The 61,594-nt window shown below is 47.8% G+C and overlaps 1 protein-coding gene and 1 long non-coding RNA gene across 2 annotated transcripts; one reads left to right on the forward strand and one right to left on the reverse strand.

Annotated features, from left to right (window-relative positions):
• Positions 1-39,272: 39,272 nt before the first annotated feature.
• LOC114508454 (mastin-like) lies at positions 39,273-41,431 on the reverse strand. Its single transcript, XM_028526374.2, has 4 exons — positions 41,251-41,431; positions 40,876-41,147; positions 39,813-39,958; positions 39,273-39,716 (listed from the first exon to the last, which is right to left on the reverse strand). The coding sequence occupies exons 1-4, from the start codon at positions 41,322-41,324 to the stop codon at positions 39,552-39,554; spliced, it is 657 nt and encodes a 218-aa protein (XP_028382175.2). The 5' UTR covers positions 41,325-41,431; the 3' UTR covers positions 39,273-39,551.
• A 2,888-nt stretch (positions 41,432-44,319) lies between these two features.
• Positions 44,320-59,908, forward strand: LOC118499598. The gene is made up of 3 exons (XR_004902096.1): positions 44,320-44,610; positions 50,435-50,445; positions 59,897-59,908. It is a non-coding gene; the product is annotated as an uncharacterized LOC118499598 (long non-coding RNA).
• Positions 59,909-61,594: the final 1,686 nt, after the last annotated feature.

A 61,594-nucleotide genomic window follows, 5' to 3' on the forward strand; every position in this document is an offset into this window, starting at 1 on the left:
AACATTCTGCCATGTGGGAGATAGCTGACATAAAACATCCAAATCAATAAAGTTATTGGTGAAATGAAAAATGTGTCTTTTATTTATGGAAAAAACTAAACGAATATTTAGGCCAACCCAGTGCATGCATGCAAATGCATAGCAAGGGGCACGAGTGCCCACACACAGTCTGCACACACACAGTCTGCACACATGCAGTCTGCACACATGCAGGCTTGCACCCAGTCCTGCACAGACATTTAGGAGGTCCCTGAAAAGTCAGAACTCAGGTTAAGTGGCTCAGCCCAGGTTGGAGTCCACATGGGTCTCCTGTCCAGGGATGGCAGGAAGAAAGGGTACTCGCAGCTGGGTGCCACCCCCTCTCCCAACCAGCCTGCCCCACCCCTCAGTGGGAGCAGTGGGCACTGGACTGCTCCTGTATGGGCTCCAGGGGGATCCGCAGGTCACTGAGCCCATCCATCAGTCATGTCCAGGAAGGAGGCACATGCAGTCCTGACGGGAGGTGGTCTGGATCCTACCACAGGCAGGCACGCAGGCAGTGGGTCAGTTCTGCAGCAGTGAATGCAGACCAGCTTTGGGAGCAAGTGCCCGGAGCCAGGATGGCCAAGAGCAGCCTTGCTCAGCAAGCAGATCCTACCCTGGCCCTTCCCCAGGGACCAGACCCCCAGGATGCTGTGTCAGAGGGGGTTCAGGCTCCAGGCCTTAGGGGCCCAGTATCCTGGTGCTTTTTTCCCTCCGGGGAACCACAGGTCTCTGGGGTTGCACAGCTAAGTCCCCTCTTGTCCCCCTGACTGGTGGTCTCCATCCACTGTCCCAGCTGTCATGGAGGGGCCAGTTCCGAGACTGGCCCCTCCATGATGACAGATCCTCTACTTCTAATGGGGTCTTTCCCTGTCATGCCAAGATGCCCACAGGGGCCTTCAAGGTCAGGCAGGAGTCTCACTCTGTGACTCTGGGGACTGCTCAGTGAGGCACAGACTTTGAAACTGATCACCCGTGGCAGAACGTGAATTCATTTGAAGGAGGGGACAGCCCCACACCTCATATCCTTGCCCCATCAAGGCCCTGTCCCCTAGACACTCACCACACACTGCCCTCCTCTGCCCTGAGCCTGGACATCATGTCTCTGGGGGAAGATGCTGAGGCGGCTGCCTCTCCCAGGGCTCTGGACAAATGGGTGGGAAGGGAGGAGAGAGTGTGGTCATTTCTCAGAAAGGACCTCACACTCTCCTGGAGCCTGCATTCTCCCAGACTCCAGAGCTTGTAGATACTACAGAACAGGGCAGAGGCGGGTGGATCAAGCAAGAACTGTGTGTCTCAGCCACCTCCGGGCCCCAGATGGGACTGACACTAGATCCTCCCTTACTCACCTTCAGACCTGTCCCCAGCCCAGCAGGGGTGGGCAGTGCGGCTGCACCCTCACTTTGTATGACTGAAACAAAGTGGGGCTTGTGGCTGTGTTTGCCACCTGAATTAAAACCCCTCCTATACTCCTAGGCCCGTCTTGGGGTGAGGGTCTTGAATCAGGTGGTAGGAAATGCTTTGCAACTGCACCAGTCGTTTCCACACTGCTCAGGGGGGTGTACATCAACTCCACACCCCAGTGGGGGGGTGAGAGGGTGTTCATTTCTCAACTGTGTATACACATGGTTTCATTGTACTTTTTACTTTTTCTCCAACCTGCTGAGTGTGAAACTATTTTCTTTTATTTTCCTCAATATTCCTCTGATTGTGAAGGAGGCCAATCAATGCTCATGGCCATTCAGGCGTGTCTTCTGAGAATGGTATGCAGAGTGCTTTTCCCCATAAATGCCTGGTTTCCCTTGTCCCACACCATTCCTCTGAGTCAAATTTCTTTTTCCTGGGATAGACCCTTAAATATTTCTTTTAATGAGTGCCTGTAGGTGATAAACTCTCTTCATGCTTCATGTTTTGTAATATCACTATTTTGCCCTCAATGTTTCATGACTGTTTACCTGGGAGTAAAATTTTATATTGACAGTGTTTTCTCCTTCTACATGAACGGTATTGCTCCAGGTTCTCCTACTATTGATTGTTGTTGATCAGAAATCTGCTGAGTTTGATAATCATTCCTTTTTAGGTTAAACTATCACTTGCTTCTGCTGGCTTTCAATGTTTACATTTTGCAGTTTTACAAAAATGGGTTTAGGGAAGGATTCATTTATCTTTAATCTGCTGAATATTCACAGAGCACTTTCCACTGAACATTCATGCTTTTCTTTGATTCTATAAAGTTGTTGGGTACTTTAGTACAAACACTGATTTTTGGTTCTTCCAGACAGTTTTTTGAGTTTCTTATAGAGGATTCTGCATCTCTAATAAGCCTCTGAAGTTGGAGGCTTTCAAACCATCTACCCAGAGTGTTAAATGTTCTTTCATGTTTTATGAGTTTTCTTTAAGCTTCCACTGTTTCTGATATGCTGAAGTTGAAAACTGAACAAGCTGACATTCAGGTACACTCTGAGAGTGGCCCTCCACCCGCTCAAACCCCTTCCAAGCTCACACCTCTGTCTGCACCACCTCTGTTCCAGGGCCTGGAGCTCCCTCCCCCTAATCCCCATCCTGCTCTTGCATCAGCAGCTAGGCCTGGCAGCTCAGCCCTGTCAGACCCTCCCTACAGGTCCATGTCCTGTGTCGCTCCAGCTTTGTCTCCATTACCTACCTCCACACCATGCCCCACACTCACTGCAGCAGTGTCTTTATGTCTGTCCTCAACTCCCTGTGGATGTTAGGAGCCCAGGAACCAACTCAGCAAACTCCTGACTCCCAAGACCTTCCACACACTAGGCACCTTTGATCAAGGATGATTAAGAAAGGGAAGGAGAGGCGATGCAGGAAGGAAAAGACAAAGAGAAGAATATAGACAAGCGGGGAAAGAAAATAGAAAGGAGGAGGATGGAGGGAGGGGGGAGGAATGGAAAAGGAAGATGAAAGTGGAAGGAGGAAGGGACACTGGGGCAAGGACAACCCACCTGAGCTTCCAGAAATGCCGTCACATGGAGCTGTACCCCGAAAACCTCCCCACGCCCAAACATGGAGACCTGGAGCCCCGGGACCTCTCAGGGAGGCCCCCACTGCTCCCTCAGTCAACGCCATAATGAGTCCACACCATGATCCCTGATCCCAAGCCACAGTCTGGATCTGACTTTTCCAAATTCAATGAGAAACAGAAGGTGAGCAGGAGGCCATGGGTCCAGACCCCTAACCCTGGCCCAACCCACCGTGAGAGACACCAGCCTTCAGAGCATCTTCCTGTCTCTGCCACCCTAAAGGCAGGGAATCTGGGGGACCATGAGGGTAGGAGAGTCTGAGCACTGTGAAGGGGTGAAGGGTGAGGAGGTTTGGGAGGATGAGGCTGGAATTGGGAAGGAAGCAGGGGTAACCCCTGGCCTCATCTAGGGTCCAGGGGACAGAGGGACATATTGCCAAATCCAGGAAATGTAGCTCATCACTCGGGCATACACCCCAGGAAGTTGCGATGACCACAGACATCTCCCCAGCTCACAATCCCTACCCAGATCCAGGTGCATTTCCAGCTGCACATCTGGGATCCCCGCAAGAGAAACCCAGGGGGGAGAGTCAGGACTCAGAGAACACTTCCACTTGTGCAATGGAGCTTCTGAGTCCTGACTGCACAGGCTAGGAGAGGACAGAGGACAGAGGATGAAGGCAGCCGGGGGGTCTACCCTTGTAGGAGTCCTGGCCCTCATTCCCAACACACAGCATGATGTCCTTGATAATCTGGCCAATGTTGTTTGATGAGTTCTGGTAGCACTGGTCATAGACATTTTTCCCCACAATGGGGACCACCACCTCCTGAAGCTGGTAGGGTGAGGGCAGAGGTGCTGTGGGGAGGGGTGGGCTGAGAACCAGGGCTGGTCCAGGCTCCTGCCTTTTCCCAGCAACTCAAGTACTCCTTCCACTGCTGCTGGGCCACCCCTAGCTATCAGTGGAAGGCATGGGGAGCTGCTCTGTGGGCCCCAACCCTTGGGTCTAGAATCAGCTACACCTGACCCTGAGACTCAGCTTCCCTCTAAGCCCATTCAGTTCTAGGATGCCCAACTTCATCAGCCAGAGGCTGGTCTCCACATGCCCGAGGACAGGCTCCAAGGAGAGTTATCCAGGATGTTTTTCCTCGAAAAGGAATAGCTCAAGGGCTCATGACAAAGAAATAGATTACAACAGGAAGGAAACACTTCTGAGCTGATGAGTTCAGGTTTTCATTCTGATTTAGGCTCCTGTGCACTGTGAGATCATAGCAGGCCCCTGACTCTCGCTCCCAGGTTTCTCATCTTCAGGAGACAATCAAGGTGCAAACACCCCCATGTTGGCATGGGGAGGACCCAGGGAGAGAGAGGCATGGCAGGGCCTGTTATCCTGGCTGAGAATAAACACCTGCATCCCCAGTGTCAATGAGTCTGTCCATGAAACCCCAGCCCTGTACACATTCAGGCTCAACAGGGAACCCCACCTCTAAAACTCAAATGTAGAATTATCATATGACCCAGACATTCTACTCCTATCAGAGGAGTCTAACCTTTTGGCATCTTTGGGCCACACTGGAAGAAGAGGAGTTGTCTTGGGCCACATGTTAAATACATTGTGACACATAATCAGAAAAAAAAACCTCATATTGTTTTAAGTAAATTTATGATTTTGTGTTGGGCTGCATTCATAGCCATCCTGGGACACATGTGTCCCTCGGGCCACAGGTCAGACACCCCTGTGTACATCCCGAAGAACCGAAAGCAGGGATCCAAGATAGCAGCAGAGTAGGAGGAAGTTACACTCACGTCCTCCCAGGACCAAATCAGAATTACAACCAAACTATGGAACAATCAGCCTGAATAACCAACTGAACACTAGCTGAACAGAAGTCTTACAATTAGGGACATAGAGAAGAAGCCACATGGGGACGGGTAGGTAGGGCAGAGATGCAAAAAGGGCTGGCCCTTTTCTGTGTGCTGGTAGAGATTTTGGAGGGATATCTCAGCTGCAGAGCTCACCAATGAAAAGCAAGAGGTCTCAACCCCATGCTGAGCTTCCCAGCCCAGAACACCAGTGCCTGAAAGAGGAGCTCACATAACAACAGGCTGTGAAAGTCAGTGGGGATTTCACCTGCCAGGGTGAGATGGGAGACTGCTAGAAACTCAGAAGCCCTTTTAAATGGTCAGTGCACAAAATCTCATTCACAGGCACTCAACCTGGTCTCCAGCAGAGGTACAGCAGCTCAGAGTGGACTGGAATCACACAGGGAGACATTGGTTTTGGGGAGAGGGCTGGAGGGGCAGCTTCCATTATCCCTGTGCTGAGTCTCTCCCTCACACCTCCCACAGGTGCCACCTTTCCTGGTTTGAGCACCCCCCTCCATAGAGCATCAGCCTGAGTGAATGCACTTGCCCCACCCCCCCAACTCCCAAGCTCACACCCTGCTGAAGATTCAGCTAGCTGCCGCCATCCAAGGCACACTGAAGTCTTTCTTAGAAGGCTCTCAAGATGGTCAGGGCAGACTTAGGGTCTGTCAGAGATGTACAGGGAGAGACTGAGTGGAGTGCTTTTAGGTCAAGGGTTGTTTTCCCCCCTGAGTGCCCAACTAGTACTTCCTCCACGGCATTGGCCTGGGGATATGCATTGGCCCCACGTTCTTGATTCCCTGTGGTCTTGCCCTGCCAAGCTCATGCCATGCAGAGGAGTCTACTGGCTACAGGCAGCCTGGGCCCACTACAGCCTTTCTTGGAAGGCTCTTGAAGAAGTCTGAGCAGAGTCCAGGACTGTTGGAAACACACAGGGAGAGACTGAGATCTGAGGCTTTTGGGTGACAGCCATTTTTCCCCGTGTGCCCTGACAATCTCTCCCTCTAAATGGCCAAATTGTCATCTGTTTTAGCCTGATGAACACTACTCGCCTCACCCTGAGGCCCCCTTGAGGCCCTGCTCCACTGCAAAATTTCTCAGGCCCCAGGCAAGAGGGGCTGAGTGGCATCAGATCCAGCACTGGTGCCAAGTTTGAATATGTATCAACCTGACGGTATCAGTACCACTCAACCCCACCTGGTGACTTACTGAGAAACACCTCATGAAACTCACATACTGCCAGGGGCTCTTTCAGGGGCAAAGCCTAAAAGGCAGCTGACAGGAGGAGGCAGATTTTGGGGTGCCTTGGACCTTCTGTGTCCTGACCCAGGCTCAGTACTGGTGGAAACCAGCCTTGGTATGTAGCCTGACCACTCCCACATGCACCCAGGTCCCCAGCAGAGGAAGCCACTTACTGTAGATCACTTTGTAGCATCCCACCAGCAGCCCAGGGCTGGTCACAGGCAATATCTCATATTTGCCTGCACTGGAGTTCCTTCCTAGAGGTCCCAGAATGAACACACCCAGTGGCTGGCTACAGACCACATCCGAGTACAACCTGATTAGTACCACAAGCAGCAGATCCTGCTGGGACAAATTCTGCTTTGTGGGGTCAGCCTACACACAACAGCTCATATACTGTGGCTGGGGTCAGTCCTCACAGTCAGTCAGCCTGAGGATCAACCTGACCTACAGACAGGTCAACAGCAATCAAGACTCAACTACAAAAACAGTGCTCCCATAAGGAACATTCCTGGGGCACCTAGCTTAGGTGACCAGGGAGACTGCACCACTCAGCCCCATGGGACAGGTACTAAATAAAGCCACCATACAGAGACTGGAAGACACAGCAGATCCACCTAACATACAGAAACAAATGCAAAGAGGCAGCAAAAATGAAGAGACAAAGGTCTTTTCTTTCATTCCACAAATGAAAGAAAAGGAGAAGTCCCCAGAGAAATAACTAAATAATGGAGGCAAACAATCTACCAGGTACAGAGTTCAAAACAATGGTTATGAAGATGCTAAGGGAACTAGGGGAAGAACAGATGAACTCAGTGAGAACTTCAATGAAGAGATAATAAGCAGGAGAAAAAACACAAAAACCACAAAAAATAAAAAATGAAAATATCTGAAATGAATACACCAGAAGGAGTTAACAGCAGATCAAATGAAGCACATAACAGAATCTGCAATATGGAAGACAAGGTAGCAGAAAACACCTAATCAGAGCATCAAAAAGAAAAAAGAATTTTAAAAGTTAGGATAGTTTAAGGGACTTGTGGAATGACAGCAAGCATAACACTACCTGCATCATAAGGGTAACAGAAGGAGAAGAGAGAGAGCAAGGGGTCAAGAACCTATCTGAAGAAATAATGATCAATAACTTCCCTAACTTGGTAAAGTAAAAAGACACACAAGTCCAGGAAGCACAGAGAGTCCCAGCCAAGATGAACCCAAAGAGGCCCACTCCAAGACACATCATAATTAAAATGACAAAGACTAAAGACAAAGAGAGACTCTTACAAGCTGCAAGAGGAAGACAGTTGCTCACAAGGGAGCTCCCATAAGACTGATTTCTCAACAGAAGCATTTCAGCCAGAAGGGATTGGCATGAAATATTTGAAGTGATGAAAATCAAGAATTTACAACCAAGGCTACTGTACCCAGTAAGGCTGTCATTTAAAATTAATGGAGAAATAAAGAGCTTCCCAGAAAAGAAAAAGTTAAGAGGAGTTCATCACCACCAAATCAGTATTACAAAAAAAAATGTTAAAGGGACTTGTTTAAGAAAAACTTAGGAACATAAAAATGTTTAATACAAAGGCAATAAATATGTACCTATTAATAATCATTTTAAATGTGAATGTATTAAACCCTCCAATAAAATAGATATAGGGTAGTTGAATGGAAAAGAAAGCAACACCCATAATTATGCTGTTTACAAGAGACTCACTGCAGATCTGAAGACACACAGAGACTGAAAGTAAAGATATTGAAAAAGATAATGCATGCACATTGAAACCCCTCCACCAAAAAAAAAAAAAAAAAAAAAAAGCTGAGGTGACCATACTTACATCAGACAAAACAGGCTTTGAAACAAATAGATAGAGAAGAACACTGCAGACTTCGGGCCAAGATGCAGATGTAGGTAGGTACCCTGTAGCTCCACTCACAACCCAAAGGATAACAACAAATTTAAAAACAAAAAGTAACCAGAACTGCCAAAAAATTGAACTGTATGGAAGTCCAAGAACCAAGAAGTTAAAGAATAAACATTCATCCAGACTGGTAGGTGTTGGAAACCACCCTGCCTGGTTTCAGAAGCTGTAACCCCCCATGGATAAGGCTGAGTGAGAGACCTTGGGACCCTAAGCCACTAAGGAGACAAAGCTTATCTCCCAGTCAGGGGCGCTGCCTGTACCTCTTTCACTTCACCCTGCTTAGCCCTGAGCCTGATGAGTTAGCCAATGATGGGCAAGATTCCTCAAAAGAGGGATGACCTAAGACAGACTCGGTGATGAATGGGGCTCCCAGGGAAGGACTTGGGGGGCTATAGAAAAAGAGCGTGATGAACCCTTGCCCCTTAGCTTTGGCAGCCTGAGTCCTCATTCTGTCTGCAAGAAGTCTCCTAATCTCTTGGCTGCCTTACTTCCCCTGCTTGACTTAAGCCTGAAACAATGACAGAGGTTGGTGCCACCCTGTGCTGGAAACGGCGGGTTCCCCAGGGCAATCAGGCCTAAGAAAGAATACAGAAAATCCTGTGAAACCTGCTTTGCTAAGAATGTCCTCAATATTATGAAAAGGGTTCATCCAGGAAATTAGTTTTTTCCCAAAATTTTATATCCCTTTAGTTATGTCACCCTGACTCAGAATAAGCCCTCATAGTTCTTTGTATGTTATTATTTGATCCTTACTGCCTGACAATGATTGATGAGCTTTACCTGTATTCCTGTGTACATTAATCCCAGTAAAAGCCCTTTGAGGAAAAGGCTCCTGGCCCTTCTCCTTTGAGAGGTTAGCCACATTTCCTTCCCAAGCAGATCATCAGATCATATCTTGGTAGACCTATTCTCTGCAGGCAGAATCGCCCCCCTCCAAAGGTAAAGGGAATAAGTAGCAAAGCTGCTTGCAGAGCCTCCCCCTCCCACAGTGAGGAGGGGAAGAGATGGGCAGCCAGGAGGAGAGGACTCGAGCCAAGGTGGTGGCTGCCAGACTGAGTGAGGCAGCAGCTGGTGGAGTGAGTGGCCCCACATTTCCATGAGGATAAACAGAGAGGAACAACCAGGGAGCAAGACAGAGCATGCAACTCAGGGTTCCGTACAGGGAAATAAAGCCTCAAAACCTCTGGTTGAAAATCCTGTGGGGGTTGCAGCAGCGGGAGAAACTGCCAGCCTCACAGAAAAGTTCATTGGAGAGACCCACAGGGTCCTAGAATGCACAAAAACCTACAGGAATCAGCACCAGAAGGGCCCAATTTGATTGTGGGTAGCAGAGGAAGTCACTGAAAGCTGGCCCAGAGCTGAGCAAGCTGCACTGTTCCCTCTTGGACCCCTCCCCCACAGACAGCAGCACAAAACAGCAATGTGGGTTGCCTCACCCTGGCCAATACCTAAGGCTCCACCCTTAAATACATAACAGGTGCACTGAGACAAAACAAATTGGGCCGAATGAAAGAACAGATCAAAGCTCCAGAAAAAGTACAACTAAGCAATGAAGAGATAGCCAACCTATCGGATGCACAGTTCAAAACACTGATAATCAGAATGCTCAGAGAAATGATTGAGTATGGCTGCAAAACAGAGGGAAAAAGTGAAGACTATAAAACAGGAAATGAAGGAAAATGTACAGGAACCAACAATGGCAGGAAGAAAACCGGGACTCAAATCAATGGTTTGGAGCAGAAGGAAGAAATAAACATTGAACCAGAACAGCATGAAGAAACAAGAATTCAAAACAATGAGAAGAGGCTTAGGAACATCCAGGACAACTTTAAACATCCCTACATCGAAGTCATAGGGGTGCCAGAAGGAGAAGAAGAACAGCAAGAAATGGAAAACTTATTTGATAAAATAATGAAGGAGAACTTCCCCAATCTGGCAAAGGGAACAGACTTCTAGGAAGTTTAGGAAGTTCAAGAAGTTGTACCCAAGAAAGCACACACCAACGCACATCATAATTACATTAGCCAAGATTAAAGATAAGGAGAGAATATTAACAGCAGCAAGAGAAAAGGATAGAGTTACCCACAAAGGAGTTCCCATAAGGCTATCAGCTGATTTCTAAAAAGAAAACTTGTGAGCTAGAAGGGGCTGGAGAAAAGTATTCAAAGTCATGAAGTTCGAGGACCTACATCCAAGATTACTCTATTTAGAAAAGTTATCATTTAGAATGGAATGGCAGGTATAGTGTGTCCCAGATAAGGTCAAGTTAAAGGAATTCATCATCACCAGGACTTTATTACAGGAAATGTTCAAGAGACTTATCTAAGAAGAAGATCAAAACTATGAACAGTAAAATGACAACAAACGTACAACTATCAGCAACCAAACCTAAAAAAACCAATGAAGCAAACAACTAGAACAGGGACAGAATCACAGAAATGGAACCACATGGAGGTTATCAGTGGGGGTGGGGGAATGGGAGAAAAGGTACAAGGAATAAGTAACATAAATTGTAGGTACAAAATAGACAGGGGGAGGTTAAGAATAGTATAGGAAATGTAGAAGCCAAAGACCTTATATGTCCAACCTATGGACATGAACTAAGGGGAAGGAGGAGTGTGGGTGGGAATGAGGTGCAGAATGGAGGGGAATAAAGCAGGGAAAATGGGACAACTATAATAGCATAATCAATAAAATACATTTTTAAAAAGAAAAACACTGCATAAGCATAAAGGGACCAATGCAACAAAAGGATATAGCCTTTGTAAATCCTTAGGCATCCAACATAGGAGCATCTAAATATATACAGCAAATACGATGGATATAAAAGGACAGACTAACAGTAATACACTCATAATAGAGGACTTTAACACCCCATTTACATTAATGGATAGATTTTTCAGACATAAAGTCAACAACAGAGGCTTTAAATGAAACCCTAGACAAGATAGTTCTGATATTTCCAGAGTGTTTCACTCAAAAGCAGCAGAATATACATCATTTTCAAGTACACATGAGACATTTTTCAGGGTAAACACATTAGACCACAAAAAGTCTCAATAAATTTAAGATGATTGCTATAATATCAAGCATTTTCTCTGACCATAATGGCATGAAACTAGAAATTAATCACAAGAAAAAAATTGAAAACACAAGAACATGGAGTCTAACTAACATGATACTAAATAATGAATGGATTAACAAGGAGAGCAAGGGAAAAAACCGGCTTTGACTGGTGTGGCTCAGTGGATTGAGTGCTGGCCTGCTATCAAAGAGCCAGTTTGATTCCCAGTCAGGGCACATGCCTGAGTTACAGGCCAGGTTCCCAGTGTGGGCAGTGTGAGAGGTAACCACAATGATGTTTCTTTCCCTCTATTTCGCCCTCCCTCCTCTTCTCTAAAAATAAATGAATAAATTTTTTTAAAAAATAAAACATATTAAAAAAGGAAAAACCAAAAGATACCTTGAAACAAATGAAAATGAAAACACAACTCAAAATCTATGGGACACAGTAATAGCAGTCCTAAGAGGGAAATTCATAGCTTACCGCAAGAAAAAAGAAAAATCTCAAATAAACAATCTAAATTTACATTTAAAAAAATTTAAGAAAGAACAACAAAGTCCAAAGTGAGTAGAAGAAAGGAAATAATAAAGATCAGAGTAGAAATGAACAAAATGGACTCTAAAAACTAATTAGAAAAGATCAATAAAACCACCCTGACTCGTGCGGCTCAGGGTTGGGCATCTTCCTGCAAAATGAAAGGTCACTGGTTCAATTCCCAGCCAGGGTGCAGGTCTGGGTTGCAGACAGATTCCTGGTTGGGGTGCATGTGAGAGGCAACAGATCAGTGTCTACCATTCTTTCTCCCTCCCCTCTCTCTAAAAAAATACACAAAATCTTTGAAGATTGATAAAACCAAGGATTGGTTCTTTTTTTTAAATTTTATTTTAATCATTTTTCAAATACAGTTTTCTACCTTTTACTCCCAATCCAGCCCCCATCCCAACCCTCCCCACTTCCCTCCCATTACCATCCTCCCCCTAGTTTTTGTCCATGTGTCCTTTAAGTTTGTTCCCATGAACCCTTCCCAATGTCCCCTGAAATTCCTTCTCTCCCCTGTGGTCACTGTCAGCCTGTCCTCTATTTCAGTGTCTTTGGTTATATTTTGCTTGTTTCTTTGTTTTGTTGTTTAGGTTCCTATTAAAGGTGAGATCATATGGTATTTGTCTTTCACTGCCTGGCTTGTTTAGCTTAGCATAATGTATTCCAGCTCCATTCAAGCTGTTGTGAAGGGTAGGAGCTCCTTCTTTCTTTCTGCTGCATAGAATTCCATTGTGTAAATGTACCATAGTTTTTTGATCCATTCATTTACTGATGGGCATCTTGGTTGCTTCCAGCATGTAGCTATTGTAAATTGTGCTGCTATGAACATTGGGATGCATAGGTTCTTTTGGATTGGTGTTTTAGTATTCTTAGGATAGAGTCCCAGCAGTGGAATTGCTGGGTCAAAAGGCAGATCCATTTTTAATTTTCTGAGGAAGTTCCATACTGCTTTCCATAGTGGTTGTACCAGTCTGCAGTCCCACCAACAGTGCACTAGGGACCCCTTTTCTCCACAACCTCTCCAACACTTGTTGTTTGTTGCTTTGTTTCTGATGGCCATTCTGACTAGTGTGAAGTGGTATCTCATTGAGGTTTTAATTTGCATCTCTCTGATAGCTAGCGATATTGAACATCGTTTCATGTGTCTTTGGATTTTCTGTATGTCCTCCTTGGAGAAGTGTCTATTCAAGTCCTTTGCCCATTTTTTAATTGGATTCCTTGTCTTCTTAGAGTGCAGTCGTGTAAGTTCTTTATATATTTTGGAGATTAAACCCTTGTCTGAGGTATCATTGGCAAATATGTTTTCCCATACAGTTGGTTCTCTTTTTGTTTTGATACTGCTTTCTTTAGCTGTGCAGAATCTTTTAATTTTGATGAGGTCCCATTTGTTTATTCTTTCCTTTATGTCCCTTGGTCTAGGGGATAAGTCAGTAAAAAAGTTTCTGCGTGAAATATCTGAGATTTTCCTACCTACGTTCTCCTCTAGGACTTTAATAGTGTCACATTTTATGTTTCAGTCTTTTATCCACTTTGAATTTATTTTTGTATCTGGTGTAAGTTGGTGCTCGAGTTTCATTTTTTTGCACTTGGCTGTCCAGTTCTCCCAACACCATTTGTTGAAGAGGCTATTTTTACTCCATTTTATGTTGCTGCCTCCTTTGTCAAATATTAATTGACCATACAGACTTGGATTTATTTCTGGGCTCTCTGTTCTGTTCCATTGGTCTATGTGCTGTTTTTATGCCAGGACCAGGCTGTTTTGATTACAGTGGCCTTGTAGTATAGTTTAGCATCGGGTATTGTGATCCCTCCTACTCTACTCTTCTTTCTCAAAATTGCTGCAGCTATTTGGGGTCATTTATGATTCCATATAAATTTTTGAAGTGTTTGTTCTATGTCTGTGAAATATGCCATTGGTACTTTAATAGGAGTTGCATTGAATGTGTAAATTGCTTTGGGTAGTATGGACATTTTGATGATATTAATTCTTCCAATCCATGAACACGGTATATGTTTCCATTTGTTTGTGTCTTCCTTGATTACTTTCCTGAGTGTTATGTAGTTTTCTGAATACAGGTCTTTTACCTCTTTGGTTAGGTTTATTCCTAGATATTTTATTTTTCTTTTTGCTATTTCAAATGGGATTTTTTCCTTGATCTCTGCTTCTGCTAAGATTGGTTCTTTGAAAAGATAAATAAGATTGATAAACCTTCAACAAGAATTGAGAGAGAGAGAGAGAGAGCCCGCCCAAATAAATAAAACCAGAAATGATGGAGGAGAAGTAACAACTGACAGCACAGAAATACAAAGGATAGCCCTGGCTAATGTAGCTCAGTGAACTGAGCGCGGGCTACAAACTAAAGTGTTGTAGGTTCGATTCCCAGTCAGGGCACATGCCTGGGTTGCAGGCCACAGCCCCCAGCAACCGCACATTGATGTTTCTCTCTCTCTCTTTCTCCCTCCCTTCCATCTCTAAAAATAAATAAATAAAATCTAAAAACAAGAAAGAAATATAAAGGATATAAGTAAATATTATGAACAATTATATGCCAATAAATTAGACAATATGGAAGAAATGGAAAAATTCTAAGAAACAATCTTCCAAGACTAAGTCAAGAAGAAGCAGAAAATCTGAATAGACCAATTATAAACAACAAAATCAAAGCAGTAATAAAAAACTCCCAACAAAAGTCCTAGATCACATGACTGGTTTCACAGGTGAATTTTAACCAAACATTCAAAGAACTAATACTTATCCTCAAAATATTTCAAAAAATTCAAGGAAGGGAAGATTACCAAGTTCATTTTAATGGGCCAGGATGATCCTGATTCCAAAACCAAATAAAGACACAACAAAGAAAGAAAATTATAAGCCAATATCCCTGATGAACACAGATGCTAAAATCCTCAACAAATATAACCAAACCAAATTCAGCAATACATTTAAAATGTGTTCATTCATGTATTCAGCAATACACAATCAAGTGAGATTTATTCCTGGGATGCCAGGATGGCATAAATATCCTCAAATCACTTAGTGCAATATGCAACACAAACAAAATAAAGGATAAAAATTATATGATCATATCAATAGATGCAGAACAAGCATTTGACAAAATCTAGCACCCATTTATGATAAAATCTCTTAGCAAAGTGGAAATAGAGGCAATATACATCAACACAATTAAAGTCATATATGACAAACCCACAGCCAACATCATATTCAATGGGCAAAAACTACAAGTGCAGTAAACTTCAAGTAAGGTTTAAACTTTAAGTAAAACTACTTAAGGTCGGAACCAAGACAGGGATGTCCCTTTCACCGGTTTTATTCAACATAGTACTGGAAGCCCTAGTCATAGCAATCAGCATGAAGAAATAAAAAGGGCCCAGATTGGAAAGGAAGAAGTGAAACTGTCATATTTGCAGGTGACATGATATTGCATATAGAGAACTCTAAATATTCCACACACACAAAAAATAGAAATGATAAATAAATTTAGTAAAATAGCAAATTACAAAAAAAATTCAGAAATCAGTTGCATTTTATACACCAGGAATGGACTATCAGAAAGAGAAACTGAGAAAATAATCCCATTGACAATTACATAAAAAAATTAAATGCCTAGACATAACACTAACTAAGGAGCTAAATGAACTCTATGTAGAACATTTTAAGACATGGAAGAAAGAAATTGAAGAAAATGTGTACCAAGGGAAATATACCATGATCATTGACAGGAAGAATTACCATCACTAAAATGTCCATAGTACCAAAAGCAATCTACAGATTCAATGCAATTTGTACCAAGGCACCAATAGCGTATTTCACAAGCTAGAACAAATATTACAAAAATTTATGTGGAACCACTAACAACCTCGAATAGCCACAGCAAATGAGAGAAAAGAACAATGATGGAAGTAGCACACCACCTGATATCAAACTATGTTATAAGGCTATAGAAATCAAAACAGCATGGTACTGGCCTAAAAACAGACACATACATCAAAGGACCAGAAATAAATCCACACTTATATGGACAATTAATATATGACAAAGGAGACAAGAACATACAATGAGGTAAACACAGTCTGTTCAATAAATGTTTTTGGGAAAATTGGACAGATACATGATAAATATAAACCTAGACCATCTTCTTACAACATATATGAGAATAAACACAAACTGAATCAAAGAATTAAATGTAAGACTTGAAACCATAAAACTCCTAGAAGAAAACATAGGCAGTAAATTTTCTGACATTTCTCTTAGCAGTATTTCTTCTAATATCTGCTAGAGCAAGGAAAACAGAAGAAAAAATAAATAAATTGGACTATATCAAACTAAAAAGTTCTTGCACAGCAAAGGAAACCATCAAGAAAAAGAAAAAGACAACCCACTGAATGGAAAAAGGTATTTGCCAGTGATACATACAGTAGGGGGTTGATATGCAAAACTTACAAAGAACTCATACAACTCAACACCAAATAAAACAATCCAATTAAAAAGTGAGCAGAGGACCTGAATAGACAATTCTCCAGAGGACATACAGGGTGACATCAGAGGAATGACAGTGTGAGAAGTCCCCTTGGTCTCTCCCTTTCAAGTTTCAACAGTTTGAATAGCTATAATTCAACAAAAGATTCCCTGATCAATACACAAACATGTTTATGAGAGCCACATATTGATCTCCATGTGGGCAAGTGGGAGCAACCCAGGGAGGTGGAAAGGGAGAAGAGTTGAGATGATGCCAGCGACACACTCACTGCAGGCTCACTGCAGCCAAAGCCCACTGCAGGCTCAGCCCAGAGAGGGGAAATTGGAGTTGTGACTGGCACTCCCTTTGCCAGGAGGAGCAGGGAGATGCAGTAAGCTTTCCTGCAGGAGTGGGCCAGTATGTGCTGGGGCTGAGCCCAGTGACCTGGGCAGGGATGAAGCATAGAGTTGCAGCTATGGTTGTCTGGCAATAGGCCTTCCAGACAGAGAAACAAAGCCAGGAAGCCTGGCTGCTTCCCTTCACTCCCGCCAGAGCTCACCGTCCCTCATTCTCCCAGATCTAACAGCAGGAGCTATAGCAGTGTCCGGTTGCAGAGCACATTATCTGCAAATGTAAAAGTGATTCTACAGAAACATTTTTTTTCCTGAGTGAAAGGTACACTCTTCAACTAATCCCAGGGTTGGGTGGAGATGCAGAAGGGAAGCCACTGAAACCTGCCAGTCACCATTAATGGAAGAGAAAAGCAACAAAGACAGCAGCCAGCTTCCCCTACCTCATCCCACCCCCACCCATTGCAGAGGCACTGCCAGCAGCATAGGGCTACAAGGGACAGCACTGGGACTTCATGGATGTGGAACCCCATCACCCACCACATTCCCCCAGAGGGCTGGTCCCCAGAGATCAAGGTGACCTTAATGCGGAGGAGATGCCCACCCTCCCAGGGAACACAGGACATTTTCTACCACCCTGCAGAGATCTGAGAAGTCAGAGCAGTGCAAGCAAACCAAAAAACTTGTGCTTCAGTGTCACCTACTAGAAAACAATAGAAAGCCTTCTTCTTATCAACCTGATAGAGATGTGTCACTCACATATAGGTACCTAGGCAGAGAAGGAATCCCTCAAATACTGTGAATAACCAAGATATTGAGGCAGCCCAGAAAGAGAATGAAAAATTTCCAGAAAATAAACTTAGGCATGGAAATATATGATTTAAATGATAAAAAAATTCCAGATAGCAGTACTGAAATAAAACTCAAGTTACAAGAAAACACAGGTAGGCAGTTTAATGAATTCAGAAATAAAATCAATGAACAAAAGGAGTATTTTACTGAAGGGACTGAAACGCTAAAAAAGAAGCAAATAGAAATTCTGGGGATAGAGAACTCAATAAAAAAGATGAAGAATGAACTAGAAAGCTCAGAATATAGAGCTGATAATATGGAGGGAAGAATTAGTGATATGAAAAATAGAAATCTAGAAGCTATGCAGAGAGAAGAAGAAAGGAACTTGAGGGGAATAAAACAAACCTCAAAATTTGAAGAAAATCCCAGGTGGTGACAGAGTGGGTGGAAGCTACACTCACCACCTCCCAGGACCAAACTAGAATTACAACTAAAGTACAGAAGGTCAACTAAATAACCAACTGAAGACTAGCTGAAGAGACTGGTAGAAAGGACAGAGATATGAAAAGGGCTGGTCCCACACCTGTGGAAGGCAACTGAGGTTCCACAGGAATATCTCAGCTTCAGAGGTTTCTTTTCAGAAGAGTGGGGTCTAAACACCAAGCCCCACTTTCTAGCCTACAGCACCAGGGCCGGAAAGTGGCACCCACAGAGCCTCTGAGTGAAAGCAGCAGGGTTTCTGTCCATCGGGGAGAGACACAAGTCCACTAGAGACATAGGCACCTTCTTAAGGGGCCAACCCACCTAATTTCATTTGCAGCCCCTCGCTCAAGCTTCCTGTGGACAGAAGGTGGGGAGGACTAGAGCTACCTGAGGAAAACTGGGGTTTGTGGCTCTGAGGAGAGAGCTGAAGGGACAACTGCGGGGATCCCTGTGCAGTCATTCTCCTGTACTGCTGACACCATCTCTCTTGGGAGGAGCACTCCCCTTCATGTGGCACCAGCCTCGGAGAAAGCAACAGTCCCACTCTCTGGACTCCCTCACACCCTACCCTGTGGAGCCTACACTCTGCTGAGGAGTCAGCTGCCTTGGAAGGGGTACAGGTCTGAGCAGGGGGTGTCAGTGACTGAGCTGAGTGACTTCAGGGTGGGGCCATTCCCTCCACTTTCCTGTGAACCTGAAGGGCACCTTCCCCTCACCAGAGATCTGCTAGAACCTCCAGGCCTCTGGCAGACCCACTCTCTGGGCTCTGGAGTCCCAGCTGCCCAGTTCCTAGTGGCTCTATCCTGCTGAGGTTGAGGCAAAATCTGGGGCAGATTGAGTAATGTGGCTCTGGGGTGGGGGCCACCCCTCACCTTCCCCAAAGCTGGCTAGCATCTTCCCTTCACAAGGCAACCACTCACCTCTACCTAATAACTCATGTGAACCTACCTCATGCAGTTCGAATACAAATACAGGCTCTTTCAGTGACTTACCCTAACAGGCAGACAGCTGGTGGAGGCAGGCAGAGGCAAATTGCAGGGTGCTTTGGGATTTTTCCTATCTACCCCCAGGCTTGGTGTTGGTGACAGCTGGTCTTGGTGTAGATCTTGGTTCCCCCTGTGCAAACCCAGGCCCAGCAAAGGCAGCCACAAACTGTGTATCACTTGTAGTTCCAAACAGGTAACAGAGGACCAGTCCCAGACTGTCTGACATTGATCTGAAACAGAGTCCCTCCCAAGAACTCAAGGACCACCCACACCCAGTAGCAAGCATCAGACAACATCTGAGCAGGATCCAATAAGCTTCACAAGCAGCATATGAAAAGGGAGATCTCAGCAGGCACCAAACCCTGCTGAGGTGAATTCTGCATTTTTGTGGTCAGCACCTGTATGGTAGCTTGCACACCATGGTCAAGGTTGACCCCCATGGTCAGCCAGCCTGAGGGTTGATCCCAGGCACAAATGGGCCAATAGCAATCAAGACTCAACTACAATAGGAGGACCCACAGAACACACACAATGGACATTTCTGGAGCACCCAGCTCAGGGGATTAAGGAGACAGCACCATTGGACTCCACAGGACATGCACAACATAAGGCCACTCACAAAGACTGGGAGTCATAGAGGATCTATCTAATATATAGGGGCAAATACAAAGAGGCAGTCAAAATGGGAAGAAAAAAGAAACATGCCCAAATGAAATAACAGGAGAAATCTTCAGAAAGAGCTAGATAAATTGGAGACAAACAATTTATCAGATTCACAGTAATGATTATAAGGATGCTCAACCATGTGAAAAATGACATAGATATCATTGAAAAGGACCAGGCAGAAATGAAGTATACAATATCTGAAATGAAGAATGCACTGGAAGGAACAAACAATAGGCTGGATATAATAAAGGACAGAAGCAGCAATTTAAAAGACAAGTTAAAAAAACACCCAATCACAGAGGCAAGAAGAAAAAAAGAATTTAAAAAGTGAGGATAGTTTAAGGAGCCCTTGTGACAATATGAAGTGTAACAATATCTGCATCATAGGGGTAACAGAAGGAGAGGAAGGGTCAATAATCTATTTTTAAAATAATGACTCAGAACTTCCCTAACCTGGTGAAGGGAAAGAAACACAAGTCCAGGAAGCTCAGAGCATCCTAAACAAGATGAGTCCAAAGAGGCCCACACCAAGACACATCATGATTACAATGACAAAGGCTAAAAGACAAAGAGAGAATCTTCAAAGTTGCAAGAGAAAGACAGTTAGCTAGTTACAAGGGAGCTCCCATAAGACTGTCAGCTGATTTCTCAATGGAAACATTTCAGGCCAGAAGGGATTGGAACGGTATATTCAAAGTGATGAAAAGCAAGGACCTACAACAAAGAGTACCTTACCCAAAAAGGCTTTTCTTTAAAACTGAAGGAAAAATACAGAGCTTCCCAGACAAAAAATAGCTAAAGGAGTTTGTTACCACCAAACCAGAGTTATAGAAATGTTAAAGGACCTGTCTGAATAAGAGAAAAAGGAAGAAGAAGGAAGAGGAAGAGGGGGAGTGGTGGGGAAGAAGGAAAAGAGAAACAGGAACATAGTTAAAAAATAAAATGAGAATAAATATATACCTATCAATAGTTATTATGAATGAAAAAGATTTGCCCTTGCCTGTGTGGCTCAGTTGATTGGAATATCATGCTGTACACTAAAAGGTTGGGGGTTTGATTCCTGGTCACAGTGTTACAGGGTTCAGCCAAGAGGGGGGACCCCAAATGGGCATTTAAAATGGGGTCCAGTACTCAAGGTGTCTGGGAGATTTTAGGATGTCTTCACTGCCCGCCCCCCCCACCCCAGGTGTGGGTTGGGGGAAGGGACAAATGGAGCAGGGCCATTGAGAGGTGTTTTGCATAGTAACAGCCTTGCAGCTAACCTCTGGTGTGGTCATTTAACATATCTATAGCCTTTGGCTGGTCGCTTAGATATGTTAAATAGCTGTGTCCATGCTCAGAGCCAAGGGAATGGAAGTAACTTCCCCACCAAGACGTAACTGGGGGGCAGGTCCCCCAAGCTACAGCGCCTGTGTGGGATCTTGGAGATGATTGGCTGCAGGACTTGGGGCCACACCTGCCTAGACTCATGATGGCAGTCCAGTAAAGCTGGAAGGATATGAGTTCAGGCATGTGAAGCCTAGTGTGAGGAGGAGAACCACACGGCTGTGGAAGTGCAGAGAAGATCACAGCTATAGAGAGAGAGCCACACAGCTTTAGCAGAGTGAAGACTCCAGTGGCCCTGAGGGAGAGAACCACGTGGCCTTGTCAGAGTGGAGACTCCTGCAGCCCTTAGAGGGAGAACCACGCGGCTCTGGCAGAGTGGGGACTCCTGTGGCCCGGGGAGAGAGGACCACGTGCCTTTGCCAGAGTGGGGACCCCCGCAGCTTTAGGGGATACGGTACTCTGGAGTGGGTAAAGGGGGAAGGAAGGACTGTGTCTGTTTGTGGGTGTTTTAAGGGACTTTGGGATGTTGGTAAAGACATCAGGTCACTACTTTAAGTTTGTATAGCATTAAATAAACATTTCCTTTCCTTTTCACAAATCTCTGGCATTGAGAGACGTCTTTCCTCTGGCGGCGGACATAATGGACCTGGGGGCTTCTTTCAGTAATAGTATATCGTCCCAGGCCCCCCCTTGTTTGTTCTGTAACAACAGCACACACCTAGGTTGTAGGTTCATCACTGGTAGGGGCATATATGGAAGGCAACCAATCAATGTTCCTCTCTTACATCAATGTCTCTCTCTCTCTCTTCCGCTCTAAAATCAATAAAAATATATATTTAAACATTTTTAAAGTTCTTGCTGATGTGGTTCAGTTGGTTGGAGCATCATTCCATACATCAAAAGGCTGGAGATTTAATTCCCAGTCAGGGCACATACCTAGGCTGCAAATTTAGTCCCAAGTTGGGGCATGTATGGGAAGCAACCAATCAGTGTTTCTCTCTCACATTGATGGTTTTTACTCTCTTCCTTCTTCTCTCCCTAAAATCAATAAACATACTTCAAAAAATGTTTAAAAAATAAGAATAAATTGCCAAGGCGCTCCAGTCAAAAGACATAGGGCAGCTGAATGAATAAGAAAACAGGACCCGTGTATATGCTGTCTAGAAGACACTCATCCCAGAACAAAAGGTACATACAGACTAAAAGTAAATGGATAGAGGAAGGTATCTCATACAAGTGGAAAGGAAAGACAATGCTAGGATAGCAATATCCTATATCTGACAAAATAGACTTTAAAACAAAGGTTATAGTAAGAAAAAAGAACACTCAGAATGACAAAAGAAGCAATCTAACAAAAGGGTATAAACCTTGAAAACCTTTAGGCACCCAAAATAGGAGCACCTATAGACTTAAAGCAAATGTTGATGGGCAGGAGGAGAGAGATTAGCAGCAATACAGTAATAGCAGGGGATTTTAATGCCTCATTGACATCAATGGATAAATCTCCCAGAGAGAAAATCAACAAGAATGGTGGACTTAAATTTCACACTAGATGAATTTTTAAAAATATATTTATTGATTATGCTATTACAGTTGTCCCAGTTTCCCCCCTTTGACCTACCCTGCCCAGTACCCCTGTTCCCTCCAGCAATCCCCACTCTTAGTGCATGTCCATGGGTCATTTGTATAAGTCCTTTGGATTCTCTATTTCCTATACTGTTCTTGACATCCCTTTGTCTATTTTATACCTAGCAATTATGTTTCTTATTCCCTGTACCTTTTCCCCTATTCTCCACCCTCCTCCCATCTGATAACCGTCCAAATGATCTCCATATCAATGATTCTATTCCTATTCTGGTTGTTTGCTTAGTTTGTTATTTTTAGATTCACTTGTGGATAGTTGTGAATTTGTTGTCCTTTTAATGTTCATAGCTTTGATCTTCTTTTTTTTTTTTTTAAAATAAGTCCCTTTAACATTTCATATAGTAAGGGCTTGGTGATGATGAACTCCTTTAACTTGACTTTATCTGGGAAGCACCCTATCTGCCCTTTAACCCTAAATTATAGTTTTGCTGGATAGAGTAATCTAAGTTGTAGGTCCTTACTTTTCATCACCTGGAATACTTGCCAATCCCTTCTAGCCTGTAAAGTTTCTTTTGAGAAATAAACAGATAGTCTTATCAGAACTCCTTTGTAGGTAACTCTGTGTTTTTGTCTTTCTGCTTTTACGTTTCTCTCTTTATTTTTAAACTTGGGCATTCTCAGTATAAGGTGTCTTGGTGTGATCTTGTTTGTGTCCATATTGTTTGGGACTCTCTGTGCTTCCTGGACTTTTATATCTATTTCCTTCACCATTTAGAGAAGTTTTCTTCCATTCTTTTTTTCAACGTTTTTTTTTAAAGACTTTACTTATTTATTTTTAGAAACAGGGAAGTGAAGGAGAAAGAGAGGGAGAGACATGTCAATGTGTGGTTGCCTCTCATGCACCCCCCCATGGAGGACCTGGCCCACAACTCAGGCATGTCCCCTGACTGGCAACTGAACTGGGGACCCTTTGGCTCACAGGCCCATGCTCAATCCACTGAACTATATTAGCCAAGGCCTTTCATTATTTTTTTCAAATAAGTTTTCAATTTCTTGCTATTTTTCTTCTCCTTCTGGCACTGCTATGATTAGAATGTTGGTACATTTGAAGTTGTCCCAGAGGCTCCTCATGTCCTCATTTTCTTTTTGCTGCTCTGATTGAACTTTTTTTCTTCCTTATGTTCCAAATCATTGTTTTAATTTTTGGCTTCATCCACTCCACTGTTGATTCCCTGGAAATTTTTATTTATTTCACTTAGTGTGAACTTCATTTCTGCCTGGGTCTTTTTTATATTGTTGAAATACCCAATGAGTTCCTTGAACACCCTAATAACCAGTGTTTCTAACTCTGTATCTGATAGATTGTTATATCTATTACATTTAGCTCTTTTTCTGGGATTTTGTTCTGTTCTTTCATTTGGGCCATATTTCTTCATCTCCTCAATTTGGCAGCCTCCCTATGTTTGTTTCTGTGTATTACATAGGTGGAACCTTGGGTAATCAGCAGGGCAGGGCAACCAGCTTCACCAGTTTGTGGCTCTGTGTCAGGGAAGGGGTTGGGGAGGGTAAAATGCCACTGCCTGACCTCTGGAGGCTTGCTTGGCATGTGCCTGATTTCCAGTCACTTCACTCACTTTCCATATGCAACTGGTGCCATTCCAGCTGTTGCCGTGGTGGTGAATACCAGAGTGGGTAGGTTTGCCTATGTTCTAAGTCCATGCAGGCCATTTAAACAAATTATCCTGAAAATCTGGCAGTTTCTGGCACCAACCCCCTCTGGTTTTTACAGCCAGAAGTTATGGGGATTTATCTTCCTGTCACTGGAACCCTGGGCCATGTGGTCTGACCTGTGGCCAGGATCACTTGCTCCCAAGGTATCTCTCTGATTTTTATCCACCACAAATGATAAAGTGAGTGTGGGACCACCCAGTATGCTGTCACTGCTGCCTCCACGTCTCCACGCCACGCCATGTCTCCTTGCCTCTCTGCCCATCTCCACAACTCTGCCCCTCCTACCAATCTGGATAAATGTGGCTTCTTTAAATTCTTGATTGTTGGACTTCCATACAATTTGATTTTCTGACAGTTTGGGCTATTGTCTGTTTTGAGATATAGCTGTAAATCTCTCTGTGGTTGCACAAGGAGGTAAAGCATGTCTACCTATGCCTCTATCTTGACCAGAAGTCCTAGATTAGAGGAATTTTAAGAATAGTTTCAGAGCATTTCACCCTCAAGGAGTAGAGTATACATTGTTTTCAAGTGCACATGGATGTTTCCTAGGATAGGAATGCAAATGGTAGGATGCAAAACAAGTCTCAACAAATTTAAGAAGAGTGAAATCATATCAAGCTTCTTCTCTGACCATAATGGTATGAAACTAGAAATCAATCACAAGTCAAAAATTGAAAAACACACAAAGACATGGAGGCTAAATAACACGTTACTGAACAACAAATGAGTTACAATGAGATCGAGAGAGAAAAATAAAAGATACCTTGAAAAACTGAAAATGAAAACATAACAACCCCAAATCTGTGAGACACAGTGAGAGCAGTCCTAAAAGGGAAGCTCATAGTATTACAGGCTTATCTGAAGAAACAAGAAAAATCCCAAGGAAATAACCTAACTTTAAACTTAAAAGAATTTGAAAAAGAGAAACAAATGAAGCCCAAAGAGAGTAGCAGAAAGGAAATAATGAACATTAGGACAGAAATAAGTGAAATAGAGTCTTTAAAATATACAAAAGGTCAATGAAATCAAGGGCCAGTTGTTTGAAAAGATAAACAAGATTAGCAAACCTTTAACCTGACTCATCAAAAAAAAAGGAGAGAGAGAGAGAGGACTCAAATAAATAAAATCAGAAATGAAAGAGGAGAAGTAACAACTGATACCAAACAAGTACAAAAGAGTGTAAGAAATATAACAAAATGGACAATCTGGAAGTATTGGATAAATTCTTAGAAACATACCATGTATCCAAAATGGAATAGAGAAGAATCAGAGAGTCGAATAGGCAGATCACAAGCAGTGAAATTGAGGAAGTAATCAGAAAACTCCCACCAAACAGAAGTCCAGGAAAGGATGTCTTCACAGGTGAATTTTACAAAACATTCAAAAAGGAACTAACACCTATCTTTCTCAAACTATTTCAAAAATTCAAAGGAGGAAAGGCTTACTCATTTAATGAGCCCAGTGTTATCCTAGTGCCAAAACCAGAGAAAAACATTACAAAGTAAAAAAAGTATAAGCCAATATTGCTGATGAACATAGATTCTAAAGTCCTCAACAAAATATTAGCAAATCAGATCCAGCAATACATTATAAAGATCATACACAAGTGGGATTTATTCTGGGGTTGCAACATTGGTACAATATCTTCAAATCAATAAATGTGATAAATCACAGAAACAGAATGAAGGATAAAAATCATATGATCATATCAATAGATACAAAAAAGCACCTGATAAAATCCAACACCCATTTATAATTTAAAAAAAAAAACACCTCTCAGTAAGCTGGTTAGAGAGGGAACACACCTCAGCATAATAAAGGCCATATATGACAAACCCACAACCAACGTCATATTCAATGGGCAAAATATACAAGCTTTTCCCTCAAGATCGGGACCGAGACAGGAATATCCCTTTCACCAGTCTTTCTTTTTTGAAATTCTATTGCTGCCCTGAACCTTTCACCAGTCTTCTTCAATATAGTACTAGAAATTCTAGCCACAGCAATCAGACAAGGAGAAAGAAAAAGGCATCCAAATTAGGATGGAAGAAGTAAAACTGTCATTATTTGCCAATGACATAACATTGTATGTAGAGAACTCTATAGGTTTCACCAAAAACTACTAAAAATGATAAATAAATTCAGTAAAACAGCAGATACAAAACAAATATCCAGACACCAGTGGCATTTAATACAATAATAATGAACTATCAGAAAGGGAAACTAAAAACCAATTCCATTCACAATCGCTTTAAAAAATAAAATACATAGGAATAAATTTGACCAAGAATTTAAAAGACTTGCCCTGGCTGATGCAGCTCAGTGGATTAAGAGCTGGCCTGAAAGCCAAAGGGCACAGGTTCGATTCCTAGTCAGTACACTTGCCTGAGTTGCAGGCCAATTCCCCAGTTGGGGGCGCACAAGACGCAACCACCCATTGTGTTTCTCTCCTCTTTCTCCTTCCCTTCCCCAGTCTCTAAAAACAAACAAACAAACAAAATATTTTTTAAAATATATTTTATTGATTATGCTATTACAGTTGTCCCATTTCCCCCCTTCTCTCCCCTCCCCCCTGTACCCCCCTCCCACCCACATTTCCCCCCTTTAGTTCATGTCCATGTGTCATACTTATGAGTTCTTTAGCTTCTACATTTGCCGTACTATTCTTGCCCTCCCCCTATCTATTTTCAACCTACATTCTGTGCTACTTATTCTCTATACCTTTTCCCCCTCTCTCCTCCTCCCACCCCCCTGCTGCTAACCCTCCATGTGCCCTCCATTTCTGTGGTTCTGTTCCTGTTCTAATTGTTTACTTAGTTTCTTTTGGTTTTGCTTTAGGTGTGGTTGTTAATATTTGTGAGTTTGCTGTCTTTTTACTCTACATGTCTTTTCTTTATCTTCTTTTCTTAGATAAGTCCCTTTAGCATTTCATAAAATAAGGGCTTGGTGATGATGAACTCCTTTAACTTGACCTTATCTGAGAAGCACTTTATCTGCCCTTCCATTCTAAATGAGAGCTTTGCTGGATAGAGCAATCTGGGATGTAGGTCCTTGTCTTTAATGACTTGGAATATTTCTTTCCAGCCCCTTCTTGCCTGTAAGGTCTCTTTGGAGAAATCAGCTGACAGTCTGATGGGAACTCCTTTGTAGGTGATTGTCCCCTTATCTCTTGCTGCTTCTAGGATTCTCTCCTTCGTTTTTACCTTGGCTAATGTAATTATGATGTGCCGTGGTGTGTTTCTTCTTGGGTCCAACTTCTTTGGGGCTCTCTGAGCTTCTTGGATTTCTTGGAAGACTGTTCCCTTTGCCAGATTGGGGAAGTTCTCCTTTATTATTTGTTCAAATACGTGCTCAATTTGTTGCTTTTCCCCTTCCGATTCTGGTACCCCTATAATTCGGATATTGGAACGTTTAAAGGTGTCTTGGATGCTCTTAATCTTTTCCTCGATTTTTTGAATTCTTATTTCATCATGCTTTCCTGCTTGGTTGATTCTATCTTCCTTCTGGTCCACTGTATTGCTTTGAGACTCGGATTCCTTCCTTTCACTATTGGCTCTCCTCGGAGTATCTTCCTGCATCTCTTTTATGGTAACCTGCATCCTTTCATCTAAATTGCGCTCCAAATCAACCAGTTCCATGAGCTTTCTGATCACCAGTGTTTTGACTGTGCATCTGATAGATTGGCTATTTCTTGGTTGCTCAAAAAGATGAGTCCTGGGAGACTAATCTGCTCTGTTGAGAACATATTTTCCCCCTGTCTCTCCTCCCCCCCCCCCCAACCCCGGTGTGGTTGCTCTTGTTACGGTGGGGGTCAAAGCCTTAGGTGTTCACCGGGGCTGGGCACCCCAGTCGCTAGGTTGTGACGTTATATGTGGGGGCGGGGCGGGAGCCGGAGCGGGGACAGGAGAAAACAATGGCGGTAGTTCTGCTCTCCTCCACTCAGACCCCTCTCTGGGCTCCCGGGCTGCGAGTTCTGCCCTGGTCCACAATCGCCACCCCTCTGGGTCTGCCAGCCGCAGCTTGCATACTCAGGGATCACCGCTGCACTCTTGCGCCCTGGATGGCTGTCGCGCCGATTTCGTGCCAAACTTTCCCCAACCTCCACGCGCCGCCGACCCACGCCTGGCTGGCTCATCTTCTCCTACCAGTCCGGATGAACGCGTCTACTTCAACTTCTTGGCTGCGCAACTTCCATTCAGATAAATCCTCTGCTGGATCTGGGTGTTATTCTGACTGTAAATTATTGTTGTAAATTATTGTTGTTCTAATCTTGGTTGTGCGAGGAGGTACGGTATATCCACCTATTCCTCCATCTTGCTGGAAGTTCCCAAACAAAATATTTTTAGAAAAGATCTATACTCAGAAAATTTATGACACTGAAGAAAGGATTTGAAGAATATACAGATAAGAGGAAGCATATATGTGTTCATGGGTAGGAAGAATTAACATCATTAAAATGCCCATACTGCCCAAAGCTATCTATAGGTTCAACACTATTCCTATCAAGATGCCAGCAGCATATTTCATGAGCTAGAACAAATATTCCAAAAATTTATGTGGAACCACAATAGGCTTTGAATAGCCACAGCAATCTTGAGAAAGAATAACTAAGTTGGAAAACTCACACCTCTGATATCAAACTATCCTACAAAATCATAGTAATCAAAACAGCATGGTTCTGGCATAAAAACAGATGTATAGTTCAATGGAACACAATAGAGAACCCAGAAATAAAGTCATGCCTTTATAGGCAATTAATATTAGACTAAGGAGTCAAAAAGATACAATAAGGCAAAATTGAACAGATTAGTGCAAAAAAATGAAACTAGGCAACCTTCTTATCTGTACACAAGAGTAAACTCAAAATGGATTAAAGACTTAAATGTTAGACTCAAATCCATAAAAATCCTAGAAGGGAGCATGGGCAGTAAGATCTTGGACATTTCTCATCAATATTTTTTCTGATACATCATCTCAGGCAAGGGAAACAGAAGAAAAATAAACAAACAGGGGGCATAAAACTAAAAAAGTTTTGCACAGCAAAGGGAACAATTAACAAAATGAAGAGACAACCCAGTGAATGGAAGAACATATTCACCAGTGATGCATCTGATAAGAGGGTAATATCCAACATTTATAAAGAACTTATACAACCAAAAAAGAAATCCAATTTAAAAATTGAGCAAAGGACCTAAATAGACACTTCTCTGAAGAGGACATATGGATGGCCAATAAACATGCAAAGATGTTCAACGTCATTAATCATCAGAGAACTACAAATTAAAACTATGATGAGATATCACTTCATACCTGTCAGAACACCTATCATCAATAAATTAACTGAGATGTGGAAAAAAGAGAATCCTTGTGCACTGTTGGTGAGAATGCAGATTAGTGCAACCACTGTAAAAAGCAATTTGGAATTACCTCAGAAAATTAGAAATGGAACTGCCTTATAACCCAGTGATGCCACTTCAGGGAATATATCCAAATAAACCTGAAATATTAATTCAAAACAATATATGCACCCCTAAGTTCATCGCAGCATTATTTATAATAGATAATATTTGGAAGCAGCCCAAGTGTCCATCAAGTGAATGAGTAGATTAAATAAAAGCTGTAGTACATTTACATGATGGAATATTACTCAGCCACAAAAAGAAGGAAATTTTACCCTTTGTAATGCCATGGATAGACACGGAGAGTATTATACTAAGTGAAATAAGCCAGCTCGAGAAAGACAAGCACCATATAATTTCAATCATATGTGGAATCTACTGAGCAAAATAAACAGACAAAACAGAAACAGACTCATAGTTATAAAAAGACGAAAAGCTATCAGAGGGGAGGGAGGTTGTGGGGATGGATAAAAAAGGTAAAGTGATTAAGCAAAAACAAACAAACAAACAAAGCTCATAGACACAGACACCAGTATGGTGATCACCAGAGGGAAAGGTGGGTGGGGGGAGGTAGAAGAGGGTAAACTGGGGACAAATGGTGATGAACAGAGACTTGATTGGGTGGTGAACACACAATACAATATACAGATGATGCATTATAAAATTGTACATGTGAAACCTATATAATTTTACTATGTCACCCCAATAAATGCAATAAAAAAGAAAAACTACTGAGACCTCCAGCCAAGATGAAGGCATAGGTACATACAATTGGCCTCCTCACACAACCAAAAGAAGGACAACAACAAATTTGAAAAGAAAAAATCACCAGAACTGCCAGAAAATCAAACTGTGCAGAAGTCCTACACCCAAGGGGTTAAAGAAGAAACATTCATCCAGACTGGTAAGAGGGGCAGAGAGGGGCAGCCAGGGGGAAGAGAATGCTCATGGAAAGGTAGCAGGTGGAGGACAAGGCAGGAGAGGTGGTGGCACCACATTCCCATACAGATGAACCAGAAGGAATAATGGAGGAGGGAGACAGACCTCGCATCCCCGGCTTCCAGTGCTGGTAAATAAAGCCTCAAAATTTCTGACTGTAAAAATCTGTGGAGGTTGCAGCACCAAGAGAAACTCCAAGCCTCACAGGACAATTCCTTGGAGAGACCCACAGAATCCTAGAATGTACACAAACCCACTCACCCTGGAATTAGCACCAGAAGGGCCCAATTTGCTTGTGGGAAACACAGGAACTGACTGAAAGTGGGTGGAAAGCCGAGAAAGCAGCATTGTTCCCTCTCAGACCCCTCCCCACATACAGCACCACAACACAGCAACGCACTTTGCCCTGCCCTGATGAATACCTAACACTCCACCCCTTACAATGTAACAGGTGTGCCGAGACAAAGAAATATGGTCCAAAGTAAAGAACAGATCAAAACTCCAGAAAAGGAACTAAGCAATGAGGAGATAGCCAACGTATCAGATGCGCAGTTCAAAACACTGATAATCAGGATACTGACAGAAATACTTGAGGGTGGTAAAAAATAGAGGATGATGTGAAGGTCATGCAAAGTGAAATAAAGAATAATATGCAGGGAACCAATAACAAAGGGAAAGAAATCAGGATTCAAATCAATAATTTGGAACAGAAGAAAGAAATAAATATTCAACCAGAACAGAATGAAGAAACAAGAATTCAACACAATGAGGAGAGGCCTAGGAACCTCAGGGACAACTTTAAATGTTCCAACATTTGAATCCTGGGGGTGCCAGAAGGAGAAGAGGAAGAGCAAAAAATTGAAAACTTATTTGAACAAATAATGAAGGAGAACTTCCCCAATCTGGCAAAGGAAATAGACTTCCAGGAAGTCCAGGAAGCCCAAAGAGTCCAAAAGAAGTTGGACCCAAGGAAGCACACACCAAGGCACATCATAATTACATTACCCAAGATTAAAGGTAAGGACAGAATATTAAAAGCAGCAAGAGAAAATGAGACAGTTACAAGAAAGGAGTTCCCATAAGACTGTCAAGCTGATTTCCCAAAAGAAATCTTAAGGGCAAGAGGTGGCAGGAGAGAAGTATTCCAAGTCATGAAAGGCAAGGACCTACATCCAAGATTCCTGTCTCCAGCAAAGCTTTCATTTAGAATGGAAGGGCAGATAAAGTGCTTCCCAGATAAGGTCAAGTCAAAGGAGTTTATCATCACAAAGCCCTTATTACATGAAATGTTAAAGGGACTTATGTAAGAAAAGAAGATCAAAACGATGAACAGTAAAATGCCAACAAACTTATAACTACCAACAACTGAACATAAAACACAACAAAACCAAAAACAAACTAAACAAACAACTAGAACAGGAAGAGAATCACAGAAGAAATGAGATCACATGGAGGGTTTTCGTGGGGGGTGTGGAGGGAGAGGGGAAAAAGGTACAGGGAATAAGAAACATAAATGGTAGGTAAAAGATAGACAGGGGAAGGTTAGAAATAGCATAGGAAATGAAGAAGCCAAAGAACTGACATGTACATCCCAGGGACATGACCTAAGGGGGTGGGAATGCAGGTGGGGGTGCAGGGTGAAGGGGAATAAAGGGGGGAAAATGGGACAACTGTAATCGCATAATCACACACACACACACACACACACACACGGCCTGGTCAGGCCGCAGCTGGGTCCACGGGTTCCTGAAAGGTGGGTAAGGCGTCGGCGATGGGAGACAGATGACAACACTCCTCAGAGGACGGTGATGCTCTGTTCCATTTATTGCAAGTACAAGCAGGTTTTTATATTTTAATTTTTGGTAGTGATTAACATTTGCGGTTAGGGGAAGTAGAAAAAAAATTAATACAAAGGTAACCAGGAATTCGTACAAGAGTTTCTATGGATTCAGTTATATTAAACAAAGATTGTTTTGACCAGGAGAGCCATAAATCAGACAACTAGAAATAGCTATATGTACAGAGTTTAAATATCTTATTGTTCATTAAAGTTCTCAGAATCTGTCATCTGACTCCCTGGTAACTGTTTCTACGTGCTTAGTTTGTAATAGCTAACCAGCTTTTCTTATTTCTTTGCCTGTCTAATTTTATTTGATATATATTCCTATTCAAGGTAAAGGAGGGGCTGTTACTCCAACAACTTTAGACATTCAGGGGCTATTTCATTAGAGGAGATTTTGTTCTCTAGTCAAGAAATTATTTTGTGGAACTTCATTGGAATTATGCAAATCAATAAACCTGAAATACAGGTGTCTAACAATCCCACCACCTTTTGATCACCAAAACAAACATGTAAGGAGAGATAAACAGGAAATCCAGCCACCGTAAACCTGTTATGTTCCTTAGTCAATAAACACCAGGGAGGTCTGCTTTGAACTAGCCTTTCCATGAAATTTAAACTATTATAAGGCACTTGGACTCCATCCTTATTGACTATTCTAATGCCATCCTCATTATATGCTCCTGTATAAGGCAATGGGGGATCTGGAACCCTCTGGAGACTATTAGCTCCTCTTGGGGGATACCATAATTTGCCATTAATCCAATACGCTACCCAGGGGTATCCCTGAGGTGTGGGTAGGGGTCTATATAGTTTTTTCTTGTTTTCTTGAAAGACCCTTTGTATCTGTGGGTAGTAAGGAACAGGCGTGGGAAAATCTGCCAATAATTCAGCTTGTTGTAACTGATTCATGAATTCTTTTATGGGAACAATCGGGGATAATTTCTTACTCAGGTTTATAAACACCTTGTTTAAAACAATTTGGGCACGATTCAATAGTCTAGGGAGAACTAGTTGTTCCTTCAGAATTTTCCTCAAATCAATCATTGACTCTCTTCAAGCCTCTTTCTTTTCATGGCCTGTTCTTATGGGAATCAGGGTACAAAGTGAGACCATGATTAATATTAGCAAGGAAATTATTAAGAGCAATCCCCAGGAAAACTGCTGCCCCCCTTTGTATGTCACGCTCTCTTCCAGGAAGATGGATTCCTTGAATTCCCTCATTCCATGTTTGGACCTTGTCAGACAACATGGTTGGAAGAGGGAGTGGCACACACACACACACACACACACACACGCACGCACATGAGATATATCAGCCTTAAATAGCACATTAGACCAAATGGACATAACTGATATCTACAGGGCCTTTCACCCCAGAACACCAGATTATACATCCTTCTCCAGTGCACATGGAACATTCTCAAGGTTAGACCACATGTTGGAACACAAAAATAGCCCCCACGAATTTAAGGAGGTGAACATCATACCAGCATGTACTCCAACCACGATGCTCTGAAAAGTCAAACTAACAGGAGAATGATAGGGGAACTCAGGTGTTAACGAGTTTAGTCTTAATTGACAGGCTCAGGTGAATAGTGCTGGCGGAAAGCTGTTATTCGAAAACTGTGAAGCTTTGGAATAAAGACTCCTTCCCTTCATCACCGAAGCTTTGCCTCTGGGATTGTGCCTGGAGGGAAGTGGCAGGCAGCCGGACCCCACTTGCTGTTCAGTAGCACATGCATGTGATGTATCATAGGATTCTACACTTCAAACCCCTACAGTCTCACCAACCAATGCCACCCCAATAAATTTAATTTTTTTAAGAAGGGGAAAGACAGGTGGCCAACAGATGTATAAAAAGATGCTCAACATCACTAATCATCAGAGAAACTCAAATTAAAACCACAGTGAGGTTTTAATCATCATCAATAAACTCATCATCAATAAATCAACAAACAACAAGTGCTGGCGAGACCGTGGAGAAAAGGGAACCCTGGTGCACTGTTGGTGGGAGTGCAGACTGGTGCAGCCACTGTGGGAAACAGCATGGAATTTCTCCAAAACTCAGAATGGATCTCCCCTATGACCCAGTGACCCCACTTCTGGGTACATATGTGAAGAAACCCCACCACAACTGGAGAGAATGCCTGTGTTCATTGCAGCGTTACTTACAACCGCCAGGATTTGGAAGCAACTGAAGCACCCAGTACACTCGGTACTCAGCAGATGAGCACTGACAAGGGGGGACACATACACACAGTGGAACACTCCACGTGGCCATGAAAAGGATGAAATCTTACCGTTATGCTCAGTGAAATCAGTCAGTCACAGAAAGACGGATACCACATGATCTCACTCATATGCAGAATCCAAAGAACGAAATAAACAAATAAAATAGAAACAGGCCATAGACGCAGAAAACAGACAGGGTGGCCAGAGTGGGATGGGCGGCTGCGTGAAAAGGGGGAGGGATGCAGAAGGACAGATTGGCCATCACAGACAGTCACGGGGACGCAGCCCAGCACAGGGAGCACAGCTGTGGTGCTGTGGACACTGTGTGTGGTGCTCGGGGGGCACTGCAGATATCAGGGTGGGGGGGGACAGTTTTTAAAGTCTTAATATATGATTATGTAATCACTGTGTTGTGCACCTGAAACTGATACAAAATAATATCGAATACAAACTGTAACTGAAAAAGAAAGTTGAGAACAGCTTCTCTAACAGTTGCTTGAACACATAAGTTGATGACAGCACGATTCACAACATCCAAAGGTGGAAAGAGTCTGTCAGCTCAGGATTCAACAAGAAAATTATCCGTCCACACAATGGAATGTTATTTGGCCGTAAAAAGGAATGCAGTCCTGACACGTGCTTTAAGGCAGCCCAACCTTGGAAAAACCTCCTGCTAAGTGAAAGAAGCCAGACACACACGTACACACACACACACGTTGTGTGATTCCCATTTATACGAAATGTGCAGAGCAGGTGAGTCCACAGAAGCAGAGAGCAGGGTCGTGGTTACCGGGGCCCAGGGGGCGGGAGGCATCACTGCAGGGGGACAAAGCTGCTGTCTGGGGGCGAGGACGTCCTGGAGGAGGCGGTGGTGATGGCTGCCCAGCAGTGGGAGTGTGCTCACCTCACTGAGCTGTGCGCCTAACAGTGCTTAACATGGTCAGTTTTCGTTCTGTGTACTCTGCCACAACCAAAAGGTGGAGGACTCCCCAAAACTGCGGGGAATAAAGTGTTTTCAGCAAAGCTGCTCCCACACATCCAGCAGACCACCCTGCATCTGCACACACCCCACCAGGCCTCCCTGAGCCTTACCTGTGAGGCTGATGGAACCCCAGCTGGTCACCCAACATACCTTCTTCTCAGAGACATTTAGGGAGGCAGGTGGGAGGATGACCTGGCTGATGTGCTTGGAGAGTGTCACCAGGGCCCCCAGTTTCAGGAGGGCAATGTCTGTGCCCACCTCCACAGACGGGCTGCGTGCGGTTGAACTTGGGGTGGCAGATGATCTGAGTCACATTTGTCAGTTTGTCCTGGTCATTGAGTCTCAGCTGCCCAACTCGGACCCTCACTGGACAAGCCTCCAAGTCCTCCCTGAGGGAGAGAGACCAGGAGCTTCGGCTGTCCATCTGCCATTGAAATGGAGGAGGAGGTGCCCAGGGACACAGAAGTGCCCCATCTTCCCTGCCCTCCACTGTGACACAGCAGCCCTTCCTCCTCCCAGTGGTCAGGGTCACTGTCCCTACAGAGATCGTGGCACTTCCTCGTGCCCATTGGCCTCTAGACACAAGGAAGTCAACGCGTCCAGGCTCCAGCTGTAGCTTACATCTCAGTGATGTTCCTTGGGCCCTGGCCAGCATGGCTCAGTTGGTGTGAGTGCCATTCCATACAGGAAGGTTGCAGGTTCAAATCCCAGTCAGGGCACGTACCCAGCTTGGGGGTTGGTCCCCAGTCTGGGTGCAGGAGCATGGGACCCCAGTCCGGATGGGAAGGATCCCTGGTCTGGGCAGGTGTGGGAGGCAAGTGATCAGTGCTTCCCTCTCTCATTCCTGTTTCTCTCCCTTACTCTCTGTAGAAACCAATGAAAAACAATGTACTCAGGTGAGGACAAAATAATAATAATAATAATATTCCTCAGTGCAGTTTGCCTGGCCCTGACAGTGTCACTCCCTCATGGGGCTTGCCCACACCAACACTTGGACACCAAGTGTCTGCCGAGTCCCGTGGTGCAGACGACAGCCTGGACCTGCAGGGGGGCCCTTCCTGGTACTGGGACCCTCAGAACTGGCAGCCTTTAGTGTCCCCGACTTCACCGCCTGAGCAGCCTCTGAGGAGTGGGGCACGCTGCTTCACCTGAGAGGCTCCGATGTCGTCACCGACTGTCATTATGAAGGGGGTGTCCCTGTATGCCTGACCAAGGGAACCCAAGTATTCAGTGTGGTGAGCCCCTGCATCTCTCAGGGCTCAGCTCCCCTCTCCGGAGCACACAGCCTGCCTAACATGTAGCCTCACCCCTGAGGCAGATCCGTGCGGGTCAGGGAAGCCCAGAGCCTCAGACCCAGCCTCATTTGGAAACAGGGTCACTGCAGGTGTAGCTGCGGTGTGAAGATGAGGTCAGACGGGAGTAGGGTGGGCCCAAAATCCAGTGATGGGTGTCCTCGTCAGAAGAGGTGAGGATGCAGAGAGACACAGAGGAGACAGGGAGGGGTGGGAGGGGGAGGGGGAGAAACTCAGCCACAGGCCAAGGGTTACCAGCCTCACCAGAAGTGGGTGACTGGAGAGCCTTGGAAGAGCTGTGGTCCCGGACACCTGGATTTCAGACTTCTGGACTCCAGACAGTAAGAGGATGGATATGTGTTGTTTTTAGAACACACCCCCAATCTGTGGATTTTATTACAGAGACCCCAGGCCACCAGCACAGGTGGGAGAGTCTGATGGTGACTGAGGTGTTTTTCTACCTCGAGGGGAGAGTGTGCCCCTAGGTAGAATGCACTTCTAAGCCCTGAAGGTGTCTCTGGATACCTCTCACTAGGAGAAGAGGCCAACACCTGTGGGCTCTTACTTCAGAGTCCCCCTGGGCACTGACTGGCTCTGGAAGGGCCTCTCTGGGGGACAAAGCCCCGCTGGCTCAGCTACCCCAGCCCCAGCTCTGCCAGACCAGGGCCCAGGGGGAACTGATCCCAGACACTACAAGCAACACGCCATCCCCAGCCTCCATCTCCAGCCCAGGCCTCTTGGCTTAGCCGGCCTGGCATTATAGCCCAGCCCAGGAGGTGAGGTGCTCTGGTGGTGATTTGAGCCAGATGGAGAGCAGGGCCGTGGGCCCATCCTCAGGAGAGAGAGCCCTGAGGGTGCTCCCTTTGGCCATGCCTACAGACACAGTCCCAGCTCAGGTGGGTCAGACCCCGCCCTCCCTCCAACACCTGGTCCTAGCCAGGCCCCTCTCCCTCCCTTGGGAGCTCTGGCCCTGGAGTCTCTCAGACCCGCATTCTTCACCCTGCAAACTCTAAAACTCTGACCATGCCTCCCACCAGCAGAGGAAAGCTTTCACGGGCTGCAAAGGGATTCACAATGCCATGGAACCAGGCAGCAAGGCAGGCACAGCCACACCCTCCTGCAGGCAGAGGGCCAACTGGATCTGAGTGGGTCACCTGGCAGCCGCCCTTCAGCGTGGCCCCACTGACAGGTGCCTGGGACTCCAAGGAGCACAGGCCAGGCTATGCTTGTGTCAGCCCCTCCCCCCTCCCTGGGTGGAGCAGACCCCCAGGGGGCCCATCTGCACAGTGGTGCCTTCCAGCTGAGTCTCAGGCCTCATTTTCCCAGAAAAGGGCTTTGCTGCAGAGCTCCGGGCTCCCAGGAAAGCCAGGCTGCAGTCCCTGGGCACCTGGGGGGAGCAGCCCCTGACCCACCCACCCTGGAACTTTCACTCTCCCTAACTCCAGAGTCCAATCTCCCCCCAGGCACCCAGGTCACAGTTAAAGGAGAGGACTGTTATCCCCCTGGTCCCAGGCAGTAGGGGTCTTGGTTACTGAAAGTTCTCAAAGGCTGCCATCACACTTGAGAAATGAGACTCTGGGGACCAGCCTATCTCTGAAGGGTGTGGAGGACCCTCCCCCACAATAGAGGGCTGCCTCAGGCTGCAAGGGCTCTGGTGGGTCCTGGCCCAACCTGAAGATATAGGGACCCACCCAGAAACGGGGTGGGTTCAGTAGAAGTATGTACATTGCTTCCTCGGAGCAGGGAGTGACCTGACAGCTGACTAGATTAGAAACAGAGGAGCATTTCTGGTCCACTGCAACCCTCATTCCACCCACAGTAAAGAGAGAGGAGCTTTGCAAATGAGTGGGAGGATGATGCAGCCTAGTTCCTCTCCAGCAGGGGGCGCCAACTGAGGAGAACGGTATGGGTGAATGATGAACTTCTGCCTCTTCACTCCTCTCTGGCCACCTCCAACCAGTGAGGACCCGGGAGTGAAAGGTACCCACAAACTTGAGATGGGCAGAACAGGGAAACTGGCCTTGTCCCTGGCCTCCTGCAGGTTCTCCTGCTCAAGAGAAGCTCTGAATGAGAGACAGAGATTCTGCATTGGAGCAGGTAGCCTTTTTCACCCCTAGAAACGGGGCTGTACTTTACTGGGCCCAAGAAGCTGATCACACTGGAGAAGGAGGGTTAGGTACATGGACTCAGAAAGAGCAGGAGTGACAATGGAAACCCAAATCTCTCTGCTTTCACACTGCCAAGTCCGAGTCATTCCAAACACCAGTTACTGGCTGATTGGGATGGAAGGAGGAAGGATGGAGTTCTGATGCAGGACTGTTCGGGGAGCAGTCCTCTGTGCTGAGGTTTCAGAGCCCAGGCAGAAAACCCGCCCTTCACCCCACCAAGAGAACCCACCCACGTGGCCCTGGTCCATGCTGCGGTAACGGTTGCCCGTCCACCTCCTCCCAACACCATCCACCTTCTGTAGCCTGGGCTCCCCCACCAGGAAGATCCCACCCAGCAGCTGCCTCGGCAACTCCCACAGGTAAGTGCACTCAGTCCACATTCTGGTTTTGATGCAGTTTAATGAGCTACAGAGTGGGCAGGAGACCTGGAATGCTACCTCCCACCCTGACCCCAGTGGGGCCTCTCCCTTTTACCTGTCAAGGGAGAGACAGATGCTGAAGGAGGGGACAGGCAGAAGGTATTCAGAGCAGGGGGTGGAGGAAGGTGCTAGGTGCAGTGAAAAGCTAGCTTTGGGCAAGGAGTAGGGAGGGTCCCCCAAACTCCCTAGAGTGACTGCCTTCATCACATGTGGGCAACATTCTTGTCCCTGCCCTGGGCTCAAGTAGATGAGTTGACATAGCGGTGGATCCAGGACAAGAAGGATGTCACTCGGGCATAGACTCCAGGAAAGTTGGGATGGCCACAGCCTGTCCCCCAACTCACCACTCCAACCTGCAACCAGGTGCCGATCACGTTACAGACCAAGGGGCCCCCAGAGTCACCCTGTGGGAAGAAGAGACAGATGTTCAATACTCAGGGTCCCTGTGAGCAGGAAGAAGAGATGGAGGCAACAGTTGGGGCAGGGCTCGGGGGTCTCACCCGGCAGGAGTCCCGGCCCTTGCTCCCTGCACACAGCATGTCGTCCTTGATAAACCGGTTGATCTGTTGGTATCGCTGCCTGCAGATCTTGTGGGCCACAATGGGGACCTCCACCTCTTGCAGGTGGTGGGGTGGGGGCAGCAGCTCTGTGAGAAGAAGCCAGGTCAGCCTGTGGTCCTGAAGGGATGGACAGCAACAGGTCGTGGGTTCCAAGACCACACTGTGAGCCTCAGTGCCCCAGGTGTTACTGGGTGGGAGTTACCCAGGGCTTCAACTCCCTGGGTCATTCCAGGTCAGTGGCTCATAACCTCTAGGTTGACACTGGGGGCACCAAGCTCAGAAAAGAAGCAATGGGATAGATTTTTTCTTGTTATTTTTGTTTTTTTAAAAATTTTTAAAATTTATTTTTAGAGAAAGGGGAAGAAAGGGAGAAAGAGGGAAAGATGCATGGTTGAGTGAGAGAAACATCAATTGGTTGCCTCTCCCAGGGCCCCCAACTGGGGACCTGAACCACACCTCAGGCATGTGCCCTGACTGGGAATCCAACCAGCAACCTTTCAGTTCCCAGGCTGGCGTTCAGTCCACTGAGCCACACCAGCCAGGGCACATTGCTCTTTAATCCACAAATAATTATTTTTTAAAAGCCAGAGCATGTGTTTTCCCCAAGAAATGCAGAGCAAGTTAGGCACGGTGTCAGATTTGACTCTGTCCTTTTCATAATGAATCCGTGAGCAAGTCCCTCAAGTTCTCGCTCCCCTCATTTCTCAAACCCCCATTGGGACTGCAGGGGGAAGGGGAACTGAGGAAAGTGGGGAGACCCACATAAGGGCACACTCAGGGCCTGGTACAGAATGAGAGCAGAGAGACCCCCGTGGCCTGGCCTGGCTCTTGCTCCTCTGGTGTCTGCCCCTCAGCAGAGTCCCCGGGAGCCGTCTGCCTCCCGTTCCCAGGAGAAGCCCCAGGAGGGGTCCCAGCTAAGGCCTCATCTGCAAAGCTTGGCCATCACCCCACTGAGTCTGCCCCTGAGTCTCCTCTCATTTCAACTCCTCATCCTGGTTCTTACCATTGACAGCAATGCGACCCCAGCCTGTCACCCAGCACCTCATGCCTGAGGGGACCGTGAGCCTTGCTGGTGGCAGGGTGACCCAGTTGACCAGGTTAGACTGTTTCACGGGGGCCTTCAGCTTGAGAAGTGCCACGTCCGCCCCACCTTTTCCCTTCTGTGTGATGTTGTACTTGGGGTGACGAATGACCTCAGCCACTTGGATGCTGTGAATGTGTGAGCGTCTCACTTGTCCCACTTGGACCGTGAAGTTCTGAGGCACTGGGTTTTCCCTGGAGGACAGAAGACCAGAAGCTTCGAAGAAGCTTCTGCAGAGCAGAAAGGACCCACCTGACGTTGCCTACCACCCCACAGGGGTGGCAGGTTGGGGCTTACCCTGGAATGCAGTGAGCTGCAGTCAGCACCCACTGGGGGTGGATGAGGGAGCCCCCACACTTGAACCTCCACATCTTATCTGTCGGGGGTGAGATCCACAGGCTCACCTGCCATGGCCACTTCCCAGGGGGGGCATTTTGCCCTCCCACAATGCCTACCAGCTCAGCACCTGGGCTGGGGTCTGGGGAAGCAGAGGAAGAGCCATCAGGGACCCAGGCACCCCTACCTGGCACCCAGCATGGCCCTCATACTCAGTTCCCCTAGGGCCGTCCCCATGTGGGGACTGCCACCAAATCCCAGGGGTGGCCTCTGAGAGACCAGGGTCAGGAGTTTGGAGACAGGGCAGGCTTGGGGATCAGGACTCACCAGAGGACACAGGCATGGAGTCCCCCAAGCAGGGGAGGGTCAGGAAGAACAGCCACAGCATCTGCAGGGAGAGAAGGGAGCCAGAGTGAGGGGAGTAATGGGGCAGGGCCCTGGGACTGGCAGGACAGAGGGTGGGGGGCTGAGCAGCAGCCTCACCATGCCAGGTCTCTCTGCATTCTGCTCCTGGGCCCCTCTGAGCCCCTTTATCCTCCCTGCCCAGGAACTGGGCAAGGGGAAAGCCCACCCTCCCTGGGGGTGGGACGAGGGAGGAGGCAGGGCTTACCCCCTTACCCCTTCAGTGGGAGCAGTGGTGGCCAACAGGCCATCTGTCAAACGAGAAACATTGACTGTCTTCTCGCAGCCCATCAGAGAACTGGGTGCTGGAGACATATCAGTAGTGACATGAACAGTATGCACATGGGAAATTTTTTTAAAAAGATGAAACAAATAGAAGAAAGTAAGGGCATGAATGGAATAGGGGCCTTTGCACCTGAGCCCAGAGCTAGGTGCTAGGAGACCCCGCACTTCCACTGCTCCCCTTCTCGTGAGGTGCACGTCCTCCTCGGAGAAGGAGGGACTTGCTGGAGCCAGAGCCACCACTTGCCAGCAACACCGGGAGTTGGCAGAGGTAGGGAGGACCCTTCCCTGGAGCCTTCGGAGGGCGTGGGGCCCAGCCGACACCTGAGTGTTAGACTTCTGGCCTCCAACACGGACAGGACACGGTTCTGTGGTGAGAGGTCCCAGGCTGTGGTGTCTGCTCCCCCTGTCCAGGACATTGCTGCACACTTGTTCCACTGTCCTAGTCCATCGTGCGCACGATCCAACTTTGTCAAAATGCACAGAGGAGAGTGAGAGAGGGGCCAGTGTGATGCTCTTCTCCTCACCTCTCTTCAGGTCCCAGGAGGACCTCTGCCTGCACCCCAGGAACCAGCCATCCCCCACAGTAGTGGCAGTGCCCCCCCATGCTTCCTGCTTTCTGAAAACAGTAACTTTGTCCCCCAAATCCAACCTGAGGCTGATGCCAGCCACCCGACCAGGCACAGACTTTTCTGTCCTTTGACATTCTGAGACTCATTGTCCACCAACAGTGAGATGGGGCCAGGGAACGGTTGGAGAGGAGAAGGAAGGAGGGGGTGGTCCCCACACTCCTGAACCACTGCCCTGTCCCCAGTGATCCGGGCAATGAGGTCATGTAGGAGTGCCTTGGAGCACTCGGGTTAGCTCAGGTCTCTAGAACTCCATCATTCCCTCTTGGGTCCAGAGTCACTGTCACCCTCGCTGAGGTTGTGGGTACTTTGGGGGCACCCGGAGTCTTCAGGAGACACAGTCATGATCCCACCTGGCCTGGGGGCCCCATCAGAGAGGGGGCCGTGAGCTCCCAGGAAAGGAGGGGCTGGGCCCACAGGCCCACAGGACAAACCCTGTAGGTGGTGAGGGGAGGGTCCCTCCCCATTCCCCCACTGCTGGTCTGGATCAGACCCCAACCTTCACGTACCCTCCACTGTGGATGTGGGTTTGGGGCTGGCTCCCAGGCAGATGACAGGAAGATAAGCCACAGATGTGTCAGCAAGAAGCCACAGGTCCCTGACCCCAGCCTGACACTGGACCCAGTCTTCCTGTCCCCCAGCCCCAGGCTGGGTGATAAGCAGCTGGGCCGGACCAACTGGAGGACAGAGACAGCATTTGAACCTTAGGAGCAGAGCTGCCAGAAGCAGAAGCAAGAGGTTCGTGGGCCTTGGGGGAAAGTCTCATGATAATCGTTGGCAGATAATACAATCTTCCCCCCTGCAAAGCCAAAGCCTCAACTGAAAGGTTTTAAGATTAAGTTTCTCAAGGTGTCTAGATGAAGATAAATATTTTAAACACAAGTTAGGAGAGAAAGAAGAAGAAACTCATCTTTTTAATCTCAGTAACAGGCAGTGAGGTGCCGTACCTGCGAAGACCCAGTGCACAGAGCATCCGGACATTCCCACTGACTGGCGCTGAGAACAGCCTTCACAGGGCTGTTTCAGAGACTGGGAAACCACAAAACTTTCCTGAGAAGGAAAATAGCATGACGTAAAATGTCACTCAAAGCTGCAGAAAGAGATGCTGTCATCAAATATCAGCTCTTCAGAAATCCCGATAGAATGTGCAGTGCAGGCAAATCTGACTGTTGTTACACAATGTTATTATCCTCATCTGAGCAGGGATCAAACCAACAACCTTTTGTTTATGGGGTGATGTTCCAAACACATGAGCCACACTGGCCAGGGCTGATTGAGTTAACGAACATTAAAAGTGATGCCCAAGTTTGTCTGAAGAAAAACACAGGGGATGATGTCCCAGGAGCCATGAGGCAGAGCATGGGGCCAATCACACAGCTGGCATGAAGAAGTTGTGAAAGTGGAGACCAGGCGGCCTTCCAGTACAGCAGAGTGGACTGGAGCTGGGCCTGCATGCCCTTCCTTCTAACCCCCAGCCCCAGCGACAGCACAGCACGGGACAACTAAGTGTGTGAACTCAGAGGAAGAAAGAGGGAGATGGCATCCATGATGGACCCTGGGAATCAGATGGAGGGGGTGAGGAAGCTGGGGTGGGGAGAAGGACAAGCCAGTGTTCTGGTGCTTGGTTTGCAGCTCCCTCCCTCTGCAGGACACATGAGGACAGGCCCACTCTGGCCCTGAGGGGCCCAGGCCCCTCAGCTCCCGGCAGGGCTGAGAAGGCAGCCCTGACGCAGGGACAGTGAACAGGGAGGTTGTGGAAGGTCTGGACACGCAGCTTCAGAGCCTGGTCAGGACGGAGAGTCAGCTGAGCACCCCACCCACCCACCCAGGAAACAGCCCCAGACTTGTGATCTGATGAACATGAACCAGAGGCTGAAGGTCAGGCTCACCCAGCACAGAGGAGCAGAGGAGGGGGGAGCCTGAGGCTGAGAACAGGAACTGAGGGAAAACTGCCCTTGATCAGGACCCGGGCCTCCTCCCCCACCTGCACCTGGGGCCACCCCTGAAGGTCAGGCCGAAGGATCCGACCCCCAAGAAACGCTGGTCCCCAAACAGTGCAGGTCGGTGACTGGAGAGTCTGCCTTGTTGTCCAGTCATCTTGGAGTAACCCCAAATGGTCCGGCAGCCAACCAGGAAGACAGATTGGAGTGAGCATTTGAAAACCTCACTCAGGGGAGGGGGACGGTGGGAAACAGGGGGCAGCATTGTTCGAAGAACATGTACGAGTGACCACGGACACGGACAGCAGTGTGGGGCTGGACTGTGGGAGCGGGGGTGGGAAGGGTGGGCTGAGGGAGCAAAGGGGGAACATCGGGACAACTGCAGTAGAATAACAGTAATAAAAAAATGAAAATAACCCTGGCTGATGTAGCTCAGTGGATTGAGCTCAGCTTGCGAGCCAAAGGGTCACAAGTTTGATTCCCAGTCAGGGCACATGCCTAGGTCGTGGGCCAGGCACCCAGTGGGGGATGTGTGAGAGGAAACCACACATTGATGTTTCTCTCCTTCTCTTTCTCCTTCTCTTTCCCTGTCTCTGAGAAATAAATAAATAAAATTTTTTAAAAAATGAAAATAAACCACAAATTAGGCAAAGAGCAAAGAGTAGAAATTTGGGGATAAATGTTTTATTATTAACAGACCTGTAATGCTAACAAAAACAGAGATCTTTATCTTCACATGAAAAACAGAGAGAGAGAACCTCAGTTGTGTTTGAACTGTTGATAAAAACAATTTTTCTTGTTTGTCAGAAAAGTATACTTAGTTATGGTGGTGATTTTTGGCATGAACGACCCCAAAACATAGTGATTTGTTCTTTTTTTAAGTATATTTCATGGATTATACTATCACAGTTGTCTCATTTTCATTCCCCTTTATTTCCCTCTGCCCTGCACCAACCTCCCGCCTACATTCCCCTCCCTGCCTTAGTTCATGTCCATGGGTCATACATACAAGTTCTTTGGCTTCCCCGTTTCCTATACTATTCTTCACCTCCCTCTGTCTATTTTGTACCTACATTTATGCTTCTTACTCACTGTACCTTTTCCCCCATTCTTCCCTCTTCTCTTCTCCCCTGATAACCCTCCATGTGATCTCCATTTCTGTGATTCTGTTCCTGTTCTAGTTGTTAGCTTAGTTTGTTTTTGTTTTTGTTGTGTTTTAGGTTCAGTTGTTGATACTTGTGAGTTTATTGTCATTTTACTGTTCTTGGTTTTTATCTTCTTTTTCTTAGATAAGTCCCTTTAACATTTCCTACAATAAGGGCTTGGTGATGATGAACTTCTTTGACTTGACCTTTTCTGGGAAGCACTTCATCTGCCCTTCCATTCTAAATGAGAGCTTTGCTGGATAGAGCAATCTTGGATGTAGGTCCTTGCCTTTCATGACTTGGAATACTTCTTTCCAGACCCATCTTGCCTGTAAGGTTTCTTTTGGGAAATCAGCTGACAGTCTTATGGGAACTCCTTTGTAGAAACTGTGTCCTTTTCTCTTGCTGCTTTTAAGATTCTCTCCTTATCTTTAGCCTTGGGTAATGTAATTATGATGTGCTTTGGTGTGTGCTTCCTTGGGTCCAACTTCTTTGGGACTCTCTGTGCTTGCTGAACTTCCTGGTAGTCTATTTCCTTTGCCAGATTGGGGAAGTTCTCCTTCATTATTTGTTCAAATAAGTTTTCAATTTCTTCCTCTTCCTCCTCTTCTTCTGGCACCCGTGTGATTTCAATGTTGATATGTTTAAAGTTGTCCCCGAGATTCCTGAGCCTCTCCTCATTGTTTTGAATTCTTCTTTCTTCATTCTTTTTTGGTTGACTTTCTTTCTTCCCTCTGCTCCAAACCATTGATTTGAGTCCTGGTTTCCTTCCCATCACTGTTGGTTCCCGTACATTTTTCTTTATTTCACTTTTTATAGCCTTCACTTGTTTTTCTATGTTGTGACCATACTCCACCAATTCTGTGAGCATTCTGATTACCAGGGTTTTGAACTCTGCATGTGGTAGGTTGGCTATCCCCTTGTTGCGTAGTTCTGTTTCTGGGATTTTTGATCTGTTCTTTTGTTCCGGCCAAATTTCCTTGTCCTGACACAGCTCTTACATTGCGAGGGGCAGAGCCTTAGGTATTGACCAGGGTGGGGCATTCCACTGGGCTGCGTTGTGGCGCTGTCTGTGGGGAGGGGTCCAAGAGGGAACAATGCTGCTTGCCCGATTACCACCCGCTTACAGTCAGATCTTCTGCTATCCGCAAGCAAATTTGGCCCTTCTGGTGCTGTTTATCAGATTGGGGGGCATGTGTACACTCTAGGAACCTGTGGGTCTCTCCAATGCATTGTCCTGTGAGGCTGGGAATTTCTCCTGCCTCCATAACCCCCACAGGTTTTTCCAGTCAGAGGTTTTGAGGCTTCATTTCCCCAAGCTGGAGCCCTGGGTTGTGCAGTCTGTCTCACTGCCCAGTTGTTCCTCCCATTTTATCCCTACGCAGATGTGGGACTGCCCACTCTGCCAGCACCGCATTGCCCAGCTTCCTCCCCACCCTGGCTGCCTGCCTCTGCCCCTCCTACCATCTGGGTTAATGGTTCATCTTTAATTGCTCGGTTGTCAGACTTCCATACAGTTCAATTTTCTGGCAGTTCTGGTTCTTTTTGATTTTAAATTTGTTGTTGTCCTGTTGGTTTTGCAAGGAGGCAAGCTGTATCTACCTAGGCCTCCGTCTTGGCCGTAGGTCTCTTGCTAGAACATATGAATGAATATTCATGGCATTGCCATTTGCAGCCACAAAGTGAGCACAACCCACAGGCCCATCAGCAGACACACAATTAACGAACGGCAGTCCATCCACACAACTGACTAGTAGTCAGCCATGAAAGGGAGGCGTCCCTGATACAGGCCACAGGACAGAGGGACCTGGAGAACGTGCTGGGGGAGACTGGAAGGAGACCTGTGGTTGCTGCGGGCAGGGTTAGGGAGTAGGGACTCAGTACTTCATGGGAAGGGTTTTTATGAGGCATGAAAATGTTCTGGAGTAGACAGAAGTCGTGGTTGTACAACATGAGGAATGTACTAAATGCCACTGAAGTGTTCACTTTAAAAATAGTTAGAATGACAAATTCTGTGTATTTTACAGTAATAATAATAATAATAATAATAACAATGACCTGAAATCTCTCCTCTGGGAAACCCCTCAGTTCTGGGCAAGCCAGGGTGGCAGGTTACTGGCTCACAAGGATTGTGAGGGGAGACAAGCTTTGGTGCCCTTGGCTGGAGGGTGCAGCAGAGCCGCTGTGGTGCACAGGGGGGAGGGCGGGGCTGAGGGGGGCGGGAGAGAGGCTGTGAACTCAGCTGGTGGGCCAGAACCCAATAGCTGGGAGAAGCTGGAGCAGGTAAGATGCCCCTGAAGGGACTGAGTTAGGTCGTTTTATTTTAAATCCCAGCAATTTGACTGTGTTTAAATGCTAATGAGGACAGTGATTGCAATACATTGAAAAAACCTCCATTTTTTTCAAAAAGGGAGAGAGAAAAGATATCAGTAAGAATGACCCCAGAGGTAAGTCACCTTCATAAATGAAGCACTCACAAAAACCACTTAGAAAGACACCCAAACCAGAGAAGCTGGTTGCCTGGAGAAGAGCAGCAGTGAGTGACTCCCAGAAGAGGGACCGAGACCAGGGATGCCCAGAGGGGTGCACTGAGGCCCATCCTGGTGGAGGCCTAGACTGCAGGCCTGGGGAGACTGGGCAGGGCCTGGGGGCGTGCCACGTGGGGTGCGCATATCTGTTGAGTTTCTGGGTCTATATAGGCCTTGGCGTGGTCTTCTGTGCCAGTCTCGTGGGGCGGCTGTGTCAGAAGAAGAGTTTGGGGGGCACAGCCAGCAAGGGGGATGGCCACTGGGTTGAGCCCTCCCACCCAGGTTCAGGGCGGCCTCAGACTTTAGCCTGGCTGCCCCTTGAGAGGCAGCGTCCTGCCTAGGCGGAGAGGACTGCCCAGATTCCAGAATCATCCAGGGTGCACGGTCAGGGGCATGCGCCCCACACCCTTCCTTCTGCACTGAATCACCCCTGAATCCATTCCCCCAAGCCCGAGTCTCCTGTGGGACTGTGTGTGGTGATGGGGCTTGAGGAGGTGACTGAGGTGAAACGAGGTCATGAGGATGGGTCGTGACCCACTAGGACTGGCAGCCTGATAAGTAGAGGAGGAGAGAAATCTCTCTCACTGTCTCTGCCAGGTGAGCACACTGCAGGAAGGTGGTTGTCTGCCAGCCAGGAAGATACCTTCTCTGTAATGGGACCAGGCTGGCACCCTGGTCTCACATTTGCCCATGCTCCAGCCTGTGGCATTTATTATGGTGGCCTGACCCCGTAAGAGACCATCCAGGCATGTCTGAGGCCTCAGAACACACACCCCTGTCCCACTGTCAGCTGTGCTTTCACTTGTCCTGCCCAGAGACCACCTACCAGCGAGGCTGCTCTTTAAATGGCGCCCTCTGGTGGCCTGAACTGAGGAGAGCCAGAGAGGCCCACTGCTCAGTCTGGGCAGAGGGCTGACAGCTGGGGAGAGGGTGCCTGTCCAGGGGAGGAGTGGGAGGCAGTATGCACAGGGGCTGGAAAGATCCAGGAAGCAACTGCAGAATTGGGGACTAGCAGCCTGGGACAGGGGGAGTATTTAGTCTCAGAGCTCAGCATGCAGCAAGAACCTTAGGCAACACATGTTGAATGAATGAATGAATGAATGAATCAATCAATCAATGGCGTAGGGTTCTGAGAAAGGAGCGGGGTACTGGGAGGGCTCAGAGGTCAGGGAGCCCAGAGGATTTGCTACCAAGGCCTCAAAGGAAGGAACAGCCTCCCACAGGGGGCCAGGGGGAACCTGGAGCAGGCAGCATGCCTGCTCTGTGACAGCTGCTGTCTGTGGCTGGGATGCATGTGGGAGGGGCTCTGCCCTCCTGCTGGTGTGGGCTCTGAAGCAGGAGGAGGTGGAGCCTGTGCACCAGCCTCTGAGACCCTGTGTGCTGAGTGCTCAGGGGTCTGGGAAGGCCACAAGCCCTGGACATACGGACCCAGTGCCAGCTCTCCCCGACTGCTGGGAGGCCCTGGGAAGGTCCTGCTCTGCACAGGTTGCCCAGTCAGGCAGCCTGGGCACCAGGGCTACCGAATGAGCCTTATTCTGCTGCAGATGCCTGCTTGTTCTGGGCTCCATCCAGAATCCGCAGACCACAAGCGGTTTTCACTGGATGACTGGATTGGAGTCCTGTCCCCTGGTGTGCACACTCTGTCCTAAAGCCAACTCACCACTGAACACTCTGCCTCTTTTTTGTTGGCAGGAAGGGCAACATACAAATTGTCCTTTATCTTGGAAGGAATGTCTCCATCTCACCCAAGCACCGCACCTGAAAACCTTCATCAATGAGCCACACCCACAGCAGGTGGGCTTCATCTGAGGCTGGCTCCTACAGTCCAATGACCGTGGTATCCTCTGAGTTGGGGACCAGTGGGGTGCTCTGTTGGGAGGGTAGGTTATCCAGGGAAAGACTGTGGTGCCTACTGGTGTCCCTGCTGGGTGACCTGCTTCAATCCTCTTGTTTGATGGGGGTTGGAAAGAACACAGTCACCAGATCAAGAGTCACCTTCCCAGAGCTTGAGGCTGTGTTGATCTGTTCTAGCAAAGATGCCAGCACCGTGTCCACTGTTCATGTTAACAACATGCACCAGAGTCCACACGGTGTTTGCAGGGGCTGCACTGGGGAATCCAGGGGCTACGACAGGGACCCCGCACCGCCTACGCAAGACGTCTGAGCGGGGTGCCATCTTTGTGATTTCGCAGAGGATGTCCTTGTCTCTCATCCTGGAGGGGAGGATGGCGTTTCCAGGGCCTTTACTTAGCCTTTCCCACCACAAGGGCTCCAGGGTGGAAGGAGAGCTCCCTCTAGGAATATCGGGAGCTCAGTGCTCTCTCTTCTCTTCTCTGGGCCGGGAATGGGTCCCTAACTCCTCAGTCACCCCTGACCAGTGGCCAAGCACAGTCCGAATCTGGCAGCACGTTTCGTCCCCACTGTTGCAGCGTTCCTGTTTTGTTTCTCTTTATGTCAAGAGACTCTGTCCTTCTACTTCTGGCAGTACTTTAGTGTTTTTATTTTAATTCTAGGTCTTAATCAAACATTTGAACAAATGTGGAGAAAAGTCGCTGAGCCGGGACTGGGGGAGGGTCTGAGCACTGTGGGTGAGGACCCTGCAGAAGCCACAGCCCCTGATGGCTGCCCTCCCCTGGTCGCTGTGCCCCGTGGACTGGCCATCATCACTCGGGCAGTTTTCTGTCCACACTGGGAGTGCAACTCAGTGCCCACTGCATGCCAGCTCCCCTCTCCCCATGCCCCAGGGACCCAGGGATGAACCAGATGCAGTTTTGACCTGGAAGGGCTCCCAGGACGGCTGGTGCTTTGGGGGAAATGGCCAGCAAGGGGCTGGGAGGAAGAACTTGCAGCTGCTCCTGGGCTGGATCAGCACTGAGCCAGGGGGTACCCCTCGGAGGGCAGTGGGCCCTGAGCCTGGAGCCCTGCCTGCAGGTGGGATGGTCGTATTGGGCACTGGGAACAGGCTTCCAACCAGGACAGTGGGCACTGACCTCTTGTGCCCTCTGACTTTGTGCCCTGACCTCATCTGCACCATGCCTACTCATTCTGCTCCACCCTCTGACCTCAGCTGCTCAGGGACATTTCCTGTTGAGATGCTTCAGGAGGGGGGCCTGTAGTTAATCCCCCTGTTCACAAGGGGCGCATCCTTGCTCAGGTGCTCCTTGGAGGAGGGGTGAGGCCAAATCAGGATAGCTGGTGGAACAGTTGCCATAATTCGTGGAGGCTGTGCAGGAGGGGCTAGGCTGCCCTGCCTGGACTCCTAGGGAGGCCACTGACAGGCAACTGTTAAACTCGAGCCTTTCTCTGTGACCTGCTTTGTTCCTCTGCTAAAGACAAGCTTTAACAAGTACAGAAACTCCTTACATTTGTGTGCAGATGTGTGTGTGTGTGTGTGTGTGTGTGTGTGTGTGTGTGATGCACGTGCTGTCTGGGCAAGGGCAGTTTGGAGTGTAAAATGCCCACAGTATTTGGAAACACTAGTAACTGAGGTTAAGAAGCCTGTTCCTGCTGTGCCCTCTTGTCAGTCCCATTCAGGTTTCCGTCTCCTGCCCTAGACTATTCACACGTGCGAACACTAGTCTGTCTGCTCACTGCGTATTCCCAGCACCTAGAGCAGTGCCTGGTGGGTGCTGGTTGCTCAGTGAGTATTTGTGGGATGAGTGAATGCATGAGCCAGCCGGCACTGGGTAACTGAAAGTGTCTGCACTGAGTTGTCCTAGTCAGACCAGGAACTTGATAGCGATTATAAAAGAAAGTTTCTCTTGTGCACCCATGGTCCTTGCCGACTCCTGAAGTAGTGAATGATGCTGCTGGTCATATCTGCACAGCTCGGCCTCTGGCATCCCAGCATTCCTTCCACCCTGAGGGCCAGGGGTGGGGGCTGTGGGTATTAGGGCACCCCTTCCATTTGGGGAAGGCAGTGGGGAGCTGGGGCAGTCTGCTGGGCTGTCCAGAAGACGGACAAGGAGCCCTGGTGGACAGACAGAAGGACCATTGCCTGAGAAGATGAGCCTCGTTCTGGGTCAGCCCTGCCTGCTCGGGGGAGGTGGATGGAGATCCACAGAAAACGACCAAGAGTGCTCTTGCTGGGTTTCAGCAGTTAGAGTTTCTGTTACCAGGTGGTGCTAAATCTGCCCAGACCTTCCACCTTTCTTTGCTGTGCCCCCTGCTGGAATTCTGCTGCAACAGGGGCTGGGCAAAAGGTCTTTCCCTCTGGCCCCCAACCCCCACCCCCTCAGGCTCCCTGCTGGCACTGGCCCTGCCTCAGGTGTCTGATCTCACCTACCTCAAGGAGGGAACTCCAGTTCAGGGGATCCCTCCCCTCATTCAACTTGATGCCTCTGGGGTCTGACTGTGTCACCAGTGAAATTCTTCCCTGATGCTTCCTTTTTGCTTGGGTGCCCCCTCTTTTGATGACCCATGATCTTATTCTTCATGTGAGAACCTTCTCTGGCTCATTCTCCCACGGGGGCAAATGTTGGGGCCAGGTGCACCCATCCTCACGGACTGTGGCTACGTGACTTTTCAGACTGGATGCTGTGCTTGTGCTCACCCCACATTGAAGGAGGACCCCTGAGGCCCATCTGTGTCCTCATCTCGGGAACCGGCAGCTGGGACACTGGGTGGCAGGTGGTGTGATTCCGGAGCCTGAGAGCAGGAGCTTCTCCTGGGTTGTGGGGGTGGGGGGCCCTGCAGCAGCCGCGTGTGTTTTTATGGGAGACTCAGAGGGGACGGGGAGGCACCGGGAGTGCGGAGACAGAGGAGGCAGGGGCGGGGCCCCTACCCCCGTACTGACAGAGGAGGGGAAAGAACTCCGTTCCTGTCGCTTTCATCTCCCAGCTTTGGCAGTTCCAGGAATCAACACACTGAGTCCCCTTCAGACCCTGGAGTCCCCGTTCCTCTGTGTTTCCCTGACCTGCCCTCCCGTGTCTTATATTTTCCCTTTCTGACTGTCATCTTTAGAATTCCTTCACCCGTGTTCTCCAACGTCAGCTTGCTTTATCCCAGTAACTCCAACCAACGGAATCCCCAGCCAGGGCCCTGGTGGACGGGACTTTGCAGGGACAGGATTCCCACCCTCTGTGTGTGGGAGGGGGAGCCGGGAGTCTACAGGAACCTGGATACCAGCAAGGGGAAAGGGCACCCGGCAGCCTTTGCTGAGATGCCTTCTGCTGCAGGCGGCCAGAGCTGTGTCTGTGGCTGGTGCCCAGGGTGTCCCTGATGCAGGAGTCAGAGGGACACATGTCCAGGGGCCTGGCATGGGTCGGGTGTGGGATGGACAAGGGTCCAGCAAGAGACCTGACAGCCCCTCCCCCTCCCTGCTGGTCAGCCTGGCTCCCCCAGCGATACACAACATCCCTCCCTGCACATGCCTGCGTGTCTCTGCCGATGACACGGAGCGTCCTGCAGGCTGGACTGTGGCTGTCCAGTCAGTGGAGGTCGGGGGCCAGACCATCCTCTCACCCCTGGTCTTCCCACAACCGCAGGAAACCGTCATAGCCCATGGATGTGTCCCTGAAACTTGGAAGGTGTCCTCACAGATACCAGACCATCCTCCCCTTCCTGCCCTTCGCCCTGCAACCTGCTCGCCAGGGGTGTCCTGCAGCTCTGCCATGCAACAGAGTCTACTTCTCTCTCACACGGCGCCCGTGGGTGGGCTGGTGAGGGTCGCCCTGCCACTCTGTCCCTGCGAGGGCCCTTCCCAGCAATCTGACACGAAGCACTGAGTCTCCCCAGACGCTGCACACTGGCTGCTCCCCTGGGGGCGTCTGCGCCTCCACTGCAGGTCTGCTGGGTGCCCGCCGCGCTCCACCTCCCCACCTCCCCACCTCCCACCTGCCTCCTCCCTCAGCTCCCTCTTTGTCGTGGGCCCATCTCAGACCTCTTCTGTCCTCATAAATGAAAAACATTAAAGTAGATTTTATGTTTTAGAGCATGCTTAGGTTCATAGACAATTGTGTACAAAGCCCAGCTGCCATGCACACAGTCCCCTTCCGTGAACGAGGCTCATTAGTGCGGTGAGCGTGTGACGGCTGATGACCCGACAGGGACACAACTGTGGTGGCTGAACCCCCCAGCTCGCCTCAGGATCCCTCCTTGTGGGTCTGTGGCTGTGACAAGTGCACGATGACACGTACCCACCGTCACACTACACCTCCCTCCTGGAGGCCCCCCAGCTGGTCCCCATCTGACCCTGGCAGGCCCCAGGGATGCTCTTCTCAGGGAAAGTTCCAGGCTGTCAGCCACAGAAGAGCATCTTGTTTAAAAAGCCACACACTCAGGCATGGTGGAGGCCCAGCCCCTCCAGGAAGTGGGCAAAGGCACGCACTCCCTGCCCAGCCCTCTGGACCAGCAACCAAATGTCAGGGCACCCTCTCTCCCAACCTCTCACTTCTTCCCGGCAGGCAGCCAGCTCCTCCCTGCAGCTGGAGCTTCATTTTTTCTCAGGTGAAAACACACCTGGTGAGAGAAGGACAGGGTATCCACACCGACACCCCCTTATCTGGACAGCAGACTGGCAGAAACAGGGAGGCTCAAACACTCCAAGGTCGGGTGGGGCTGGCTGGGGGGGACTCACAGAATGCTGGTGGGCGTGACCTTGGGAAAGCCCCCTGGGAACAACCGTCACCAGGTCGACCTCCTGCAAGGTCTCCTTCTGGGTGGGAAGGCTCTTGCCTGGGTTCCCCCAGGGGACAGGCACTGCCCCGTCTGAGGCAATGCTGGCCATTCATGGTCATTGCTGCTGCCTTTGGCTTGAGTGGGGTCTGCCAGCATCGCTGGGGGAAGGGGTACCGGCATGAAGACCGCAAGGCAACCAGAGAGCACGGCAATAGCAGTGCCCTCGTCGGGGTCTCCCTAAACCCCACAGTCCCAAGGACAGACATGGGGAAGGATCACGCACCGCCTAATTCTGAAAGCAGCCTCACAGTTTGGGGGCATGCGCAACTGGGAAAAGGAGAAAGAAAAGCAGCAGAAGTCGTGGTTGGGGTCTCTCACCACACACCCTTGGGACCGTTGGTCCCTGGGTGTCTCGTGTCCCAGCCTGGCCCCTCTCAGCCTCTGGCCCTGGGGCCCAGGCGGGATCAGAGCCCCACTGTGTGGGCGGCCGGAGTCCCTGGGGGCTGTAGACCCCCTACCCCACCGTAGGGGTAGCAGGTCACGTGGCAGGTTCTCGCCCCACGTTTCTAGATTTTAGCCGAGATGCAAACCTCACCCAGTGCACTCCGTTATCCTTTCATTTCTTCCGATCTGTCCACTCCAAAATATATTACCTGTTTATTCTCCTATGAGTGGGAAATCCCACCTTGGGGACAGGGCTTCCAAACACAGGCCACGTCAGACAGAGGAACTGTGCTCCCAGCCAGCTGACGGGCATGACCCACAGCCTCCTCCACCGGAGCCAGCGAGGCCCCTACCAATGTGGTCCGGGCCCTCCTGCAGCCGGGCCTACACCGGTCCCCGCAGCAGCATGCTGTTCCTGCACTCCACACTGTCCTGTGTCCTGTTTCCACGGCGTGACACTGGCTTTCCGTTCCGGTCAGTGAGAGGGGTCTCAAACTCCAGGTTTCAGCCCTTCCTGGTGCAGACGTCGTCCCCCAACGTGACAGGTGCCGGGTCTACCCCCGGTCAGGGCCCGAGCCTGGGCTGTGGGTTCAGTCCCTGGTCACAGGCGTTTGAGAGGCAACTGAGCAATGCTTCTCTCCCACACTGATGTTTCTCTCCCTCTCTTTCTCCCTCCCTTCCCTCTCTTAAAATAAAGAATAAAAAAAAATCCAGGTTTTATTAATCATTTGATCACATTTATTATTTATTTAAAAATTTAAAAGTGTTTCAATTAAAGCTGATGTACAATATTATGTTGGTTTCAGGTCTACAGCATGGACATTAGACGTTTATGTAATGCACCAAGTCACCCCTCCCCCCCCCCCCCCGGCATAAGCCCAGCAGCCATCTGACACCACCCGGAGTCACTGTAATATGGTCAGTTATATTTCCTGTGCTGCACATCACATTCCTGTGACTTTCTGTCACTGGCAATGCATACAACATCTGATCAAGTTTAAGGAGAAGACCTGGAGCTGGGGCTGGGGCTGGGGCTGGGGGAGGGTCTGCTGCTCTGCTCTCTGCCTCCACCCCCACTCTGGTGGCTGGTCCTGTGGGATGGGTGACCTCGATGGGGCCGTTGTCTGCTCACATTTGGGGGTGAAAACTGAGCTCACACTCTGTACCCCATCCCCTCCTCTATTATCCCGGGATTTAAGGGTGAACCTGAGCTGTGGCCCTGCTGTCACAGGGCTCCCAGGATCTGGTGCTTTGGGGGAAGTGCCTGGTGAGAAGCTGGGGGGAAAGTGCAGTTGCCCCCCATCTGGGTCAGCGCTCAGACAGTGGGGAGCCCTCTGTGGACACCAGGGTCTGGGCCAGGGTGACACCCCCTGGGGGGCTATGGGATGTTGGGCACCTCGACAGGGACAGGGGCTGGGAGACACTGGGGACTTTGCTGAAGGAGGGGCTGGCACTCTCTCCCCTTCTCCCCTGGGAGCTGTCATGCAAAGATCCCAGGTCTGAGCAACCTCAGGGCATTGCCTGTTGAGGTCACGCTAGCCCACAGGCTGTGTGAGGTCCCATCAAGCTGTTTGTGATCTGGGGGGAGCTCAGGTCTGAGAACAGTTTTTGTTTGGCCTTTTCTTGACCCAGGAGCTGGCCAGGCTCCCAGGGTCTTCAGGTGGCCGTCATCCTGTTCCCACAGAGTGAGGGGGGAGCTGGAGCTTGGGGAGGGGCCCATGTTCTCACACACCCCACTCTCCATCCCAACGTGGGTGCCTGCCTTCTCCTCTCAGTACCATCTGCCTTACATCTTCTGTGTGTGTCATGGGGAGGGAGGAGGATGGGTGAGACATTGTACCCATCCTCTGCAGCAACCCTGTGACAGAGCAAAGGAGTAACAGACTCATGTGTAACAGTATCAGCGTATATGATGCTGATCGCTGGTCCCAAGACAACTTTCCAAACCATGTTAAGATCGTCCTGTAAGTTTGACTAGGATCGTTTTCCAAGGCAGCCCAGCAGTAGCAGAAAGAGGCATCTCTGAACACACCCAGCGGTCCAGAACATTGGGCTGGAGAGCTCCTCCATCAGTCCCCCTTGCAAAGCTGGTCTCCTGCACTGAAGTCAGGAGACAAATGTGTAGCAGGCCCCACAGGCAAATCAGCACGGTGGGCAGAATGTGGGACCTGCTCGACCCAGTGTAACAACAGTGGCTTGTTCAGGGATCTCCATGGTCTCCCGTGCCACACCTTTACACTGCTGATGCCCCCCTAGCCTAGAATGCTGGCTGTGAGAGTAGGATGTGAATCTGCCAGATGGAAAAAATGAAGGTATCAGCCCCAATACATTTCCCAGGGTTAGTTACTTGAATAGTAGATGGCCATTTACCAGCTATGGTATGTTACAAGAGCAAACCCTGGGCAAAACCCTCCCTGTATGGGTCGAGGAGAGTGCACCAGTGGGTACCAGTTTGAGTTTCCTGGGGCCAGGTTAATATACTAGCTTTAGTGTGTGTGTGTGGGGGGGTGGGGGTTCTGCCCACAGAGCACTCATCTCCCCCTCTCCCTGTCTGCCACCCATGAAAATAAGTCTATCAAGACATGATCTGCTTGGGGAGGAAAGGTGGCTCATCTCTCACAGGAGAAGGGTCAGCATCGTGTTCCCCAATGGGCTTTTATTGGGTTCAGTTTGCACAGGAATGCAGGTAAAGCATGTCAAACATTGTCAGGCAGTAAGGATCAATTAATGGATAACATACAGAGAACTGTGAGGGCTTATTCTGAGTCAGGGTCAGTTAGCTAAAGGGATATATAATTTGGGGGAACAAACTCATTTTATGCTTCAACACTTATCAGAAAACTGAGGACATTCTTAGCAAAGCAGGTTTCACAGTATTTTATACATTCTTTCTTTGACTGATCACCCCAAGGAACCCAAATTTTCAGCACAGGGCTGCACCACCCCCTGGAATTGTTTCAGGCTTAAGTTAGCCAAGGGAAGGAAGGCAGTGAAAAGATTAGGAGACTTTTTGCAGACAGAATGAAGACTCAGGCTGTCAAAGCTGAGGGGTGAGGGTCTATCACCTCCTTTCTCCCTAGCCTGCAGGGTCCTTCCCTGAGGGCTTCTTCGTGACCGTGTTTGTCTTAGGTTGTCCCTCCTTTGCAGAATCTTACCTGTCATTGGCTCACCTGTCAATAGCTCAGGGTCAAGCAAGGTGAAGTGAAAGGGGGCAGAGGGGGTGCCCCTCCCAGGGAGATAAGTTTTGTCTTCTTAGCGGGTTATAGTCTCAAGGACTCTTTAATCAGCCTTACCCACAGGGTGGTTACAGCTTCTGAAACCAGGCAGGGCAGATCCCAACAAGAGTGTGTGTCCTGGAGTGCTGGCAACAGTAACTAAGACCTTCGCAAAAAGGTCCTATCTTAGTGTCCATTGTTTGAACTTGGGCTCTCAGTAGGGATTCCCTCTTGTGCCCTGTCTAGAATGCCACAGGTGGGTCTGGTGGTTGACAGGGTGTTTGTCAACAGTGCATTCTAATGTTCTAACTTTCCATATCCTGTTGGATTACAAGGTAGTGATCTAAAAGGTGACTGCACCTTCCAGTGTCACGGCTGTGGGCCAAGTCTTGCAATAACAGCCTGTTGTGGCCACGAAGGGACGTGGGTGCTGGCTGGCACGCACAGAACACTGTGGGAAAGCTGCAATAATGTCAGTCATTTTCAGGGGGAGGCCCAGGCTTTGGCTGTTACCCATTGAGTTTCCTGCCCTGTGTGTTTCGTTTTCCGATGTAGCCCTGTGTCCAGTCTTTTGCGGGGGGCCTCTTCTAGCCGTTGAATGTGAACAGTGCATCCGCTTCCTACTTTCCTGGACTTTGTAACAGTTGCCGTCCTGTGTCATGATATAGGGCCACCTCCTTAGACTGTAGAACCACCCGCATGTCAGCCCACTTCGTTTTTCCCCACGGGGCTGTTGTGGATAGTCCAGACCTGAGCATGCCCTATTGGGGGGCTGCCCTTTGCAGGAGTCGGCAGTGCACCATGCTCGGGGGGCACTGGAACCATTCCAGCTTTCACCGACAAAGGGCCATCAGCCTCATCCTTGAGTGTTCTTTTTAGCATCTCCTCCCGACCCCAAGGGGACTGGCCCCAACAACTCCTGCAGCTCCTGCCTAAGAGGGGTCGGTGCATGGACTTGTGTCCATTGCAGGTAAACATTCCATTTCACTGTAGTTCATATCTGTGCCACTCCAGCCTTCGGAGTGTTAGGTCGTGCAGCCACCCCTCCCTGGGACATGTGTTCTGCGCTATCACAGCAGAGCTTGTGGTGACAAGTCGGTTGCTTGCAGGGCTTGGTAGGTGGCACAGAGCTGTTTCTCCATTAGACTGTGTCTGTCTTCAGCCCCTTTCTGTACCCAGGGCCGAAGCCTGTTGGCTGCAGAGACTCTCCTGCTGTTGCCAAAGACCCCATGACATCCCTGTCAGGATTACAGGGTAGGACAAAAGGACGGGTGGACTACAATCAAAATGGCGCCTGGACTACAGTTAATCATGGCGGCTGAACTATAACCCGGAAGAGATGGCAGACCTCAGACCAGGGCCCGAGGGGAACCACCAATGATATGTTGCCACTTTGTTCACAAGGGACCAATCCCCAGCCCCCATGGAGAGCCAACCCAAATAAAACCCTGCCATTTTCCCTGCTCAGCATGGCTTTTCTTGCCCCCCCCACCCCGTGGGAGTGGGGCGGAGGGGGAGGACTTTGCCTGTGAGCGCAAAGCATAATAAAAAGCTCTATACTCCCTAATTTTATGGCCGATTAGCATTTATTCCTCAGCAAAGCCTAAGAAAACCTATCAGTCCTCCCTGGGTTACGTGTACACCCAGCTCTCCAGGCAGGGCTGCCTCGTAGACACCAAGCTCCTAATCCTGTTTAATTATTCCTTTTGCTTCCTCCCCAGCCCGCTGCTGCTTCTGCCAATGATCCCACTGTTGTCCTTCCCTGACAAGAGCCTACAGAGGTAGCAGTGTCTGGGCCACATGAGGGACGAAGGCCCTCCAATAACCTGGTGCCCAACACATTCTTGCAACATTTTCCTCCTCAAGGGTGAGGGATAATCTTGTGTTTTATCTGTAACAGCATTACAAAAACTTTCATCTTACCAGACCAGATAATACCCAAGAACGTGATAGTTTTTTTCTTATTCTGGTTGTTAAGGAACCAGGAATACCCATTTTTTGTCCTTCAATTCCATCTTTAAGATGTTTTCTTGAGTTAACTTTTCAACTTTTCTCTTGAATATTTAATTTATTATATTTTTAGTGTCTGAGGGCACTCAGTTGTCATTTATTTGGTATATGATATTAGAAGAAAACAGTATATAATTATGTAATCCTTGTTTCATAAATGCAGACTCTTCTTTCATCTCCCTGAAAAGGTACTCATACTTCTTGTCTTTTTCTTCATTGTTAGTTGAATAGCTTTGTTTTTGTGTTTTCAAAATTTTATTTAAACTATTTTGTTGTTGTTCAATTACAGTTCTCTTTATTGTCTCCCCACCCCCTCCAAACTCACCTCCCACCCTTGCTTCCACCCTCCCCCTTGGTTTTCTTCTTTAGAAGTGTCCTTTATAGCAGTTCCCGAAAACCCTTCTACCCACAGTCCCCTCCCCACTCCCCTCTAGCTGTTGTTAGATTGTTCTTAATTTCAATGCCTCTGGTTCTATTTTGTTTGCTTTCTTCCTTTGTTGATTACGTTCCAGTTAAAGGTGAGATCATATGGTATTTGTCTCTTACTGCCTGGCTTATTTCACTTAGCATAATGCTGTTTTTGTGTTTTTAAAAGATTTTATTTATATATTTTTAGAAAGAGGGGAAGGGAGGGAGAAAGAGAGGGAGAGAAACATCAATGTGTGGTTGCCTCTGGAACACCCCCCAGTGCGGACGTGGCCCTCAACACAGCCATGTGCCCTGACTGGGAATTGAACCAGTGACCCTTTGGTTTGCAGGCCGGCCATCAATCCACTGAGCCACATCAGCCAGGGTTGTTAGTTGAATAGCTTTGAATAACTTTTTTTCTCACTTGTTTTTACTTTGCCTTCTAACTTTCCAGTTTAACGCCTCTCTGGCCAGCCCCAACTGTTTTCTTCATATTTAAGAAGAAATCAGGCAGACTTCTGGCAAAGATGGAGGCATAGGTAGCTACACTTTGCCAACTTGCACAACCAAAAGAAAGAAAACAACAAATTTAAAAGCAAAAAAACATCAAAATTGCCAGAAAATTGAAGTGTATGCAAGTTCAACCACCAAGCAGTTAAAGAAGAAACGTTCATCCAGACTGGG

Source organism: Phyllostomus discolor, chromosome 3 (genome assembly GCF_004126475.2).
Source record: "Phyllostomus discolor isolate MPI-MPIP mPhyDis1 chromosome 3, mPhyDis1.pri.v3, whole genome shotgun sequence".
In the NCBI taxonomy this organism is placed as follows: Eukaryota; Metazoa; Chordata; class Mammalia; order Chiroptera; family Phyllostomidae; genus Phyllostomus; species Phyllostomus discolor.

What these genes read in the sequence shown, in the direction of transcription:
- LOC114508454 (XM_028526374.2), bottom strand. Translation starts at nt 41,324, where the DNA reads ATGTGGAGGTTCAAGTGTGGGGGCTCCCTCATCCACCCCCAGTGGGTG. An exon ending in GCAGCTCACTGCATTCCAGG is followed by an intron (nt 41,148 to 41,250) that starts GTAAGCCCCAAC and finishes TCTGTCCTCCAG; the next exon opens with GGAAAACCCAGTGCCTCAGA. An exon ending in GGGTCGCATTGCTGTCAATG is followed by an intron (nt 39,959 to 40,875) that starts GTAAGAACCAGG and finishes TTCTTCTCACAG; the next exon opens with AGCTGCTGCCCCCACCCCAC.